Below are 70889 nucleotides of genomic sequence, written 5' to 3'. Positions count from 1 at the left end.
GGGAGGGTGTGTCATAATCGTTATATTGGTTGTTCCTGCTGAAGATGAATATCATGTAGATGGTAAAGAAGAGCTAAAAATGGGGTCATGCAATATTGGAATTGCCTTTATCAGTATAATTGGTTTTGAAGAAGTTTTGTACCTTGACTGGCACTTTTCTTCATGATAAAAAATTCTTTCTGTTGTGCACCATATAATATTACCTCATGTGAGCAGAACTTGTTAGACAGAGCAACGCCCTCGCTTTTTCAGCGCTGATGGAATGTACTGTAGCTTGGTTTGAGAACCTTTGTTCTTTTTACGTTGATTCAGTGTTTTGAATAATTTCTTCATTGCAAAAGAAATGTTTTACAGCAGTCTACGTCATTTTTGTCAAAATCTTCAACTTTAAATGACCTTGATGGGTTGCAACGTGAACAACCAACCATCGAAATTTCAACGTCGAAACAATGCAAAATTGACAACTTTTTCCAGATGTTTTTTCGTGTTAAGTATCTGCAAAGGGACGTGGCATTACATTTGAAACGAAATTAAAACCAGGGAGTTTACTTCGAATATACTTAGTATTTACTGATCCATGTGTTTGGTTGGCTGTTGAGTTTTTTTTGGTGACGTATGTGGTTGTTGACGTCATATAAGCTCATAAAGTTGTGGTGCGTGCTGCGTGCATCGTGATCTTTATTAGAATGTTTTTGTCGGCTGCATAGCCGAGCGGTGAGAGTTCTGGTACGACATTCGAAAGAGCTCTGGTTCTGCAACGACTCTCAGTTCACCACCAGACGTAAGTCTGGATACGTCATAATCATTTTCTTCAATCTTTGATGGGTGCATCATATATGCAACAAACGTTTTACTTTAATTACGGTATTATAAAGCAGTTTCATCAACTTTACCTAAAAAACATGATGTCACACAGCTGATTTAACTCCACCCAACAAATGCTACAACGTTGAAACGATGTAAAAACGGCAAATTTTTTGCTTTCAGCAAAAACTAATTGAAAGACGATAAAGCGAACAGGATATGCCGGTAGTATCCAGGAATACCACTGAATGAGTACTTTCGTCTGTTTGGTGTCCTCGTACTGTGTTTTCGATTTGTTGTGCCTTTCGACTGGTAGCTGTTATGCAATTGTGTGTCACTGGTACGAATTGTATGGCGGAGCTCGAGCTTGACAATAAACTTGTATAGAATATCATGACACTGCTTTTCCTTTTACACAGTAGCCGTACTCATAACAGTATGGAATGAAAGTATTGAAGGATCATAAGATAACTTAGGTACTGGAGCTTCCAACAGATAGCAGAAGCTCATACAAATTGTTCAATCTTGTCCCACATCTGCAGGGTATCTCACACCCTTACACCAATATTCTGTTCTGTCGCGTGACGCGACAATTTATCGAAAGACAATTTATCGAAAGACAATTTATCGAACGACAGTTAATCGAACTACAGTTTATCGAAAGACAGTTTTTCTAACGACAATTCATAGAAACGGCTGTTTATCGAACGACAAATCTCCCGAAACAAATTTTATCTAAAATTTTAATGCACATATGCAATGGAATACTCAAGGCGTTTTAAATGTACATTTCAATTACATTCATTTATTTTGAATACAAAATATTTACAGTTACAAGTTGTATGCTATTGCTCGAAGATATATGTTTTTGTCAATATTCGTTGAGTGATAATCGTGGACAATGCCCTTCAGCCGTTGGTTGACAGTGTCGTAGCGCTTCTTCCGAGGAGGGCCAGCAATTCCAGCATTTAATTGCTCAATGAGTATTTCGTTGGAACCTTGTTCCTGCAGAATTTTCTTGACGAGTCTACGAAGATATCGTATGAGATATTGAGACACGCTTGCTGAACGCATTGTGCCATCCTTCCATACTATTATTCGTTCGTGGAAGGTCATGTTGAACCCGGTGGAAGACATTCCAACACCGGATAGGAAATAGAGGTTGACGACGATTTCTGCGACGCAGTTGTCCAATCCAAGTTGTTTCGAAATAGTCAGTGTATTTAGACAGGTGCTGCTCATCGTGGTCACTCAATGTGGCCACGAAGTCCTCAAATTGTTGTACAACGTCATCAGGCGGAACAAACGCCAGTGCCTGGAAGCATTTTACGCGGAGGGCGTGTTCGGCATCCTCAGTGAACCACCGCTGCAGAGAGAGGGCCTGACTTTTCCGGAGCTATTTCTTATGACTCAGTAACTATAACATCCATGCTACAGTAACTAACAAAAGCTGCAATTTGTGCCATGTGGTTCTATTCTGCAAATGGGGAATTAGACAAACAAAAGGTCTCTCGAGGATGAATTTTGGATGCTTAGACTCCAGTTAAATCAGCTGTTTTATTAACTGTCGTATTTTCTTTCGATGGACAGTCGTTTCGATAAACAGTCGTTTCGATGAACCGTCGTTCGATTAATAGTCGTTCGATAAACTGTCGTAGTACCGTTCTGTCGTGCACCTGAAGTAAAACTTTTTCGACCACATGTAGCGAACATCGTGTTCACACAAAAGACGCTTGTTAGTTAATAGACCACCTGGTCCATCTGACACCCTCGGGATGGGGTCAGGACTGTCATAATGCATTAAGCGTTATGTACCCATGGGTTAGTAACGCAAACCGTTGCAGGTTGCGTCGTAGAGATGGAGATTCGGAAAAAATGACGTCGTACAGTATTCGAATGACCCCAAAGTTGCTCACTTGTTGCTAAAAGTGAAAAGCTTATGGGGGTTATAAGCCTCAAGGACTTGACCCCCATAAGCTTTTCACTTTTAGCTTATGACCCCCATAAGCTTTTCACTTTTAGCAATCAACTACAGAAAATAAGCGATTTATAAATTCAGGATTTTAATGGCACGGACATAAACTAGATTGTGAAAGCAGTGTTTCCAGCAATTGTATAAAAATGGAGCAGTCGACACAACTCAAGTTGAGCAGTTCTGCGATACTGCAAATAGCTGTAAACAAAATATTCACATACTAAAATCCTCATAAAACACCACAGGTTGCGAGTACGACAACAACAACCGTCGCACAAGCCGTGAAGAGAAGCATCCCAATCCACGATATTGTGCGCGAGATGTACGAGTATTTTGCACGTAATTTCAAGCTTTTAGTTGATGTTGCCTGCAAATACAGTTGATGCAACTTAGGTCATTATCGCAGTACCGACATAATACGTTTACTATATAATTTGAAAGCTTGCCTGGGTTGTGATGACAATTATGAAATTAACTGGTTTTATAATGCTCCTTCAAGAAGTCTCTGCGTTGTTCAACAGATAGAACAATGCTATTTGGAGGCAATTATTCAGTATTTATGATTGGGTCCCTCAACCCGGCAGCTCCCACCAATAAAAATAAAATTTGAGGACTTTTGCGTTGGAAAAATGCAATCCAACGAACACAGAATGCTAAGTTACAACTATTGCAACATTGGGCAATAAAAAATCAATGGAATTTTGTTTTTCACAAATACCATATTCATTCTGCCAAGTTGACATGTTCCTCCAAAATCTACGTTGCATATGAGGAGATGTATAATGGGAGACATCGGGCACTGCGGGGTTACTGCAGGCCTACCGGTAACTCAATAAAGTTAGTAATTTTTGCACGGGGGCCCCTCCAATCTAAAAGTGGCCCGGGCCCCCCATCAGCTAAATCCGGCCCCGATGAGATCTTTAGGCCCAAATCAAGACACTTGTAAAAAAACGCACTAGGCTATATCCAAAGAATACGTGGTGGTGTCCTCAAGTTTCTGGGCCCCTAAAATTATCCTAGGGCCAACGCTTTTGATTACAAGACACGCAGCTTATCTGAATCGTCTATATCAAGCATTGTTGTGAGTTTGGCAGCAAATTTTTTCTTCCTTTATCTTGATAGAAATAACACAAAACCAACCTTTTTAGCGTAATAAATTGAAACGAATCCTGCAACGATAGGAACAAATCCAAGTAACATCCAACAACAAAGTGTTGAGAAGATTGCCAACCTCAGGTCAGTGACGCACACTGGATCGCAGATGATGCAAAAGTCTTTTGGTGACGGTGGAAGCTTCTAAAAAAATGGAGCAAAAATAATGTCGAAGACGCATCTTGTCAGAGGCAGAGAGGCTGTTGTGTGTTGTAGGCTATCATATATGACACCACCTTTGAACTTTTTTGATGATCCCGTCTGGCTCAGACCAATGCGTAAACATTAGGTTAAAGTTCTCACAACCACTTCTAAAAGGGTCATATGACATTTTCACAGCATAAGGGCTATCACTTGGTCTCAAACTTTACCATAGATTTTATTAATTAGGCTAACAGTTAGAATTTCTCTTTCCTTCGCACTGATAGTTGGAGTGGGCCTATACTTCCAGGCTAGTTATGTGATATTATAAAAACAACCAACTAAAAATTGTGATGGAACTCTAAACTCACAAAATATAAGCTGAAATATTTGTAATTCTCTGTCTATAGTAATTCATTGAAAATGAGTGTAGGTTGGAACGACATTTATCGAAACGAGCTTTTGCTGAATGAGGTAAGCCGTAAACTGTTTGTAGTTAGGTTAACAGAACAAGCGGAAACTGTAGAACATAAACTACTGTAAAATTAAAGACATAAACAGTACAAATTTTTGCAAAAATAAAGAAAAGTTAGATTTTTTCTCGGCTTTAAGGGCACGTGACCAGGCCCGGATTAAGGTCAAATGGGGCCCCTGTGCTAATGAATTTTATGGGGGCCCTTACCAGCTTACGTGGAGCGTAATGGAAGTAAGCTGGTTTCGCTTGCAGAGGAAACCGAGCCTTGCTTAGGAAGTTAGATAACTTTGAAATAGCACGTGATCGATGATTAAATAAGCATGTGCAAATTAAGTCAACAATGTTTACGTTATAATGGATGCAAAATCACACACATTAAATCAACGAAACCGTGCAAGGGAAAACATTGTAGCAAGGGACCACTGTTAGTACTGTACACTACACTGCAAAGTGCAATGTAAGATTATTCTGAATTTTTATTCTAAACTGCTCTTTCATTCACTACGAACTACCAATAGGATTTAGAAAACTAACATGAAATTCAGTCGAACGACTTTTTTCTGGCTATTGATAAATATGTTACTTTTTTTAGACAGAGGGACCCCACTTTTCTTAATTTTTTTTCTTGAAAATTTTTTTCAGGAAAAATTTGTTATTATATTTTATTCATTTTTAGGAAAAGTGGGGCCCTTTGTCTGCGGGGCCCCTGTGCTCTAACACACCCTAGCACAATGGTTAATCCAGGCCTGCACGTGACCATGGCCAAGCGTTGTTGTCTGCAAATTATTCCATTCACGAGTTGACGCTGGCAAGTCATTCTATCCAGTAGAATGGCTCAAGCGGAACAGGCTTTCCAAAAAACTTTTTCCAAAAATGTAGGCTATACAAGACTTGTATAGGTAGGCTATACAGTACTTTTTCCAAAAATGTACTATACACTTAATGTATAGCCCATAGGCGTAGCCAGGGGGGGTGGGGGCGAAAGGGGCCATGGCCCCTCCAAATAATCAAAGTTTGGATTCCGAAGTTGACCTCTTTGTTGAAAATACAATAAAATTTGTAGAAATTTATAACGTTTTCCAAGACATCTGGCTATTAATACCCCCAAGGACTTGTTTTGGACACACAGAAAGACACCAATAAATTTTGCAAATCGTAAATCGCGCAAAATTTACGCGATTTACGTATCTGTTAACTAATTTGTGGAAGCAATTTCAGAATGGCTTGCTCTGTTGGGTTTTTGTGTAGTTAATGAGTTTTTGTGTAGCTGAGTTTTTGGTGTTCTCTAATTTTAGCTGCAGTTTTTGCCCGTTTGTGTGTAAGAGTTATCTTTAATAAGTTGTTATAAACTACATAACAAAACCTTATTGTAAGGTTTAACAAACTAAGAATGCGAAGAAACTATAAGAAACAAATCAATAGTTAATACAACTCTAAATGTACTGTTCTAAACACAAGAGCCACTACCTCAAACATCCGCTACCTTACACCAACTATGCATTGTGAAATGAAAGAACTTTAAGAACAGAAACAAGTATTTGCAGTGCGCCGCCGCCTTGAGGTGAATGCGGGCACCAAACTAAAACGTCATACGTAACAACAAAAGAGATTTCACAACATTCTTCCCCCCTTGTTATGAATTAACATAGTATCGGTTCATAGAATAGTTCTTAATGCGACAATGTTTTTCTATGAACTTTGAAACCAATCGGGTTTGCGTCGTTCTCTGCTGGAGCGGCGCAGTTCCACCATACTGTCTGGGGTTGAACACTTTTTAGGAGATTGAAGTTCTAAGTTACTGTTTTTATCTGGTGAGGATGATTGTATAGGTGAGTTGTCGAAATGTTCGCTGTCAACCACGACCTCCTCCGATACGTCTTCAGGAGCAACACAGTTTTCATACAGTTTCTGTTCATTTCCAGCAGCAGCAGGAGCAATGTCTCTTAGAGAAACTGTGGCTTCTCTGCCTGTTTGAAATCGAACTTGAGCGTAGTTAGGCGTTGCATGGATCAACTCGACTTCTTCAACTATGGGGTCATTTTTGCTGGACCTCACATGACGTCGCAACAAAACTGGGCCGGGTTGACTGAGCCACGTGGGGAAAGCCGTACCAGTGGACGATCGGCGTTGAAAGTTGAACATGCGCTCGTGAGGTGTACAATTTGTGGATGTACATAATAATGAACGTACAGAATGAAGAGCGTCTGGGAGAATTTGATGCCAATGTTTTATGGAGAGTTCTCGAGATTTCAATGCGAGTTTTACTGCATTCCATATGATACCGTTGTATCTCTCGCACTGACCGTTGCCACGAGGGTTGTATATTGACGTGTTGCTAGTTGAAACTCCTCGATCGTTCAGATATTTTACTAAATCTGCAGATAGAAAATTTTTGCCTTGGTCCGAGTGGATATAGGATGGTAAACCAAAGATAGTGAACAATTGATTTAAACACTGAATTACAGTTCTAGCTTCCATGTTAGGACATGCAAAGGCAAAGGGAAACCGAGAAAATTCGTCAACGACTGTCAGCATATAGTTGTTTTTAGAGCACGACGGCAGAGGTCCTTTAAAGTCGATATTTAGCCGTTCAAACGGCTGTGTTGCTTTTATCATGTGTGCTTGCATGGGTTTATAAAACTTAGGTTTAAGCTCGGCGCAGACGCGGCAGTTAGCGATTGTTTGTCGTATTTCCGACAAAGAAAACGGCAAGTTTTTAGTTTTCACAAAGTGATTGAGCCGAGTCACTCCTGGGTGACAAAGAGACGCATGTATTTCACTCAGTGCTCCACCAGTTAAGCTTGCGCAATAAGCTCTAGAAAGAGTGTCCGCAGCAGCATTATACTTTCCCGCACGGTAAATTATGTCGTAATCGTACTCAGCAAGTTCCATGCGCCATCTCAAGACTTTGCTATTCTTGATCTTGCTATGCTTTTTGTTGTCGTACATAAAGGCTACAGATTTTTGATCTGTAATTAAGTTAAAATGGCGGCCCTGCAGAAAATGACTCCAGTGTCTGATGGCGTCTATAATGGCGGTTGCCTCCTTTTCCACACTGGAATGCCGAATTTCACTACGATTCAATGTTCGTGAATAAAATGCAACAGGTCGTTTGTCTTGATTTAACGTTGCTGAAATCGCTATATCCGACGCATCCGTCTCGATAGTAAAAGGTGCATTTTCGTCCATAACCGCCAACGTGACCTTTGCCAACTTTTCTTTGAGAAGCATAAATGCTTGCACAGCAGTTGAAGACAACGGGAATACTTTAGTGTCTACAAGAGGTTTTATAGTATCAGAAAATTGAGGTACCCACTGTGCATAATATGCGAACATACCCATTGCTCTTTTCAAAGACTTGGTGTTGTGGGGAGCTGGAAGTTCAAGGAGTGGCTTCACTCTGTCCGGATCAGGTTGTAAAGTTCCTTTTGAAATGCGGTATCCTAAAAGGTCTATAGTATCTGTGGAATACGAGCATTTATTTTCATTAAAAGTAACATTGTGTTGTTTTGCTACATCGAGGAACTTTTGTAAGTTTCTGTCGTGCTCTTCTTGCGTTTTTCCTCCCACCGTAACATTGTCGAGGTACGCAAACGTTCCTTTGCAATCGTTCTTTGTAATAATGTCATTGATGATTCGCTGAAAGCAAGGGACTGCATTTTTCAAACCGAAAGGCATTCTTGTAAATTGGAAGAGTTGACCGTCTGCTTCAAAAGCAGTATAATCCCTATCGGCTGCTGGCAAATCTATTTGGTGATATGCGCTTTTCAAGTCCAACGTTGAATAGATGTCATACTGTGAAACTTGATTTATGATATCCTGCATCCGAGGTAAAGGGTATCCGTCTAACTGAGTAAATTTGTTAATCGTTTGGCTATAGTCAACACATAATCGTTTCTTTTGGTTTGGATTGTTTGCTACCACGATTTGGGCTCTCCATGAAGAAAAACTTGGCTCTATAATTCCTTCTTCCAGGAGGCGTGTAATTTCTTGTTTAATGAAAGCACGGTCGGAGGTGGAATATCTTCTTGACTTTGTGATTACTGGATGGCAATCAGAAGACAAATGTTCAAATAGCATCGGCTGTGACAAGGTTTTCAGTGGTTGCAAGGCCCCAAGATCTAGGGCTGGTTCAACGCCTCCAAAATGGATGTTGACGCTTGCATGCTGTTGCATGAAATCCTGACCCAACACAACATCTGTCAACAGTCCTGGTAGTACGGACAATAACACGCCTTCGTATGTTCTTCCTACTAACTCGATTGAAGAACTACATGTTCCCAGGCTATTAGAAGTGAAACCTTTTACAGCAAGACCAACACAATTCGATTGTTCAAAAATCTTTAGTTTTAACCGCTTTGCAATGTTTTCACTTACATGACTGTTGGTGGATCCAGTATCCAAAAGAGCATTGACAGGTGTACCATTTAGCTTGATGCGAAGTATAGTTTTGTTGTCAAGTTTGAGACCGGAAGAAATTCCCATGACTTTAGAACCTAGCAATGCTGCTGAAGTACTTTCGGTGTCAGGGATCTTAGAGCGACACATTTTTGCAAAGTGCCCTTTTTTGGCGCATTTAAAGCACGTAACATCTTTGGCAGGACAGTTTCGGCGCGCATGCTTCTTGTTTCCGCAGAAAAAGCACTTCATGACGGCCACTGCTGTTGCAATGTCGCTACCAATACTCATCTCGCTGTTATTAGTTGTAGACTTTCCAGTTGCGGTAGAACGAGCATGAGGATTGCTTACAATTGATGCTGTTGATTGAAGACTACTGTCGATTTGCTCGGCGTTCTTACGAGCACTTTCTAAGGCTCGCGCCTTGTCAAACAAATGTTGCAGCTCCAGGTTTTCGCCCTCGAGTAGTCTTTGACGAATCGAAGTCGAGTATATTCCCGCGATGAAAGCATCTCGTATCGCTGCCTGTCTATACTGAATTGCTGTGACTGCCTGAAAGTTGCAGTCATTGCTCAGACGTCTTAAATGTTGCATGAACTCTTCCAACGATTGTCCTATCTGTTGTTTGCAGGTTGCAAGCGAATACCGAGCAAACACTTCGTTCGACGGCTTGACATAGGTATTCCGTAGCAGTGCGATAGCGTCAGTATAACTTTCAGCTTCACTGATAATTTCAAATACGGAAGCATCAACATGGTTGATTAGTACGCTTAGTTTATCTTCTTCTGATATTTCGCCAAGGCTGCGTATGTAGCTAGTGAATGTCCGGTTCCAGTGGTGCCACTTCTTTCGAGACTCTACTAGATCAGGATCTGCGTCGAACTTTTCAGGTCTAAGACACTTGTCCATTACTTTTGAATATTTAGTTTGTTAAAATGTTATAAACTACATAACAAAACCTTATTGTAAGGTTTAACAAACTAAGAATGCGAAGAAACTATAAGAAACAAATCAATAGTTAATACAACTCTAAATGTACTGTTCTAAACACAAGAGCCACTACCTCAAACATCCGCTACCTTACACCAACTATGCATTGTGAAATGAAAGAACTTTAAGAACAGAAACAAGTATTTGCAGTGCGCCGCCGCCTTGAGGTGAATGCGGGCACCAAACTAAAACGTCATACGTAACAACAAAAGAGATTTCACAACATAAGTTAATAGCTGTTTATCTGCTAATAAATTTCATACAAATATTACCCCAAAAAGTGTTTCCAGAAAGCGCTATAATCCATTATTTGAGTGTAATTTTGCAAAAAAATTTCCGGGGGAGCATGCCACCGGACCCCCTAGAATACGCGTCCCTTCGGCACGCTCTACCTCCACCCCCACCACTTTTTTTGCTTCCCTTGCTCAACCCACCAGGATACGCCATTATACATCAGGTGGCGATGGCTTAAATCAAACACTTTGTCGTTTTTTTTAATTCATTAAATATTTGGCCTCCCCAATTTTTTTTTCTGGCTACGCCACTGGATCCGCAGTGTAGACTACGTCGCTTCTATGATCGGAAGAAGGCGATTGTAGCAAGCACACCGACACGTACTTAACAGGCACAAAAACTGAGCCTGACTATATCAGCGCTCGTGCAGTCGGACGAAAAATGTAGTTTAGGACACATTCGACTTGTCCAAGGGATTAACTTTAGAGATAGTCAAATGTTAATACTATGATGGAAATGACGATATTGTCAGGTTTATGACCAAATTTTCAAAAAGCTGAATGTTGGCTATAACTGTAAGTTATAGGAATTTTGCCCCGAAAAAAAAAACGATTGCTTCAATATTTTGTAGGCCGCCGTAGCAAAAATTTAGGCCTCATTATTTGGGATTTAAAAAATGTGGAAATGACGATCGTAGGTTAATGTTTTGCAAAAATTTTCCAAATTACCTGGACGATTAATTCTGTTGGAACTTTCTTTTTCTTTGAGGTGACTGTTGTAACCAAAGGATTCTTTTGGTCGTCTGCTTTACCTTCCTCTGCTCTTTTAATGGTGTATTCTTTATCCATTTTGCCTTGTCATAAATCACTCAAAATGCTTCAAACTAAAAAATAACTGTAAATTATTTACAATCCACATTTAGTAGGCTACAGTTTGAGTAGGAATTAGAAATCTTACAATTGACCTACCGCTACCAGTGAGTTAAATATTAAAGCTTTTCCAGTTGTATTTTCAATATGTTTTTTGCAGGAAAATGAAGAACTTAGCAGGAAGCGCAACTTCCGCCATCTTAGTTCTGACAGTATAGGGTGCGTTGTAGAAAAGTGTTGCCAGAGTTTTGTAAATTTCTAGACAAAAAGGCTAGTTTTAATTACCTTGTTTAAAAGTCAGCTAATGCTTTTCAGTCTAGCTTCGACTAAAATTTGCAAAAACTTTAGGCCTTTAAATTAATTTAAAGTGATCTATTGTCAACTCATTATTCAGCTCTAGCCTAAGCCTGGATACTATAGCCTAAGCCAAATTGAATTGATACGAAAAAAATAATTTATTAAAATAGCCTAATGGTGATGATAAATTAAGACCATAAGAAATGAAATAAAAATTGCATTTATTACTTGAGTGATCCAGTAATTCCACTTTTTAGATAAACTGATGATATTGCAATAAACAATAAAACAATAAACTGAACTGAAACTGCACAAAAGTAGTTTATTTTGCAAAATTATATTTTCTTAGGCTGTAAAAGTGTAGCCTATATTGTCTTTGCTTTGAACAACTTAAAATTATAAGCACCAGCCCAAGATTTCTGAAACTATAGGTAGCGACCCCAAACAGGGTCGCAAATCATAAGCTTAGGGTTGACAAATAAAGCAAAAATGGGCCTACACTTGGTATTTTACACTGTAAACTGCCAATCAAGAGATCGCATAGAAAATTAGGCTGTCTTCTGAAAAGGATCACAAAATAACAAAGTTTGAGAAACTCTGCCTAGCTTATTGTTATGATGAGCTGATAAATTAACGTTAATTTTATTTTTGTTCTTTGTAAATTGAATAAACAAAGAAGTCTTAAGTTACATTTTCAATAAGTCAAGATTCAAGAATAGCACAGGATGCTGAAAATACACATGGCAACGGTGTTACTCAACGCATCCTATTCTAGTGGGTAGTTTCGCATCTCGCAGGTTAAACTTAGGTACCGCTAGCCCAAAATGATGACTTAGCAGACTATGTTAGGCTAGATCTTTAACACCATAGGCCTATTGGCTAAAAAGCAATAACAATAAGTTTCATTTTGCAAAGATGACTTAGTCTTCCACAACATTTGAGCCATTTGTCTTCTATCCCAAAAGGTAGATGCTTTCTTGGTGCGGGACCAGTCATTCAACAAACATGACAAATGACGTGACCACATCCAAGGTCGTTGAGAGGATATTTTGGCCCGGTACCAATGAGGTACTTGGGCCTCAAATTAAGATATTTATAAGAAAAACGCAGTGTACCGGTATCCAAAATATGTGCTGTGGTTTGTTCATGTTTTCGGGCACTTTGAAAAGTTCTGAGACCCTAAAATCCCGGCCCTGGGTCCGAAAATAGCTATTCGATGGGCCTCTCTGTCAACGCTACTGACCACATCAACCGTATTAGTCTGTTTTCAAATCGTTGGAAGCATAAGCCTACCTGTAAAATGCTGCAGTTTCAGACAATACTTGCACTTTTCGAACACTAGAAGCAAATAACCAGTGGCGTATCCTGGTTGGTTTTTGTAGGCATGCAATGGAAGGAGGGTCATAGCCAGTGTAGGGGGGTCTGGGGGCATGCTCCCCCAGAAAAATTTTGCAAACTTTCCTTAGGTTTTATAGCTTTTCTTGCAATCTGAGCCTTACTTAGCTGATAATTGTTTGAGCTGTTTTGCAAAAAATGAAGCTTGGAACGCATCATGAATCTAATGTCTTAATTTTATATCTTTATCTTGCACTGCAGGAAAGCGGACTTGAAGCGTTATGCAGCGGTGTATGGCCTTCAGCCAGGGATAGCCTTCAGCATACACCCGACCCGTTTTCTTGATGATCTTTTAAACTACTGTGCTTAGGTCTCAAGTAAGTTTATATCATACTATCTACAGTAGAAAACCGCAAGGACTTAAACCAGTAGTTCTCAAACTGTGCGTCGCGACGCCCCGGTGCGTCGTTTCACTTTTTCAAGGGCGTCGCAGAATAGTTCCGTTTATTAGCTGAACTCAGTTTAAGATTATAAAATGAGGTCAACCCTTTGAGGACCTCTGGGACACATGTGTCCCATGCACTTAGCCGATTAAACCGCAATTAACAAAAAAAATTTGCCACTGTTGATAGTGATACCCTACCCAGACAGCAAATTGGCCGTTTTTAACATTGATTCAACGTCTGGAGAGGTTGAATCAATGTTAAACGTCTGGAAATTCAACGTCTGGAGACGTTGAATTAATGTAAAAAGCGGTTAATTTGCTGTCTGGGTAGCGTGGATGTCTATCCTTCCAAAAAAAAATTGCAAACTCTGAATCATTTTTCTTGATGTTATTTCAGTTTGAAAACAGTGAAGAGTTGAAGTTACAAGTGCGTTTTTTTCCCTTCACATTTGCGAAGCATATTTATTTACGTTTGTCCAAGCTCGAGTCTAAATTTGCAAAATACTTCCCAGAAAATTATTCAAACTACGAATAGATTCGTAATCCTTTCATAGTAGGAAATCCGGCAAATTTTTGAATTCAATGAATGACGATTATCCAGGTTTGGTGAAAGAAAGCACTGCGAATTATTATCCCATTCGCCACGTCGTATTTATGTCAAGCAGGATTTTTTGCCTTGGTGGTGATAAAACCAAATATCGATCACGAATAAGCAGTGAAAGAGAAATGCGAGTGGCAATTTCAAAAATTCTCCCTAGATTCAATGAACTTTATGAAAACAAACTAGCCCACACGTCACATTAAATAATATGCATTGCTTTTTTTTGTTGTATCAATAAACAAAACTTTAATCATTCATAAGTTTCTTCATTTACTTTTATTTGCTGGTGCGTCGCAAGTCCAGAAAACTTTTCCAGAGGCGTCGCAACAAAAAAAAGTTTGAGAACCACTGACTTAAACTATGAGGACCAAAAGAAAAAAGGCCAAACAAATGCCAATCGGAAAATTAAAAAAGACCAAGCGTCCAAACAAAAATAGTCCGCCCAAACACTTTTTAAAAACTCCGAATTTGAGATTTATCCTTAAAAAGACCAATCTGGTAACCCTGTCTCGAGATCGTTATTTTTGGTTTGCATGCAATTTCAAATCTGCATGCCTTGGTTCCATTTGCGCCACGCTGTTGTAAAAGAGCGGCGAATAGGCTATTTGAATTATCAACGCAGAGTTGCCAGGGTCAGCAAAGTTTCCAAATCTTGAAAACTGTTTCGAATATTGAGATTAAGAGAGCGAGGTGGTTCTGCTATTAACAATTTCAATTTTTACGCATAAATTCGTTGCTTTTGAAAGATTTCTGATTTCATCAGAATTGTAAGGCATGCAGTGCATGCCTTGCATGCATGGAGAATACGCCACTGAAACAAGCTTTAGCCCAGACTTTACTTTCTCGACCAAGCCTGAGTGCACCAAGATTTTGCAGTCCAAGGTTGCCTGTTGTTTGCCTCGACATGTTTCTAATAAAGTAATGAATAGCCGATAGGACATTCTAGATGTCAGAAAAATTTGAACGGTCGTCAACTTTTCTAGACTGCTTTTGAGACATTTTTTTACAGTGAAAGGTAAAGTTGGCTAGCCTTTTATAACTTAATCCTTCATTGGTTGTTCTAAACTTTTTAATTCATATTCTTGTGACCTTCTTACGACTGTGAACTGAGCTACAACGAGATGTTGAAATTTGAAAAGAATAGCCAAAAACTACTAGCTTGATTTTCGACGTTTTGTCAGTCAATTATTGATTAATTAATTAGTGTATCTAAACATATTGACAAAAGATCTCGAGAGCTTACCCAGCTAGAAATTTCACGTGTATTACACGTAGATTCTACGTACCTTGGGTCGTGTATTATACGTTAATTTTCACGTATAATACACGCATATGTGTAGACACTATTTCACGTGCATTACACGTATATTTGGTGGTGGATTTTACGTGTTTTACGCCCGCGTTACACCTAATTTCCTCGTATCTGACACGTAGATTCTACGTACCTTGGGTCGTGTATTATACGTTAATTTTCACGTATAATACACGCATATGTGTAGACACTATTTCACGTGCATTACACGTATATTTGGTGGTGGATTTTACGTGTTTTACGCTCGCGTTACACCTAATTTCCTCGTATCTGACAACACTAATACACGTGTTTTCCACGTATATTTGGTGGTAAATTTTACGTGTTTTACACCCGCATTACACCTAATTTCCTCGTATCTGACACGTAGATTCTACGTACCTTGGGTCGTGTATTATACGTTAATTTTCACGTATAATACACGCATATGTGTAGACACTATTTCACGTGCATTACACGTATATTTGGTGGTGGATTTTACGTGTTTTACGCCCGCATTACACCTAATTTCCTCGTATCTGACACGTAGATTCTAAGTTCCTTGGGTCGTGTATTATACGTTAATTTTCACGTATAAGTGTCGACACTATTTCACGTGTATTACACGTATATTTGGTGGTGGATTTTACGTGTTTTTACACCCACATTCTACCTAATTTCCGCGTACCGTATCTGAAATCAACAATTTAACACATTTGTATTTATTTAACACATTTGTATAACACATATTGTTATAAGAGGCTACTGTCCAATTGTGACCCTTCTAGCACTCATTCGGAGAGTTAACGCTTGTTTTGAACTTTATTTGGAATTAGAGAAGAAAAAGAGCAATAGCAGTGGTGGGAATCGAACCCGCGTCAATGAAAGCCAACCAGCTGACAAAACCCCTAAGCCAACCAGCTGACAAAAAACCCATCACTTAATTTGCTTTCTATCAACTTCTTTTCGCCATTTTTACGTCACTTAAACCGGAGCTTATGATTGGTTGGCGGTTTCATTCTAGTCATTTTTAGTGGCAGAATTTCGACTTGTTAAAGTGGCTACCGTACCAAACCTTAGTAAGTAATTGTTTAATATCAGTAAGCGAGACCACTTAAATTTACACTAAGAACTATCGTTAAAAGATCACATTAATTTGCGACTAAAAAATGTCATGAAGTTTCCTTTTTACATAACGTAATAAAAACGTGTAAAGACACCTACAAAAACACATAATCTAACTTATATCCTAAAAAATGCGGAGGAGTGTGGTTGACACCAATCCACTTGAGTGGAGAATTCTTTCTGTTTATACCGTCCTTGGGAGGTAGTTTTACCTAACACAGATTAAAAATTGCCCAAATGAACGAAAGAACTTCAACACGTTTAATATACGTGGAAAACACGTGTTACTTTTCAACAGATGGAAACGTGCAATACACGTGGAAACAACATATAATCAAAATATAAAAAATTCCGATAAAACATCCTTCTGCTCGGGTAAACATTTTTTCTCTTTTGTATGCCCTCTTCTGGGTGTGATTTTACCTTATATACCTTAAAAATTAGTCAAATAATCATAGGATTTTGAACACGTGTAATATACGTGGAAAACACGTGCTATTTTGCAAGAGTTATATTCAAAAAATAATCCCTGATAAAACTTCTAGAATCATATTTACACACTAGTCATACTAAATGATAGCTAAAATATGTCTCTAAAAAAATGTTTTTTAAACTAGTGAATTTGTGTTGGTGTACACAAACTCCTTAATAACACCTGAATTCTACCTAAGATACCATACTACCTAAAATCAACCAAAAATCAACGTGTAATATACGTAGCTTTCTAGCTGGGTAAAGTTATGTGTATAGGCAGTGTTGTAGGCCTACGCGTCTCACAAAACGGAAGTAGGCTATTTCGCCATATATCGGAGAGCCAGATGCCATTATCAAAATAGCCATATATGGCTCGCGTGCCACAGGTTCCCGACCTCTGGGATAGACCATCAACTGCTGGCATAAACAAAGGTTCTTTGTCGTTAGTGCGCCGTTCTTGTGTATTCGACTTCAAACGAGATTGGTTTTTGAGACTGTTTTGAGCTGCGAAAGACGATTTCGTCTTTTGTCGACTCAGATTAACCCAGGGTACGAGAAACAAACTTAAAACTGCATAACTGGATAGACGAACAGCTGCTACAGAAAAAGATTGTTTATTGCTATCAGCCTGAAAGTCAAACAAAATTTAATTCTCATTGTGAACGAGATTTTCCATAGAAACGAAAAATGACGCATAGCGCGTGACGCTTAAAATCGGCAAAATAGTTGACGGCGGTATCACTTCCGTCAAATAAAAAATAAACTGACGGCACTAGCCTCAGCGTCAACAAAAAGTTGACGCTGTCAACGTACAACACTGTCTACTATAGGCTACTCATCAAGCACTGTCGAGTATTTTCAATGGCTAAAGGTGCAGTATGAACAAGGCAGCTTATTAGGCCTATATATTTGTTGATAAACATGTGAACAACAAAAATTGAAACACGCCAAAATCAATCGAACCATTACAGTTTTTAACTTTCAACCTAGGTCGTATAGATCAGTGGCGGAGCGTGTCCATTTTTGGGGGTTAACTTTTTTCAGACAACTTTTCGTAGGCCTATTTAAAAAAGCCCTGGTTGCGGTTCAAGCGAAGCTCCGCCGTTTTTTTTTTAAATACAAGTATGGCCTAGCCTACTACAGGCGATAAACCTATGCCTAAAGTTTGTTAAAAAGTGAACACCCAAAGAAATGGTCACGCCATGACACTTATGTAGATGGCAGTGTTGTACGTTGACGCCGTCAATTTGACGGCGTCATTTGACGGAGTCAACTTTTTGTTGACGCTGAGGCTAGCGCGTCAATTTATTTTTCAGTTGACGGAAGTGATAGCGCCGTCAACTATTTTGCCGATTTTAAGCGTCAAGCGCTATGCGTCAATTTTTTTCATGGAAAATCTCGTTACACAATAAGAGTTTCACAATGTATTCTGGCCAACGCGACTCATCCGAATTACCGGCTTTTGCGTTGGTTGGAATGGCTCCCTGGAATACACGCGGAAGAAGTTCGCCAAATGGTGATCACACATGTATTGAGAACGAGGGATCAGAGACAGAAAGCGAAAAATCCATGAATGGCATCGCGGACGTTGACGATACTTTATTTCAAGAGCTTTATGCCCCTGAAAAGAGCGATATTGGTGCAGTGGACCTCGCTAAAATATTTATACATGCTAAACTATCACAGCACGCTTGGAACAGTGATACCTTTTCGAGTAGCCTAAACGTTTTCAACTTGTTTTTGAAATACAACACACCTATACTAACCAGCGCTGCTATGGAACGCATGTTGTCACTTGGAAAGGACAATACGCGTCCCAAACGCAGCAGATTGTCAGACAAACGTTTTGAAATGCTTGTTTTTCTGCAAGGAAATAACTAATAAGCAGGGCCCGCAAAAGTCAATAAAGTCAAAATTTTTTAAGGACTTCGTTTATCCACAAATCAAAGAATAAAGTTGTTTTCAGCACCTAAGGGACTGTTTCTAAGAAGTTTATAGGTCAAAATAAAGTCAAAATTGATAATAAAGTCGAAATTTGTCAAATTATGGCTTTTAACAAACTTAATTCTGTGTTTCTAGAGAGTAATTTTTGTCAAAATCCTCGTGGAAGCAATGCAAATCAGGAACTGCGACACAATTAAACCATATTAACCCATAAAAGCAGGAATATGTCACAATGACCACGGATCAGCAGTAACTTTTATCGCAAATTGTCCTTTGTTTATTCATTGTTACGTCGTTATATAATTTTTATGAAACACTCCCTCTTCACAAATATGGTCTTTTCGAAGATCAACAGTTTTGATTGTAGGAATAGCCTAGCCTAATGACATTCTGTAGTACAAAAATGCCTAAGCAGTAAGCAAGCTAAATCGTCTTCTGTCTTCAGCAAAAGCCCTGAAATTTGATTTGATCTAGTCTCAAACGAAAGAAGAAGAAGAAGCAAAAGTTAGATTTGTGGAGATTTTCCTAACTTATTGCTATAAAACACAACGAACTTTTTATAATCCATAAAACACCTTGACTTTTCGACAAAGTATTACGTTTGGGTCTGAAATCGACACATCATTATGTTTTGGTAAGTGGTATCAATTCAAGAAAGAACTGTACCCTCTATAAATAAGCAATTTCGTTAGTTCAAAATAAAGTCAAAATTTGATAAAAATAAAGTCAGAAATTTTTTTTTTAGGCTGGGTTAAATTAAAATGGCCCTACTAGGCTAATAAGTTAAGTAGCTAATTACAATACAGTCTCAAAACATACGGAAATAGGCCTACCTGCTCTTTATTTATAGCTATTGTTAGCCTAAACTTGGTTGAGATATTTCCGTTTTATAAGACGCTGGCAAAAAATAGCGCTAGAAATTAGCGCTGACGCTGACGCCGTCAATTTCTTTAAGAGCTTACGCAGTACTTTACGCTGTCAAGTTTTTAGGCAATTCGCGCTGACGCTGACGTCGTCAATATATTTCAATGACGCGTACAACACTGGTAGATGCCGGTCATTAGACTATAGCTTTTCTATCTCACAGGAAAATGTAGGCTTTTGCCTGTTAGTTAGTGTAGTACAGTATAATATTAGTAGACCATTTTGTGCTAATGGTGGCCTAACCTACTTGCAGCATGACACTTCCCATTCTGTTTTCAAAGTATCGCGTTACACAAAATGTTGAGAACTTTGCTTGGAATCGAATAACCTTTATTGTAAGCGTCACTGAGCTTTTGTTGACTAAAGCATAAAATAAAACTAGTGGGGTTGCTAAGCTCCAATGATTAGGCTACGTTTACACTGTTCTATAAAACTTACCACAGCCCTATTTATCGTCATCCACTTAGGCCGACACAAATTATAATTTAATGTTGTGCCAACGCTGTTAGAACTAGCAATTCGGACGGAATAAAAACTTTCCTTTATGTTTGACCGAACCATGATCTAGCGTAGGCTACACTGAAAATCTATTCAGACCTACAAAAATTGGCTTAATGAGAAAAATACAGTAAATTAATGATCTGACACCCTTTAATTCCAAGGTTTTTTGATGCATTTTTCAGAATTTAGCTTGAGCAAGGCTTTGATTTTGAATTGCAGTATTTTGAGAACGATAACTGCCAGAAAAAAATCAAAGTTGTTGCATTTTCAACATTCTTTTACAACATATTTACATATTTTGTGTATTTTTTTTTTAAATGCCTTAAATGACTAAAATTTTTGACAGACTACAAAAATTGTGTGTTTTTTTGTTTTTGTTCGTTTAGATATCTGAAAAAACCTTCAAACTGCGGTAAACATCACCGCTAGATGTCAGGCAAGTGTCAAACTTTCTTTACAAACGTTGTCACAATGATGTTTATGCGTTATGCGACAAAAGAACCGCATAAACTTCACTTTGCACAAAAAATAAAATTCTCTGTAAATGATTGAAAATTGCAGAGAAATTCAAATACAAACCTAGTAATTTTTTTCAACTTGTAGACAATTACAAGTCTTCCACTCTTCCTCTTTCTAAAAAAGTAAGATCCATGCAGTTTGGCAAACAAAAACCAGAGTTATGGTGATTGTAAACAGTGTGCATTTTTTAGGGCTTGGACCCTTTAAAAAGCCCGTGGCAGATAAAGTTAAAGCTTGGAGAACTTATTCTATTTAAAGTCAATTCCCGAGCCTCCGAGCACTCCAGGTTATTGAACAAAGACGGTTATTTTTCTTAAATGTATTAACAAAAGAAAAATGATCGAATCGCAATTTCTGCAACAAAATACACAACGTAAGATTGTTAAACTCAACACTAGAACTAGAACAAAAGAAGCTGTTGTTCGCTAGCCTGCCAGAATGAAATGATACGAATAAAACAGAGTACTGCCTCGCGGAGTACACGTGACAAAAGGAGTGCAGAAGTAATCAAGGAAGCATGCTAACTGCAGGCATTTGTGCATCCCCCCCAGCTCGTAAGGCGAAACTGTAGACTTACGAGCTCGACCCCTTGATTACCCATTGACCAGAGGATGCGTCTAAATCCAATGCCGGCCGTCGGGACCGCGTGGAACGGCGCAAAACAGGCGATTTTTCAATGTGAGGGACTCCACTTGTAGGTTCGGTTGGTTCCACTGAATCGAACGGTAGCGGCTGCTTTGGAGGTTCAGGTGAGTGCTGTGGCTCACAAAGCTTCGGGCTTGAGGCTGGTGTCGGGCAGGTGAGTGCGGGCGGACTGTGATCTGCATCGAGAAGCAACATCGGAGATTCTCCAATTTCTGGGCTAGGGCCTATTTCGTGATGCGGAGGGTGGGGAGGGCAGTAGTCCGTTTCAGGAGGCTGGGCAAAAGAAGATGATGGGAGGCTCTGTGGGTGAGCAATGATGTTTGGTTGAGGAGGGATGGGATCGGCACATGCTTTAGTATGTGGAATTACTCGCAAGAAACGTCGATTCCGTTTTGTGATTCTGCCCGACCCGTCAACTTTCACTACATATTTGTCATGCGGCAACGTTTCGACAACCATTCCCACTTTGTCCCATTTTCGAGGATAGTTGCCGTTTTGGTTTTGGATAAATACGCGTTTTCCACATTGTAAGGTACGTAAAGGACGAGTATGCTGAAACAGCGCCTTATCGGTTCGACCAGCTCGCAGGCGAAGGGCGTCTTCCTTTGCCTTCCATGTATCCCGCCATGTACGACGAATGTGACGATTGGAGAACTTGACTAGGCGGTTTACAAAACCGAATGCGTCGCGCAGAGGGTGACCGAACACGATCTCTGCTGGAGAGATGTCACAGTCAGGATCAGGTGTGTTTCGCAACTGTAACAATGCACGTAAGAAGGAATCGTTGTTCAGGTCTCCGTTTGGGCTCACATTAGTCATGAGCAAGCGTTTTACAGTTTTGACAGCCACCTCAGCTCGACCATTAGATTGAGGGAAGTAAGATGACGATATGCGGTGCTGCACACCCCAATTTTTAAGAAAGAGTTCAGTGACGGCAGCCGTAAATTCGGGACCCCCATCTGTAGATATTTCCTCAGGAACACCAAACGTGGCAAAGTACGAGCGCAAGAGTTGAGTCAAAGCAGCTGCTCCTGCGGCACTCGATCCTGATGGCGTGGCAAATACATCCGACCACCCAGAGAATCTGTCCCCAATGACCAAAAAGTGACGGCCCCCATAGTCAAAATAATCTGCAAAAATTTTCTCAAATGGTGTAGCTGGGGGATCACATGGCGTCGGGGGAGGAGCTGCTTGAGATGGAGCATTACGATTACATGAAGTACACGAGTCACGAATAGCATGGATATCATTAGTCATACCGGGCCAAAATACTATAGCACGTGCCCGGCGTTCCATGGCAGACACACCTTGATGACCAGCATGCAACGTTGAGAGTACTCTAGGCCTAAGCGATGGTGGTACAACAATACGATCATGATATAGAATAACGTCGTCTTCAACAAAGAACCCGTCACGATAGGGGAGATATGGGCGAATGTCGCCGGTGTTGGGAAAGGTGAATCCCGTTTCAATAGCTACCATTAACTTGCTAAGGTTTGGATCGGCGGCTGTTTCCCGAACGATTTCAGGCCATTGCAAGCAAAAGGCATGGGCGGCATCTGCCTGTATGGCAGTAACCAGCGCCATTTCTGCTACATTATTTTCTGCACACGACGCTACAGCAATGAGATCGCATGATACTGGGTGACGTGAGGCAGCATCGGCTGCGCAGTTGGTTGTGCCAGGTAAGTGTGCGATATCAAAGCGCCACATTAGTGTACGCTGTTTTAAACGAAACAGGCGAGTGTTAGTGATTTCGTCCAACGTACGGTCACCGAATATTTTTACCAATGGCTTATGATCCGTTACAATAACCAAATTATCACAGCCTTGCGTAAAATACTTTGTCTGTTCTAGGCCCCACGCAACTGCTAGGGCTTCGCCTTCTATGGGAGCATAACGTCGTTCGGCCGATGAGAGGAATCGGGATCCTGCAAGAGTCACTTTCCAACCTGATGAGCAGCAGTCCGGTATAGTGGAAGCACATACGCAATGTTTTTGGAGAAGGAAATATCCGATGCCTTTGTTGGACCAGTCAGGGCGCAAACATGTTCGACGGCAGGGATCAAAGATTTCTACCCCATGGCGAATAGCATCAACGATTGCCGATTTGGAGGCGGCAAATGCGGAATCCAGCTCCTGAGACCATTCGAACTTATGCTTTGGGCTAAGGAACGGCTTGAACGGTGCCATTAGGTCACGCAGTTGAGCATAGTTTCCTACTTGGTTGATTAATCCGAACCAGCTGCGTATGTCTGTGATATTATTCGGGACTGGAAATTCTTGGATGGCGAGCAAGTATTTAGGGAGGGGCTCGACCATTGCTTCTGAGATACGGAATCCAGCGAAATCTACGGTGCGTTGGGCAAATTGAAACTTGTCCGGGTTAAGGACAATGCCCGCCCGTCCCACTAAAGTGAGGAATTTTATGGTTCGCCACCAATGTTCCTCCAGTTGGCTATCATAGAACACTGTGTCGTCGACACAGCGTTCTTTGCGCACAAAATCGGTTAATATGGTATTGAAACGGCGATTGTAGCCATCCCCAGAGGATAGGAATCCTTGCGGTGCCCTAGTGTAGCGCCATCTTCCAAAGGGAGTGATGAAAGTTGTGAGATGCCGATCAGAAGGACGCAGTGGAACACTGTGATAGCCGTTCCATGCGTCAGTCACCGATTTCCAAGTGTTTCCGGGGACACGACGGGACAGCTGGAATGGAGCTTCGGAGGCGAAGGTTTCTCTCTGGCAGAATTTGTTTAAGGGGGACAGGTCGACAGTACGGCGTGGTGAGCCATCATTTTTGCGTGTGATAACCATGCGATGACACCATGTGGTGGGTTCGCCGTGGGGGACTTTTTCAAGGATTCCCAGAGCCTCGTCGCGGAGGAGATCAGCGTGTACTTTTTCTTGCCAATGCAAGGGGATAGACGCTGGTGTATGAACGGCCACTGGTTTCGCGTTGGGGTCAACATGTATTTCTATGGGAGGACCAGCCATACAATGTAGCGCGCGGTGCGGGCAAGTGTTGAAAGTGGATGCGGCGTACCTCTGGAGTAGCCAGTTTGCCATCTTGTCATTGTTTTCAGGTGTGCATGGGAACGGAAGCTTGGTTGGGGGAGCTGGAACTGCACCACGTTGAGGGCAAGTGCACGACTCCAGTTGCTTGCTGGGTACTGTGCATCCACCGTTGACAAGTCTGACGACGTTGATTTCTGGTTCGATAAGATTGTGCGCCATTTCTTGCTTGATCTGATGTTCCCCTAGAGTTGGGAACTTCGGGGATAGGGCACCTAAATGCAATAGTGTGTCATGAGATAAGTATAACTTGTCAACGTCTGGACTGATGTAAATCATGCACCGACGTTCAACATTGCAGCCGTGCGCTGTACCCCGAATGATGGCACGAAATGCTCCTGTAATGGAAATAGTAGAGCGATTTGCAGCTATTAGGTTTGGTGCGGGTACAAGGGTCTCTTGTCCAAAGCCGGATTGCACAAAGTTCTTCAGTGACCATACATTTATTTGGGCACCAGTATCTGCGATTGCTGTTACTTGTGCTATCACGCTAGTGTACCTGCCTTGATGACATGAGTCATCCATAGATATGTCTACCCGAACTGTGGGATGTTCTCGCATGCGGGATGGTGTCCAATGCCCTTTTTGGAATGTGTGGTGAGGACCACGAATTGTTGAGAACATTGGGTCTCGGGCTGCGATGTCAGTTTGTGTTGAGGCAAATGTGCCTATTTGAGGTACAGTAGGTGCTACACAGAGTGCTCCGACTGATGCATCTTTAGGAGGAGCGCCCCATTTGTTTTTATGACGAGATGACCGAAAGCATTCGAGACAAAGGGAATAAGGCGTAGTGTTCCAACCTCTGGGGCCTTCTCTGTAACGATTGAATAATCTATTGCATTTAGGGCAGTGAGTTTTTTGTGACCAATTGGGAGAGGAAGGTGCTGCCTGGATGTGTCCACGGTCTCTTGGAATAGGGCTTTGGCTTTTCTTGCGCTTGAACGTCGACACTGCCGAAACGTCATGAGATGGTACCGCATTGCGAGCCATTTCTTTAATCTCGACAAGGGCGATGATATCGTTGATGGGAATCGACAATACTTTGTCCATTCCCATCATTTCGCGACGAATCTCACTGTCCGAAATTCCACTGAGTAGTGTGTCGCGGATCATGTGATCTGTATAACTAACTTTCAGCCCGCAGGAACATTTCGTAGTGAACGCACATATATCCGCTTTTCCTCGAGCACGAGCTGCAAAAGCGCGAAATTTTTCGTCGCGCATTTGGTGCATCGCCATAAACTCCGACCGTAACACCCCTGTGGCGACAGGTATAACGGCCAGTTGTCGCATTGCAAGCAAAAGTTCATCTACAGGTTTGCTCACTGTCTCAGCGTCAGCTTGGAGAAGGCTGTCCCCTAGGGCTTGGCCGGTACATTGAAATAACTGGACTGAAGCTGCTTCATCAGGAATGCTGCAACCTTCTTTAAAAGCCTTCCATCTTCTGGTGAACACGCTCCATTCTTCTGGAGAAACTCCAATATCTACAGTAGGTCGATTTAGCTTCGGGCCAAGGTTTACGGGCGCTGGAGCGTTGCGCGTCGTAGCAGCATGACTGTACGTGTGACTTTGCAGCACCACACAAGCAACCGCTTCGGGCACGTCGGCTGTTTCAAAATTACAGTTGGGAAAGGCGCATGTTATCACCACCATTCCACAAATTTCTTTAAATTAACCTTATCCTATTGCGATTCGATCATGAACAAAGACGGTTATTTTTCTTAAATGTATTAACAAAAGAAAAATGATCGAATCGCAATTTCTGCAACAAAATACACAACGTAAGATTGTTAAACTCAACACTAGAACTAGAACAAAAGAAGCTGTTGTTCGCTAGCCTGCCAGAATGAAATGATACGAATAAAACAGAGTACTGCCTCGCGGAGTACACGTGACAAAAGGAGTGCAGAAGTAATCAAGGAAGCATGCTAACTGCAGGCATTTGTGCAGTTATGACACGCTGGCCTGGACGACCATAATCAATAGGCTACCCAACAGTTTACAATGATAATTGATTGATTGATTGATTGAATCTTTATCCTCGGACTGGGAAAGCTTCTTGCAGAGCTTAATCCTGGCAGTTTCGCATACTTGTAGAGGCTTTGAATCACTGACGCAGGCCCGGTCACCGAGATTGACAGAGTGAAGTTTCCGATTGTTGAAGTCTTGTTGCCGGGGAACTATTCCATCCATTAGATGCCGCTGAATGGAGAGCAGTCCTTAACGTGCGTTGCTCAAGCGCACACCCCGAGAGTCGAACCAGCGCCGCTTGATCTTGAAGCTTCTTCGTTCCAGAAGTGACGCGCTAACCAATTGAGCTATCGGGGCGGAATGTTATGGTTTTATTCATTATCACTCTAGAACAGTATCACTCTACATTCAAATCCCAGAGTATATCCTATTATTATATGCATATTGTTTAAATATTATCAAATATTGATTAGGTTTGCCACTATTTAATAAATTTGCTACACTATAACACGTTCGCTGCGATCCCGAATTTTCGTTGTTTTCTTTTGGTGCGACTACCTTTAACTTGCTGCTTTCCCGCCAAATTTCGTCGACATGTTTTCTTGTCTTCAAGGAGTTCTTAATAATCAAACGATGTTTTTTGCATAAGGCAATTAAATTATTGAACAGGGGTTCCTCGAGCTTTTGTAATGTTTCATTGGGTTCCGTTCAACCAAATTAGAACCAAATAGGTTGAAAACCACTGCTCTAGAACCAGGGCCTCCGAGAGAAGTCAGCACTGGTCGGGAAACAACACGAAAAATGGGCCCCATAATATTTTTTAGCAAATATTGCATTGCATGTTCGTGTTAAGCTGAAATTAGCCTACTTTCCTCAGCATGAAAAGAACTTCGTTCAATGTAAAAATCATCAATCACTAATAAAATAATCACTGGATTACACTTGCAGCAAAAATACCATTGAGGCAAACTATTTTGTCTAGAAAGCTTTGTAAACACACGATAGGCCGACAAGCAACCAAAATAGTTCAACCAAACATTTAATTCAGGAGTGACAAAACTTTTTCCCACGCGAGCCAGATTTGATAATAAGTGTTCGCGGGCCAACAGCCACAAACAATTTTCTGAAAACTGCAAGTTGAATTTATATGATTTTTGTGTGTCTGCAGGCCAAAAATAACACATTGTACAACAACAGGCGCTGGCCATACAAAAACGTCTCGTGGGCTGAAGTTGGCCTGCGGCCGGACTTTGGACATCCCTGATTACATTCAACCCTTTCTGGACTTTTTGAAATGCAAAGTTACGGATCACAGCATCAAATGACAAAATTTTGCGACGTCTGAATTGATGCACAACATGTTTAGTTAGGCTTTTCAATCGGTTTTGAGTCATAAGCCTACAGGAGAGCAAACAATTCTTTACAAATTTCAGTAATTGCTAAAACCACGTTCTCAAAGCACAACCGTTGGAGGTAGCTACCGGAACACAAAAAAATCATAACAAAACTATTTGGAAAAGCCTTTCGAAAGTTGCAATCAATGATTCCTTGTGTAGAGATTATGGGGTGGTTCGTTCTGGTTTGCAGCTGAACTTTGCTGTGTGGTTTTCTGTCAAAAGTACCAACTCATCCAAAATGTCTTGAAAAATGTCATTGTTGTAGCCTACAAATGGTTTAAATTTGTCCCACATGCCCGCAACTGCACAACAGACATACGATGAAATTTTCATGGAACTTCAAACTCATCGACGATATGGCCTAAGTTTGTTGATACATTTGTCAATTCCAACAACTATCGAATCCTTTGCAATGTACGGTAGAATACATGTCCTTCGAATCATTCAGCTATAGTTAAGTGGAGTTATAAAAGCGTTCTGTCCCTTCAGGAAAACAAAGTCATTTTCTTTTAAATTTATAATTGCCACTGCAACTTTAGCTTGCGAGTAGTAGCCTACTCTTCTCAGCTTTCTCTTACTTAAATTACATCTTCTTTTAATTTCATTAAATTTATCAGTGAATCTTGTTTAGGATCGTAATCCACATAATGCAAAGCAGTCACAAATTTAAAACTACTGGTTGTAGGCTACTTTAGCATTGACTCAGCTTCCGATCAAGCTCTTGTTGGTTCCAACTTGATGCATTTAGGAAATGTCTTTAGAGCTCCAATTGCAAAAGGGTAATGTAAAGCATTGGGTTTGACTGCACCACGCCTTGATTACTTTCTCGAAGTCAATTTTCTTTGCAAGATGACAGGACAGCTTTCTTTAGATTTTTCAGAAATTTTCCTCTGACTGGGCTATAACTTTAAAGATGCCACAAGCTTACAGATAATCAATTACTCCAAAAATGATAAGACATTTGAACAACGCTGTCTGTAGGCAACATTATGAATTCCAACTAGATTTAAGCAACAACATCCATAAACAAAACACTCAAATAAAGAAAAAACTCACTACCTTCCAAAATCACATCATGAGAAGCATGACCAACAAAAGGCTACTTGACCACACGAAAACAGAAAGATCTTTTAACTATGACAAAATTGCATCCAATGGCAGCAATAAGTTAATAAAATCAAAAATTTTAAAACTGTTCGGCCACACTAAAAGATCACAATTCGGAATCAGCAAAGTTTGCACAGAAGGCAAAGTAAAAGGAAAACGAAAACATGGCAAACAACCAAAACGATGGCAAGACAACATCCAATCATGGACCGGACTCAACTTGGCGACACTGGGCGAGCTGGCTCAAAATCGCCACTCTTGGAAGCAAATAACTCATGTTGATGCGCAATCTGCTGCAGGCGGAAATGATGATGATCCATAAACAAAAAATATACAGGATTTACTTTCTTTATTCGTGCTTGGACTGATACCTTTAACTTTCCCAGATAACTTATGTTGGATACAACATCCTATACCTGGCCAACGAAGATTTTGAAGTTAAGGTTCAGTTGTCAAGCAAAAATAGTTCCCGCTTAGCTAAAACAGCGCCAGTTTTCAAGTTGAAACTATCAATACAATCGAAACCGTTCAGTGATACAGAAATCATTTCCGCTTCAGATTTTACGTCTTGAAGCTGTTCAACATCGCTTACCTTAACACGAAAATGATTTGTTTTTGATGAGAAGCATCAAGAGTGACATTTACAATGATTGAGAAATACTTGGAACTACCTACGCACTTCATTTAATAATTTGTTGATTAATTATTTAGTTGGTACATTTTTACTTTAGTACTAAAAATGGGCCCCCCTCAAAAGTGCAAAAACAAAAAACTACTCGTTTTTCCTTTACAATGTTTTGCTAGGGGGGAAACTGGCCCGACTTCCCCCCCTCTCGGAGCCACTGTCTAGAACTATTAAGGTCCTTTGGCGACGAGGGCTCATTTTTTACCCTGTTTACGGTGTCACCACATTATTACCCGACTTATTGTCACTGCATTATGTCAAACATAATACAATCGGTAGGCTACGGTACCGTTTTTAAGTTCTTCAGTTTGACCTGACCTGTGGTTGTTCGGGGGAGGGTCGCTAGTCCTCACTCCCGTTGGTCGACGTTGCCTTACATGCGAGCTCCCGATGTTGGAGTGCTCAGCGAAGGCAAGTCGACCCTTGTGTTCTATCAGAAACAACGTAGGTTTGTGGTAGGCTACGTAACGAAGTAAAGCAAAATCCCGAAAACGGATTTAGTTGCTTCGTGCCACATAACACTCCACCAGTGTCTGAGGGCTGGGTTTGCCCGAGACACGCTAAGGTAGAGTGCCCTATTCTGAACGTCGGGGGTCACCAGTGCGGGGGAGGGTCGCTATTCCTCACTCCCGTTGGTCGACGTTGCCTTACATGTGAAAGTGGGAGCTGCCGATGTTGGGATGCTCAGCGAAGGCAAATAGACCCTTGTGTTCTATTAGAAACAACTTAGGTTTGTGGTACGTAACGAAATAGGCCTAAAGCAAAATCCCGAAAACGGATTTAGCTGCTTCTTGCCACAGTTGATCTCATATCCACCAGCATTTGAGACGAAGGTGAAACCACTTGGTCACTGAGCTGGTATTTACATTTTATTTACAGCAAAAACATTTCTATGTCATGCACAAGCACCATGCACAAGCTAGCAATGAAAACTGAGAATGCAGCCTTACGAATGCCTGTTAGCGCATCGCCCACCAATCTAAATCCAACTTTCCAACAGGGAGCATCAGCTTACCCTTCTGGTTGATGTCTTGGTAATTTGTAGCCTACGCTATATTCATAATAACAAATTTCATATTTCACACCAAATTTAACAACCCAAGCATGACTAAGCGTAGTGTTGCCTAATTTTTTAAATTCAGTTTTATTTTTTATGTTTTTCGAATAGCAGTGTCTGCTAGGCAACATCCAAGATGCTTTGCATTCTCACGAACGGCGTTTTGAAATTGCAATTTTTGTATGTTTTTTCAAAGTGCCTATTTTTTCAATTTTTTTTTTTTTTATTATTCATCAGCCCCATTTTATAATTTTTCCAAAGATGCTGCGATCGTGTTAACTTTTTTCTACTTGGTGGCTGTAGCCTATTATTTTGCGCCTGTCTCGTTTGCGCTTTTGTCACTCCCAACCTCCCATCTTTTTGTAAATCCTTGATATGTTATTGCAGCAGGCCTACGTATTGTTTTGCTTGGGGAGTTTTGCTTTTGCTCGGTTACACTGAACAAGTGAAGTGTAGGTGTGTAGCGTTGGTGTCAAGCTTTTGTATTGAACCGAAATTTATATTTTATTATATACTATTTTTTCGTTTATTTGCTTTTGTTATGCATAAGCTACATGTTACACGTTCATAAGGAAATATATGAAAAAAGAAAAAAAATAGGTCTGCATTAAATTGAACATTTTGGCGTTGTTCTATTTATCATGGAAATCCCATGCAAATAGTTTTTGCGACAGGCCAAATAGTTTTTGCGACAGGCCAAATAAAACGTGTTAAATTTGCACAAATTGTAGCAGACGCTATAAAGACTAAGCTATCCGTTCACAACAGTGCCGTCCAGTTAGACGATGAGACCTCTGGGCTTTGTTGGCATGGGGGTGATCAGGGAGCGATACTTTCATGCGAATCCAAAAGCCTTCATTCAATTTTCCACGGTAAAACTTTTATTCCAAATGAAGCAAAGAATACAAGCAGAACTGGTACCTGTACGGTAACAAAAACAACACGATCGACCAGTCACCAGCATCAAACCAAAACGAGAATGACATGATCGTGTTACAAGTTAAACTAAGCCAAAAAAAGAATAAATTAAATACAGCTCCTGAACAACTAAAATAGCACGACGTCAAAGCCTCCAGCTGACCAGCTATCGCCTGAAATGCAAAAACTAGCCAATCAAGGAATTAAAACAATACTTGCGCACACACTGGAAAAGCAACGCAATTTGAATGCAAAGAAACCTATAAAACTATAGCCTTGCAGTCTTTCCTCTACATCTGTACTTTTTCTCACCTTTTTTTATGTAACTCTTGTAACATATTGATGTGTAACATGTGTGTATATCTGAAGAAAATAAATAAATACTGTACTGAAAAATACCGTCTTTAAGAAGATCAATATTTGTTTAATTTAAAAGTGGGTCTCTGGCAACACTTCTCCAGATAACCACAACATCCGCATGAGGCGCACAACCACACTTCCCATTTTCCAGTTTAGTTTATTTGATTTCAATTTAATTTGCATTTTTTGCCATCAACACGAAGAGTGCATGCCAAACATAGAAGAGTTCTGGAAAAAGGCAGATGTGACAAAACACGAACGTTGCAGTGTGCTTGAAACCAAAATTGAAGAATTTATTGGCAAGGCAACACAAGACCCAATCTAATAATTCTCTCATCCTGTTCCTCATGGATGTTGGCTTATTGCATGATTACCCTTCTCTTTTAGTAACCTGTGTAACGTGTATCTAGATTCTAGATGTGCAGTAGTGATCAGAACAGGTCATGATTATTGTGTGTTTATTGAACAGGTCACTGTGGTTGTGTTTCATCCAGCCTAGTCCACCGTTGTTCACCCCAATAACTCAGTTTGTTGCACTGCACACCCTAACCATTAAAAAATTGGAAGATCAAGCAATGCTGGTTCAGCTGTAAGGGTGTGCACTTAAAAGTGCATTTCATTCAGTGGCACTAATTGCATAGAATAATTTTAGACAACATTATTTCTTAAGCGGAAACTTTACTTTGTCCATCTCGGTGACTGGGAAAAGGCTTAGTGAAAAGGCTGTCAGTGGTTTAAAGCTTTTTCACATATTAGAAACTGCCAGGATTAAGCTCTTAGAAATGTTTTTGCCATTTGAGGATTCATGCTATCAATATTCAATACTATAACAGTTGCATGTGTAAAGAGATGGAAGATTATTGTAACTTTGTCTTTGTTGCAATTCACTGATTGTGACAACACATGGAAGCTGCCATAGCCTAACTGTGTTTTGAGCATTAAAGTTTAAAGAAAAACCTTTGCGCAGTTTTGATTGTTTAATTTCTTGTAAAGTTGTTGGTTTAGACTAGTGACCTTGAGTGTCATCAGTATGCAATATGACCCAAGGAAAAAACTAAAATTTCTGGCCTTGCGTACCGCACTACTTAGCTTACAAACATGAAACAGTATATAGATTAAGGTTTAAATCAAGCTACTATTTCTTTTGAAATAATTTATTAGTCTCCCAAATTTGTTTTCAAAAAATGTTGTTAACCTGGACCTACAGTAGACTATTTTCACTGGTCAATGCTTATAAATACTTTGTTCTTCACTGTTATAGAATAGATTGATCATAAAGCTATACTTTCATCAGCTTTTGTGTAACATACTTTAGTTTTTCTTGCTTGATTAGTTTACAATAACAATGGAAAGTACAGATACAAAAGAAAACAGATCTACGTTGGAAAAAACTTTTGACGAAGAAATCAAAGCTAGTGTTCCTAAAAATGTGCCCACCATATCTTTGGATACTCTCAGAATTGGTAATAGCTATGTGGATATCTCTTCTCCAAAAATTGCAGAGTCTCGTTCTATGAATCTAAGTGATCTTGAAACATCAGCTCAAGTTATTGAAGCAGTTTTAGACCAGATAACACCTAAGAAAAAAGACAAGGAGGTTAATTCATTGTTTAGTACTGATAAGATTACCAAGCAAAGCTCTGAACATTCACCTATATGTGAAACAGCAACAACAAATAAAGTAGCTGAGGTGACTCCACCCAAATCACCTGAAAACAATTCATCTGGTTTGTCTACTCCAACTGGTTCTCCTGTTACACCAAGAGATGAGATGTCCTCAGCAGGTGCATTTAAACTCAGCTTGTACATGCACACTAATTAAAATTAAAGTAGGCTATGATTTTAATGTTTACGATTACATCGACTATTCTCAATATGTTACATCTGTTACATTTTAGAGCTCACATATTCAAGGTTATAAACAAATAAACATATTTCTCAATGCCGTCCACTTTGAGTTGCTTTATAAGTGAGTGTATCGTTTAATACAGGCAATGAGTATTTTTTTGTGTTGAATGTATATATTTACATCAAGAATGAAAACCTTTAATCAAACATTTAATATATACCTTTGTGATGTATTTAAAATAGTTTCAAAGTTAAATAAGAAAACAAATATGGCACCATATATTTGTGACTTGTCATTAGACAGATAAGGAAAAATAAACTAATCATTTTGCTATTTAGATTACAGCAGCTCAACATCAGTCACCCCAAGAGATAGCTCATCTGGTTCACCTTCGCCAACCCCTGATGAAATTGCAAAACTGGAATCTAAGGACAAGCTAAAAGTTAATTTAGGCAAGTAGTTTTGTTGTGGACATGTTTTGTATATTTGTACTCTACCGTATGTGTTGTATTTTCAGTTCATGGCAATGAAATATAAAATGGGAGTACCATATGTAGAGTACCGTAGATCAGTTGATTGGATATTTAAAAGTTCTGTACAATCTGTCATGTTCAAAATACTATCCAAAAAAACAGCCATTTAGCCAAATTGTCCTTAAATACCTGAGAAGCATTATTATTTTATGCAGCATATTTTATTATTTTTTGAGGTTTTAAGCGTTGATAATTACTTGGTAGCTTGGTACATGTTTTTTTAATCACTAAAGATTCTACGTTTGCAGTCGTTAAATCAGGGTAAAAATGACGAATTTTGTTGTCTGGGTAGTTCTCCTTTTTAACAACGATTCAATGTTGTCGGACATAAAAGCGACAATATTGCCAGCCGATGTAAATTAGCACTTCGGACTAACACTTTATTAAAATAAACGTCAGTAATTCTGCGTCACTCTTTGATACTAGATATTTTCGACAGTTAATCCACGATCGTTCTATTGTGAAATTAAATAATTAGCTAGAAGAATCCGGCGGTCAAATTGGCCGACTGATAAGGTAGCACCGGCGGTCATTCAAGCACTACTTAGCGGCCATGGCCGCCGGCTGCTTTAAGGCTTGATATCTGCTTATCTTGTAATGTACAGTATATTTATTATACATTGCTATATAAAAAACACATTACGACAATCACAATTTAAATTTACGTTGTCAGTTAACTTTTATTCTCTCTGAGAAGGTTCAGCCATAAGGGCAAGTTTTGCTTTTATTCTGTTTGATTTGAATGTGTTTATTTCCTAATGATACACCTCATGGTGAGAGTAGATTTAGCACTGTCTCATGTGCATTGAAGGGGTAATTGTTTTTTGAAAGTTTTTTTTGCAAATGACAAAGCAAAACTGAATTTTAAATCACAATTACTTGATGAAACTGCAATTATCTAGGTGTTTACCAACAGTTAAATCATGTTTTGCTAATCAGTGGTTTGAAAATGTCTGTTATTTTGTTTGTATGTTTTTGCAGGCAAAGATCTGAGCCTTATGATGCAAGCTCTTAACAGCTTGCAAAGTCCAGAAGAAAAAATAGCTGCTTTATGTAAGAAATATGCAGATCTTCTTGATCAACAAAAGCTTCTTCAAAAGCAACTGAAAATAAGCCAGAGAAAACAGGTAGATGTGTATTGTGCAACTCTGTTTAAACATATTTGTAAACCATGATTATTGACATATCGTAGCTGCTTTAGTTTTCAAAGACAGAGTTGTGAAGTAATAGTACATGGGGTTAAGTCTCCAGCAAGCAATTTGTATATACATTGTGCAAAAAACACATTAGGACAGAAGTTATCATTTATTTGCATAATTTAAAGCATTTTGTGCTATTGTTGTGGTCTTTTGTGTTCTCATGTGTGCTGTATTTTTTGGCGAGCTTTATACGCACTAGGTAAAATTACCTAATGAAATAGACTTTACTGGGAATAGCGCCGAAATGACCGGGCGCCGCACCACAATGTGTACACTTAACTGTTTGCACCCAATATACGTGTTCCGGTTATTATTTGATTACAGACACAAACCTGTCCAAAATAAAAAATAAAATGACTATTTCAATAAGAAAACCAAACAATGGAATCCATTAGTGGAGCATGTGTAATCAATTGTTTTTATACATTGTTACAGTTTTTTTTATATATAATATAATACATATTAAATACCGAACTGTGTAGCTTTGAATGTTTGTACTTTATGCTGTTTATCGCATAGCCAATGACTTTGCGGATCTGATTTTAGTTTTGATTTAGGCTCAAACGGTTAAGGAAAGAGACCAAATTCATAGTGACAACTCTAAAGCGTTGGCTGCAAGAACCAAGCTTGAAAACATTTGTAGAGAATTACAGAAGCGTAATAAAGCGATTAAGGTAAGAAAGCTATACATTGTGAATCTCATTTTTGCAGTGTTAAAACTTCAATTGATAGAAATGGAATGTATCACCATCTTCGTCTTTTATAATGCAAATTGTATGTTTAGCTGTTGGAAAATGTTTTTTGGCCTAAAGTTTTTCAACTCAATAAGAATCTAATTCTAAGGCAAAGAAAGAATATCACTTATGTACAAAAAAAGCTAGTTTAACTATTCATTACCCGGTCAGAAAAATTAGCTAATTTATGTCAGCAAACGTTAACCGAAGTAAAAAAAAAAGTTTTTACCCCTGGTAGTGCCAATTTTATTCTGAAATTCATCTTTTGTATTCTTCCTTGCCCCCAACTAAAATTAAGTTATTTTTTGCGTAAATTTCCATGTAAAAAAAATTTATTTTTTGTATGGGGGGCATCACTGGTTTGTCATCAGGTGATTTGTTTTCAGGAAGAACAAAACCAAAAATCATTGGAAGAAGTCACTCTCCGACAAGAAATGGCTGCTGAATTTCAGGTTTTATCTTAAGCTATAGTTGAGTTAGTTTTGTAATACAATTTTTGTGTTCATTTAATATTTATTCTGCGTATGACGTTCATGTTCTTATTATTCTCACGTCTCCTGTTCGGAGACCATAAAGATTCCATGTGCGGAGTAAATGTGAGAAGTGTCCTCCAGAAGGAAGTCTTTCGACTTCGTTTGGAGTGATTGCAACAGCGGCAAGCTCTTTAGCCGCTGTGTCCTTCCACCCGGATTGCCTGCTGATGTGGAAAACATATTTTTGATGATAGAGTGTGTTTTTATCACATGGGGTTATGTCTGAATCCACTAACGTCTGTTTCAAGAATCCTACAATGAATGTTCATTGAAACTGCATGACGAGGTGTACTGTAACAAAAATTTTTCCTGGCCTTTTTCGTTCATTAACGTGTTTCTAGACAACCTTGAATCGTATTCAAAATCAAATGAAAACCGCCGTCGATGGAAGCAGTAAGCTGCAATCGGAAAACGAAAGAATCGGAGGAAAACTAAACGAAATCGTGGAGAAGTATCAAGCCAGGGAGGCGGTAAGACCAATGTCAAGGAATATTGCGAAGTCATTTTAATATGACCAAGCGTCCTGCTATAACAAACTTATTCGTTTTGGTAAAGCATAACTCAGTTGCGAACGGTGAATATTTGTAGAAGAACTATTTTTCAACTGAGTAGCTTCGGTTGTACTAGATTCCGTAACAATCTTATTTTTTACATTGAAATCACAAGTCGAACTTTTTCTGTATTCGTTCAAGCCCCGTTAAGAGTGAGTATGCTTACCCAACAGAGGTAAACAAACTATATAGCAATACTAACAATATATTTCTTTTTTATTATTCAGGCGTTAGAGAGCCTTGTCAAGCAGCACAACCTCCAAGAGCAGTTGGTAACTGCGGAGCTCAAGAAAGCTGTTCTTGAGCATCAGGAGGAGAAGGAAAGAGATGCCGAAGAGAAACAAAACCTCCTGGAGCAAGTTCTTGAAAGAACCGTTCAATATGAGGCAAAAGTTAAACAAGAAAAAGAGCTGCGAACCCAAGTAAGTCTGATAGTCAACGCGCTGTGCAGGAGAAGAAAGTTGAGAGACCAAAAAAGAGATCGTTATATTTGCTGAGAGAAGACAACAGTGTAAAGAATCTGAATTGAATCAATCCCAGCAATCGAGAAGCATAGCGAAAGGGCTGCAAAACCTGGAGACAAACGCCAGGTTTAATGTGCTAAACTGAAGAAGGAACAATTGGATAATGGATAATAATGAAATCATTCTCTGTTGCGAAAAATAAAACTTGAGGCTTGACTTTGTAGTCATGAGGAAGCGACGAGGTGATCGCGTTTGATTAATTTTTGAACATTCAGTAGTTGACGTCACTGCATTTTTTTTGCAGCTGCAATATTATTCGGAAAAGTTTGAAGATTTCCAAAGTACGCTCGGAAAAAGTAACGAGATATTCACCTCCTTTCGATCAGAAATGGATAAAATGAGCAAGAAGCTGAAACAGGCTGAAAAATACCGCGCAATCATCCAAAAAAAGTGGGAAGATTCCACCAAGGCATTGGCCAACACTGTTGAATATGTAAGTCATTGATAGCGCGTATCTTGTGCATTGTTAAGGAAGTAAACTGCTTTGTATTAAACATTATTCCAATACTGCAAAATTTATTTAAAACAAGGTTGTAACTTGAGTTGAATATTTTTGATACTGCGTCAGTCATCTATAAAAGTTTCAATTTCTTTGTAAATGTTTTTAGACGCAACAACTAGAAGCAAAGCAGGCTCGCCTTGAAAAGCTTAGTCGAGCTTTGCAAGTTGAACGCAATGAATTGGCCCAACGACTTCGCCAGTATGAAGGTAACACTAACCAAGCCAAGGAGACTTCAAGTCGGAACGAACAGCCAAAGAAAGGAAGCTCACCTAATAGTAAAAGTAGGCGCTGTATCTTGTAAAACGGCTGACTGATGATTCACTATTTCACGAATTTACCTGTTCGAATATTGAACATAAAACGTTTTATTTTGCGAAACATTATTTTTTGAAAGTATTGAACTGTTCTTTTTTCCAAGATTAGATTAAAAATGTCCGAATTCCAACTTTGAAGTGCACTTCCGAACGCCAGAGTCCTTTCGATCCCGATTAAACGTTTCACTGTTCTTGTGGCAAGTAATGGCTCTGCTAGGTTATTAATTTTATAAAGAAGTTAAGAAAACGAAATGTCTTCTGAATGAAATGTCAAACCCACAACAATGCTTAATGTGGAACAACTCGTGTGAAAATACGTTTGTTTGTGTTTTATAAAGAAATGTTCAATTTTTACAGAAACGGCTTCGAAATCAGCAATTGAGAGCCAAAAAGTTGTAAACGAGAAACAAACTGAACCAAAGCTTGAGAACCTTGGAGAAAGCCAATGTGATAAAGACACAACGTCGCAGGAAGAAAACGACGATCATCCGAAGACAGTGGAGTCCGAGAAACCGGAACACACTGAGCATCCGAGTGATTCATCAGACGTGGAGCCTGCATCATCCAGCTCGCAGTCTGATTCTCAACCGGAACCCGGCAACACTGAAACCAATCATCTTCACTCTGAAGAAGTATCTTCGGTTGCAAACAAACAAGTTATTGCAGTTGGAGAGTAGCTTCAGTTTGGTTTTCAGAATGATTTCTTTCACTTAACTCTATGTCTTGCGACCCGAAATGACCCCCCGACGATCAGCAGTTGAAGAAGTCACTTCCGTTTTGGTACTTTTTGGCAGTGATGCTTTCACCATATTGTTAAATTCAAATGCATGGTACAATTTTGTTTTGAAAGCAGTGTCAAAACTTCAACTGTGTGGCCATAGGCGAATGATGTGCTGGATTATCTCACTGTTATTCAATCCTTCTGCTGAATTCAGGTCATCATGCATGGCATGCTTTTCTTGCACCAGTTTTTTTGTAGGATAGTTTTTTATTGTGCGAGTTGACACGTTATAAGTTTGCAATAAATGTGTTAACTTTAAACGCTTTTTGTCGCACTTGAAAGATTTATTCCAAAGTATTGAGCTTGCTCATCAACACTGAAACATTTTTTGATTTATTTGCCTCGCCCTCATAGGCTCTCTGTTTGGGAGATGGAGAGAGCAGGTCCAAATCGCATTCGAAAAGATAGGTTAAGTAGGCCTAAACTGCATTTTGCAGCGCTAATTGCCATCGTGAAATTGCGATGCCTGAAACTTGAATGCAATGTAGGCCTAGTTGGGAGTTGCCAGACGAGAAAATTTAAAGATCTACGTTAGCCGAATGTAACACGACCTGAGGTAAGAATATACGGCTAAAGACAGTGGCGTAGCCAAGGGGGGATTTTGGGGGTTACAACCCCCCTTTGGCACGCGTGTGACATCACGATATTGAGAATGATGCTTTCAGTCTCTTTATGCTTGAGAATGATGCTTTCAGTCTAAAAAAAGTTGCCTAATTTTAAACAAAACTGCATTAAAACAGCGAGTTTTGCCAATACCAAACATCTCATCCAGGAATTAGCAACAAGAAAACATAGAGACTCAGCTTTATTTCCGAAAAATGCCGAAGAAAACCTGATCTTATCCTTTTGCTATGCCACCTGACAGCAGTGTCAGCTCGTGGTCTCAAAACATGGGGTGGCTGCATCAACCAGTAGGCTAACCTAATATAAATAATTATAAACCTGTACCGGACTGAGTTATAAATGCACTGAGTCGGGGTTATGGTTAGTAACACAGTAACATGTTCTTTTAATTGGCTGTCGTTTAATGTTTTTATCATTTAAAGTAAACTTTTGATAATGGCTTGAATTTGGTCAAGTTTAGGTGGCCACCAGACGGAGCTAGTACTATTATGGGACTTGGTATTAACTTAGTTGGTTAGATCTATGCTTGTGCTTTCCAACGATAACAAATTTGTTGGAATTGAACAACAAATGAATAAATGGGAGACAATTTCCTTCAGGTGTTTTTCAGTGCATTTCCACTCCGTACTTCCTCTTTATAATAGTCCCTTCCAACTTGTGTGACGTATAATGACGTCATCATCCAGAAGGCGAATTGTGAAAGAGCACCAATAATTACAGTAATTGACTTTACTTCACATCAAAACTAGTCTGTCTCAGTGACTTCTCAAAACACAGATCAAGCAAAGTAACCTACGATCCCTTCACCTAATCACCGATAGCTTCCACACGCTTACCCTAAAGATTTACGAGAATCAAAGTTGGAATCCCTGACCAGGGTCTGTTCTATTTGCAGTCCCTGCAGCGCTTGTTCAGTGATGCTAGAAAACTTTTTTCTGAAAAACCTACGTCATAAAAAAAAGAACAAGCCACACCGGACCTGCAAAATTTGCAGACTTAGAGTTGCCAATTAATTTTTGTAATACAATTTTTTTTATTACAAAAAAAAATAATATTAAGAGTTTTTTAATTCTTCAAGCAAAATAAATTAAACAAAACTGGCAAAACTATCTATATGTAATATAATTCACATATGCACAAAAATTTTGGGGGGGCTGCAGTCCCGCAGTCCTTTATGACAAGCCGCCACTGCCTGACAGCACCATTTTACAGGAATATTCATACCCACATTTTTGTTGAAAATGCTCTCAGAATGCACCAAATTCAAAGTAATTTTTCAAAATTTTCTGGGGGAGGACCCTCTGCTGCTGGGTGTCGTCTTAGGCGAACACGCCGTCGGGCTTCGCCCGCCGGTCGTCAAAACCCCCCTTTCAAAATTCCTGGCTACGCTACTGGCTAAAGACAAGTATTTAGCTTATGTGGTTGGGTTCATCAGTAGGCTAGTCAAGGCTAGTCAAAGAAATCAACCAAATCGACAAGGGATGTAGGCCTACACTGTGCAGTAAAACTGATCTCATATATACTAACGTTGGATCGGTGTGGAGGTGACGAGTTTAGCTGACTGGGGTCTAAAATTATCGCTTTATCAACCCAACTTTATAACAAAGCACGCTTGATATCTTCAAGACATAGGCTAACTTTCCTGGGTATAATTGGATTTCTGCAAGATGTTGATGTTGTTTTTGCTAGTTTGTTTTATTTGTTTTTGTCATTGTTTTCTTGTCGTCAAGATATGACCTATCTATTTTGTGATTCGTGCAAGGCATGGTGCGTTGCGCTTGAAATGGCTTTGCCCGTGATGGACTGATGGTAGGATTTCTTTGTGGGGTTTTCTTTGCCTGCCTTGCTCTTCTTTGCTATGATCTAAACCAGTGGTTCCCAAAGTGGGCGCCAGCGCCCCCCTGGGGGCGTTGGCAACCATGAAGGGGGCGCTGGCTATATAGTGGGCGATTGGGGGGCGCTGGGAGTAAATCAGGGCAGTTACAAGAAAAAGTTTGCAAAGGATTTTTTGTCATGCAATCATGTTGGCAACGTCGCTTTGCAGTGCCTTACAAGTTTGTTGAGGTCGTAACGCATGACTTACTTTGAAGCACTGCGAATATGCAAACCCGATCTTTTGAGCGCTTACTGCTCCACACCGAAGTACGATGGCTTTCCAAGGGAAATTGCCTTGCACGATTTTAATCGCTGTTTGAAACTGTCGTGGAATTTCCATAGAGTTGTGACCCTGGCCTTGCGAATGACGTCTTGGTTGTGAGAAATGATATCGCCTACTTGTCAGACATATTTTCCAAATTTAATGAGTCTATCCCTTCACGGTAACGAAGTAAATCTAATCAAGGTGAAATTGGCACTGTCTGGGTTCAGTGATAAACTCGCGTTCTATCAGCGAAATTTAGCTAGACGAGAATTTTTCCAAATCTCCAGCTTGCATCAACTTGATACCAGTGATAGAGGCATATCTGATGTTGATGGAGACGTACAGCAATCATCTTCAAGAAGTACACAAAGACATGGGAGTTCGATTCCATGATGTATTTCAGTTGTTTGTTTATCTTTATCCTGCATTGCGGGAAAGCGGACTTGAGCGCTATGCATCGGTGTACGCCTTCCGACGTACACCTGACCCACGCTGCAGCCGACGGCAATGTCTGTTTCCGGTTGTCTACTCTACTTATGACTTAAATTTGGTACTACCCATTACTCGAAATCGATCACTGGGTAGAGGCAATTATCGTAAAGTTTCTTGCCCAGAGAAACAACAGCAAGTGCGGGTGGCTGGAGTCGAACATGCAGGCTCTCGACTGCGAGCCCAACACGCTAACCACTCGGCCACTGCTGGCGAGTCTGACTGGATAATCTCTGACTGGATAATCGACCCATTCTGTGATATTTCCGAACATGGAATTCTTGAGAAAGAACTGATAACATTGCAAGGCGATTTTGCACTCAAACCGAAGTTCAATATCTCGCACCAATCGTTCTGGTTGCAGAACCAAATCAAAGAGAAATACCCTCACGTGTGAAATCGGGTCAAATTTTTTATCATAGTCTTTCCCGGCTCATACTTGGTGGAGCGTGCTTTCAGTGCCGTGACAACGCTTGTGGATAATAAAAGAAACCGTCTTGACATACTTAGATAGAGGGAGATTTAAGATTGTTCCTATCCAAACTGGAGCCCGATGTCAAGAGGCTGATGACATTGCACCAACCTCATCTGTCTCATTAGAGTTGGACTTGAATGGAAAATAACTTTGGTTTTACTTTTTTGTCAAGGGGGCGTTTGATACTCTGTTTGTTGTCCAGGGGGTCGCTATTAAAAAAAGTTTGGGAAACACTGATCTAAACGCATCAAGATGTGTTCCCTTCACGACCATCAGCACTCTTGATAACGCACCATGGCCGATCTTCATAGCTTCACGTCCATACAAATCTTAAATATATCAGCTAAAGCTGTGTGGGCTAATAAAGCTATAGCCTAATGCTTTTTCTTTATATTTTTTTTTTATTTTCCCTTTACATCTTAAATTTTTCTGAAGGTGTTGCGACCGTGCCAAATTTTTTCAACTCAATAACTTACTTCGGTCACAAGCACGTTTTAACGTTCGCGTTTTGTCGCTTCTGCCTTTTTCTCGACCTTTGCTATGTTGACGTGTATTGTATTATGATGGTCAGAAATAAAAACAACTGAACTGAACTACTCTAGGCTATATTATTTTTGAATAAGGAATAAGAATCGTCGGCAGCCGTGGCCGAGTGGTTAGCGCGTTGGGCTCGCAGTCGAGAGCCTGCATGTTCGACTCCAGCCACCCGCACTTGCTGTTGTTTCTCTGGGCAAGAAACTTAACGATAATTGCCTCTACCTAGTGATCGATTTCGAGTAATGGGTAATACCAAATTTAAGTCATAAGTAAAGTAGACAACCGGAAACAGACATTGCCGTCGGCTGCAGCGTGGGTCAGGTGTATGTCGGAAGGCGTAGCCTACATCGATGCATAGCGCTCAAGTCCGCTTTCCCGCAATGCAGGATAAAGATAAACAAACAAACAAAAAAAAACAATAAGGACCTTCTGATGGTCCTCCTTTTAGGGTAAAGCACGATGTAGGCTAGAGGTTTTAAAAAGTAATAATTACGTTTGATGTAATTTGCTCTGTGTCACGGTTTCTTTCTATCTCTTACCAGGAAAAAGACTTGGAAAGGTTCAATGACGTAGTTTAATGGGTCAAACCGAAAAGCAGTCAAATAAATGTCGAATGGTTCTACTATAGTGAGATGATAATCTAACTTCTTGAAGGACTTTAACGAACGGCTTCTCAAATAACTCTAATTTCGAACACAATTTATATCAGCACCAATTCTTATCTACTTGTATTCGATTACTTCAACTCTCAATCAACAATAATTTCTGCACCAACTACCAATCCGCAACTCATAACACAACTCTCATAATCAACTCAATAATCATCATTACGCAAACTACACCACTATTTATAGAAAGTTGTTTCGGTGTAGTAACTTCGAGAAGGTTACGTAAGGTTACATCATAAAGAACCATTGTTCTATCAAGCAGCATTTAAATGTAAACAACAGAAGTCTCTAGAATGTCACGTAGGGAAAATGATTCTAGAAAACATACGTTACATAATACAGATTTCGTAATCAGAGGTCCATTCGTAAACAACCTTGTGACATCATGACAAAAGATATTGGCAATTGTGAAAACAACAGAATGTTCCAGATACAGAATGATCTAGAATTACGTTACATAACAACGACTTCACAATTAGAGGTTACTACTGGTCATTGACCGATAATAATATACCGCTCAAGAATTCCATAATGAAAACAGCACATTCTGTCAAGACGCAAAGCAGCCCGACGCGAGGCCTTGCACATTGATTGTGACACTCTGCTTGGCTTTTTTACTTGGCAATGAGCACTTTTTATAGTAGGCTATTGATAGTAGACTAGGCCTGTTTATTGGTTAAACCACAATCCAGAATTTTTGTAGCTTTCTACCTTTTTACGTATAACTCTTAAGTTATATCGTCCCACCCTGTCATAAAAAGAAGAGCATATTTCATAACTCAGACTCCGGCTCCTAAATACTCCAGAAAACCGGCTTTTGTACACCTCTGATGGTTAGCGAAGTGTAGCCTACCTCTCGCTGTCTATGATGTGCTGACTGTCAGGTAAATCGCTTTTTTTACACGAGAGGTTAACCGATCTATGTTTAACCTTAAAAAAAATATATCAAAAGAAAATGAACAGCCTACCATTTCTTGTTTTAGAGATTATCTTAAAATTAAAGAAAAAACTCTGAAATGGTTATTTTTGAAGTTAGATTGCGATTAGAAAATCTGAGGTGCGGTACAATATTTATAAGGAAAATCATTTAGCACTTAGCTGTATCTAGCAACACTGGTGAAGTTATTGGCAACGTTTAGAACATCACACAACTAAGGCGAAAGAGAAAATTGAAAAAAAAAAAACTAGATGCAAAATTAAACATCTCGCTTTCCTTTCATTACAAGTATAAAAGTAACTACTTTCAATTCTCTCATTTTTGCAATCCATCATTTTTTCCCGATTAGTTTTCTTTTTTCAATTTCTCTTTCGCCTGAGTTGTGTGATGTTCTAAGTTTTTCCGACGTGAATATGACTACAATTAAAGTTGCCAGTTTTTGATGTTATTCGAAAATTGTGCTAGTTTTGTTTTGGATACAATTTTGGTAGAGAGGTGATTTTTTAACCATAGACAAATAAAATCTAACAACCAGACGGCATTTAACATAATAACATAAAAATAAACTAAAAATTACAAACGTTTTCGGCCATACTCATGTCAGCCTTTTTTCAAGTAACCAACTGACTGATGGTCTTCATAAATTGAAATTACAGATCTGATCTACATACTACGCTAAATTGCTTTTAATTTTGCGTCCTAGGAAATTAAGTGTCATGTGATTTTGCCTTTCCTCTGTCTTGCCGGTTCATTCTTATGCGTTTCTTTTTTCGATTTTTGTGTATGTAGAGTAGATCTGTAATTTCAATTTATAAACATCCGTCAGTTGGTTATTTGAAAAAGGCTAACATGAGTACGGCCGAAAACGTTTGTAATTTTTAGTTTATTTTCATATTATTATGCTAAATGCTGTCTGGTTGTTAGATTTTATTTGTCTTTTGTTTAGGACTAGCTAGAAAATTGTAGAAGTTACGTTTTTGTCGTTTGGTTTTTTCCATTTTCACTAAAATTTTATTAATTTTGATTATATTTTGCGCGGGTTTGTCATGTTTTAGGCTACTTTTAGGTTGTTTTATCAATTGTGCCGACTGCCGATGCTACTTTTTAGTAGCAATTGGACCAGAAATTTTAAAAACATCTGGCAGTCTTGCCATTAACAACCTCTCTGGCAAAGGAATAGTTAGGCTATATAAAATTATAAAAATAACTCAACCTTTAGGCTACAGTACTAAGTGCAGGGAAAACAACTGGAAGTAACAGATTAGACCTGTCTATTTTTTCTAATACCTAGCTGGATGTCGTCCAGATTGTTTTCATGGTGATGGTCAGAAATAAAAACAACGGAACCTAGAAGATGAAAATCAATTAACTTGATCATATCTATATAAATGAAGAAGTGGCAACAGTAGATAATTAATTATTATCTGACTTTTATGTTTATCAAACAGGTTTAGGTTTCATGCAGGTATTGTGTAAAATGTTAAATTTCGAAGCTGGTGTACAAGTAGTTGTTTGGTCCATGTCATAATGCATAAATGCTTCACTAACTAAGATTGTCCATCTAGATCAGTGGTTCTCAACCGGGGGTCCGCGGACCCCAAGGGATCCGTGAAGCGATTTCAGGGGGTCCGCAAAAGTTTCCGAGTTTTCGACATGATTGATAAATTATGAAATTTAAAAATTGTTTGTGATTTGTTTATGTACTAGCCTACAGTGATTCTCAAATTGTAAGTCGCAACGCATTGGTGCGTCGTTTGAAATTGCAACGGACATGGCACAAAGGTTTGGTTTGGTTATAACTAAAAATATCATCTAACTGACTTAAACCTTTTTAATAAAGCTATGTTGGCTATGTGCAACTTAATTCTTTTGAGACAGCAGGTTGTTGATATGATTAACTTAGATTGCTGACTAACGTTTGCATTTCTATCACCACTCACAGTTAGTCAGCAGTCAATAACCACTCACAGTTTTGCAATGACTGCGATTATAACGAATTAATATTGATTACAAATGAAAAAAGGGAAAAAATTTTTGTAACGGTCGCAAGTATTCTATTAACTTTTGATAAAATTTATAGAAAAAACATTTAAATCAGTATACAGATTACTGCTGTTTGATCCTGTGTGTCAACAAATAGCCTAGCTCATAACATAAGTCCATCTCATCAATCGTCAAAAGCGTTGCGAATTTAGCAAATTCTTCTAAGTAGGCTATGTTTTTTGTTTATTTGACATATCTTTATCCTGCATTGCGGGAAAGCGGACTTGAGCGTTATGCATCGGTGTAGGCTACGCCTTCCGATGTACACCTGACCCACGCTGCAGCCGACGGCAATGACTGTTTCCGGTTGTCTACTCTTTTTATGACTTAAATTTGGTATTACCCATTACTCGAAATCGATCACTAGGTAGAGGCAATTATCGTAAAGTTTCTTGCCCAGAGAAACGTTCAGCAAGTGCGGGTGGCTGGAGTCGAACATGCAGGCTCTCGACTGCGATCCCAACGCGCTAACCACTCGGCCACTGCTTATGTAGTAACATAATATTATGATTCCATAAGGAGACGCAATATACCAAAATTTCAAGTAGAATTTTTAGGGGTCCGCGATCGCTTCGAAGGCACCAAAAGGGGTCCACCAAGACAAAAAGGTTGAGAACCACTGATCTAGATCCATAAAAGTAAAAAAACAAATGCAAATATGTTAAATCTGGTTACATTGCTAAGTTTTGTGTGCTTATAGAGTTACTGTATGGTACAACTTTTATTTTAGATTTAACAGACTTTGTAGTAAAAATGGCGATGGCTGATGACCCTGATTGGCTACTTGCTCATATCCGCCATTCATTTATCACCAGCGATGACACAGGAATGTGTGAAATGGTTATTCAAAACAGTGATTTATTAACTTTAGATGAACATAGAAAACGGTTAAGAGATCAAGCCAAAGAAGAATCAAAGTATGTAGAAAATTCTGTAGACTCTTCAAAATCTTCGATGTCGAACTCTTATTCTCGAAGTGGACAAAAGTCTCATCATGATTCTGCTGAAGATCATGTTAAGGTTGCTCGAGCACCATCTCCAGATATTCTTTCTGGTTGGGATTTTGGCGTTCGACGTCGTTCTAATACGGCTCAAAAGTTGGAGCGTATTCGTAAAGAGCGTCAAAATCGAGTGAAAGTAAAAACTATTCATTGGAATCAAATGCCAGAGAAATTTGTGAATGAACATATTGACACAATGTTTGAAAAGAAAAACATGCAAAATTGCAAAGTTCAAAAGGACAAAACAGAGAGGTTGAATTCCAGTGAAACTGATGGTCACACCGAAGAAAAAACTGTAACTTCAAAGTTATGTAAAAATAAGAATGGTGCAAATATGCAATTTCCTAGTAATGATGAAATTGATGGTTCTGTCCCAAATAGGGTTATTGCCACAAAAGGATTTGAGATAGTAGATCATGAAGCACTACCTAAGCTCAAAGAAACTTTTCCAATGAAAGTAAAATCAAAAACTTCTGCTTTGTCTCTACAATTGGCGCAATCAGCTCAATACACTCACAACCCATTCAAAGACTATTCTAAGTTTGATGGTAGAGGACACGAGGGAACAGCTGTAACTCAACAAATAAATATGTTTGTCTATCCTTACGGTGAACCCCAACCAATCTATGCTATGCCTGTAGTTATTCTTGTAGCTGGTGCAAAAGTTCAAGACCTTATTGGTTTGACATGCTTGAGATATACCACCGAAAAATCTGGGCCTGATTTGAAACGAAAAGACGTTCATGGTTACAGCCTTTACATAGCTGAGGATGATGGTGAGGTGGATTATGGCCTGCCGCCGATGGATAGTTATGAACCTGTGTCCAAATTTAGCTTTCGAACTTTAGCACTTGTAGAAAAACACCAGATCGGTGATGGGAGTGATGATGAGGATAATATTCGTGAAAGTGTTTTTGTTAAAGTCAATGATTACACTGGCTTTGCTTTAATTAAAGTTGACAACTTATCTGTGACAATGGGTGAAATTTTAAAATTGGCTCTAAAAAGACGAAAAAGGACAACTAAATATGTTGGGCGGTACCGCCTTGAATACCAAGATCAGCCTGGCGTGGTTTTAGATGAAGAACAATCGTTAGAAAGTACTGGTGTAATGGAGTTTTGTATGGTACGCGAGCACAGTGCAAGAAGTGCTCACAATTTACCCAATGCTGACAATAAGCAAGCTATTTCTGATGGTGGAGATTTAAAATCACATGCTGCCCCTACTAAATCTGTTCAATTTATTGGTTTGTTATCAACTAGCTAATTGTTCATGTGTGAATCTGTATTAACAAAACCTTGATATAACTTCAACAACATTGAATGTGTAGCCTATAGTAAATAAGTTAACCAGTTCTCCCAAACTTTTTGGACTGTGGCCACTTTTAATGCTTAAATTGTTTCTGCAACCCTCAAGGTTTGACAGCAAAAACGTACTAATATAGAGCAAAACTAAAGTAATTTGTTTGGTGCAGTCTTAACTTTCAATAGCACAATGCTAAAAACTTTATGAAAAAAAATTACATACAGATGTTGTTTGTTTTGACTTAATGTCATTTATAAACAAACTTTTATTTTGTATGGTGGGTGTGACTGGGCTGTTGTGAGGAATTTTTTTTGCTCACTATCAATGAAATCTATGTGGCCTCATAATGAGAAGACTCTTTAAAAGACTATGCAACATTATGTCTAAGTACCTGAGGCCCTTAGACAAGTTTTGAACCTCTTGAATCATTATTGATTCAAGTCCAAAACTTACCCCTCTTAACCCTGCTGGTGGTGAAGGCCGTTTTGTTGCATGAGAATTCCATATAACTTTGATACAGTGTATCAAGGCAGTTTCAATGTTTGTAAGGTAATCAAACATGGTAAGGTGATCAACATGATATTATTTATTCCGGTACAAAATACTTAACTTTCTTCAATGTACTTGACAAGAAACTTGTACCTTAAATATATTTTGTGTGACCCCCATGAAAGATAGCAACCTCTAGTTTGGAATGCCCTGGCTTACTGATTGCAGATTGTGTACTTATTGCTCCTGCTCGCCAGTTTCATTTCTTGTGTGTTATACGAAACTTATTTCGTTTGCACCTCTACACGTTAAGTGCAATCTTGTTTATCAATGTATGACATTGTTTTTAGTTGCACATTGCACTTCAATTAATTGCAGCACTGCAGCAAGTGCAGCATGTCCTGCAAGTGTATTGGTGGCAAAATTTAGGTTTACGTAAACATGTTGCTATCATGACAGTCACTCCTAAGCTATTCTATATGTCTAAGATGGTGGTCAAAGTGCACAGTGTTTCATATCTTGTATGTATACATTAAGTGAACATACACAATGCGAATCCATTGATTTTTACAATGTTTTTGTGCTTAAACTAAAAGTTGATCTAATTTGTAAATCAATCCATTTGTCATATCAAATATAATGGAAACTGTATTTTGTTTTGTTGCAATGCGATTTTTGATGCTTTTAGTGGCTCATAGATCAAATCTGGCTTGTCAAAAGGTTATCAACTATGTTTATTTTATTTTAAAAGGTTTTAATATAGATTTTGGATACTCTCTGCTTCATACTGCCTCATTTCGGGAAAGCATTTTTTTTTAATTTGATACAATTAATTATTTGCATGTTTGTTTCTTGTATTCGTATCCAATCGAACATTGAGTCTTTTAGCTTAAACCACTAATGGCTGTTTTTGCAGCTAAAATCATTGAACAAGATTTGCGTCTGCGTAGCATTGCATTAATGACCTTGAATATCAGAAAGGGCTAAAAACCTGTAAAAAAAGTTGTGGTTTTAAGATAATACATATATAATGCAGTACAGTAAACAGTACATAAAAGTCTCTCAACGAGATTTTGTTTGGTTACTTCTGTATTGGTTGTGTTAGGAAAGTAAACAGTCAGTGTTTTTGATGTTACAGTAGTCCTCGCTTATTAAGCTCAGGGTTAATAGGTCCACCCGCTATCAAGCCCAATTTGGTCCGGTCCGGAATTACTCCTATTCATTCCTGTAATAAAAAAACCCGCTTATCAAACCCGATTTTTGATTATATTTGCTTGAAATTGTGCAAAAAGGCGTCACAGTTTCAGTCTTTCAAATTAGTGTCGGCTATCGGCAATTGCCGACGCAGATGCATCAATGGCGCATTAGCGTCGGCAATAAGAATGTCGAAGCCACACGAGCACTTGTAAGGACCACAAGATTACAAAAAAAACTAATTTTTTTAGACTACACCAGACTAGGATGTTGATTCACTCTTACTATTGCTGGATGTTGTATTTGGGTTACTTCCTACTTCGCCGGCGTTTAGACACGTGCCCAGCTGGTAGAGTTGAATCTTTTATAGAAATATCACCCTATTTGCATTGATTTAACGCCAGTAGACGTCAAATTATTGTAAGCATCTACTCCTCATTGCGCCTCGCTTCCCGTTATCTCGTCCAGCTGATACAGCATCTGATGATACCGATTCTGACTAGTTCTTTATCAAAAAGACTTTGTGTTGCTCGCAGTGTCCCAATTGTGCCGAAATTATGTTAGCTTATACGTAAATCGAGGCAATCTTCTCGCAGGGAGCTATTAATTTGTTACCGGTACCTGGTTGAGCAATTAACGTTATTTTATGATAATTCAACGTCGCTAAATGTCGAATTAATATAAAACAAACGTAAATTTCTTAGGGGCATTGTTGTTACGCAATATAACCCACCGGAAAAATTAAATCGATTTGTGCTGACTCGAACGTTGAATCTCTGTGATCGTTGGTTAATGCTCTGTGATCGTTGGTTTGTACAAAACCCGGTTCGTTGCTGACGTACCTCGCCAAAAACACAATTTTCTGCTTGCTACAAAAATGTATGACGTGTAATAGGAAAGAATCAATCGTTGTGTATAGTTGTTAGGAGATTTAGCAATTTTTAGCCTTAGCACAGTCGGCCATAGTCAATTATGCGTATGGAAGTGGCAATAATTCGTCCTCCGCTTGATAGGCACACCCGCTTATAAAGCTCAAAATCATCCGGTCCCGAGTTGGGCTTAATAAGCGGGGTCTACTGTGTTAGAACTTTGATGGAGGTATAAAAAATATTAAAACTCGTCTTAAACAATTGAAAGTAAGCTATCAAACTTCTTTATCTTTGCAATTTTTATTTCAAGAAAAAAAGGCCCATTTCACTACACTTTGCATATAGGCTACTGATGCAGAAGTTCATATTTTCAAACTGCGCCAAGAATATTATAATTTTTGTAAACGGTGTTCTCTTAGTTTGTCTCAGACTGTTGAAAAACTATATCACAAATTCTCTATATATAAAGTATTTTTTGCTCATGACTGTATTTTTGACGTTTATCCGATCATGACTCGGTGTTGTGTTTGTTTTCATGTTTTCACCGATTCCTTCGCTCACATGCAATTGAATCACTTTTAAACGATATTTTTCTTACACTATTATAGAAAGATAATAATTTTAGCCTCAATGTCGTGATCTCCCAGAGTAGCTTGACAATATGTAAATTTTAAAGCATCCTTGTTGCCGACAGTTAATATTCAATATTTACAGGTTCAAACCGATTTTAAAGCGGTAAATTGTATCCAATACTATCCATATGTGTGCAGTAACTATTCGTTGTTTTGTTAATCGGTTTGCAGGTTTTTAATTAAGCAATATGACCTTTTTCAACAAGATCAAATCTTTCGTTCAAAGTGCTGCCAAAGTGGGAGACTCTCTGGGTACTAATATTTACAGGAAGGGTAAAAAGCCCTTGCGTCGATACATGGCTCCGGAGAGAGCGGAGAAAGTTCTAGAAGAACAGGCAACAATCCCTCGTAGAGCTCCCATGAACGTGCCAAAAATTAAATTTGACAAAGGTATTTAAATATATCGTGAATACGATGGAAATCTCTGTTAGTGGTCAGAATTTTCTGGCAAAGGGTAATTTGCAAGTGCTTTCACTTAGCCGTTAGTTAAACGATTTTTTAACGATAAGGGCGGTTGTGTCTTGTCACTTTCACGTAACACTATGGTTTTATTTAATTAGGTTGTTTCTGTAAGATTTTGACCGCGTCCATCTCATTTGGTTTCGTAATTTATTTTCACATCACACTCATATAAACAGCAATCGCTTCACGGCAAAGTAGGAACAGAGTCTTGTCTTTTGACTGCATGAGAAAATACTTCTTTGTCTATTCCTACATCAGCTCTCACTTTCTCCCCACGGTTGTCTTTATGTTTTTTAGCTTGTTTGAAAATTCTTAAAATACAGCCTAGATAGAAAACAAACTTACAAGAAATCCGTTTTAATGATTGTCTCTTGAAAAGTTTCAGTAGTTTACTTTAAAAAGAAAGAAACTGAACGCAATTCATTGGTTGAATACAATAAATAGAAATGGAATTTCCCGTTAGCAAAGAAAAATAGCATTTTTTCTCGCTGCAGCAGTATGACTAGGGTCGCGGAAAGTGGTCAATGGCTTTGGAATATATGAAAAGGCTTGGCGAGCCACAATTTACCCACCCCGCCTTTATGTGTTTCGTAAAAAATGATTGATTCCTTTGTTTAAAACGCAGGACGTACCGTCCCTTCTTCAGAAATCAAATAGAAAATGTATTGCTTTGAAATTTACATTTTTAAAGGATACACTGTATCATTGCTTAACCTTTCCAATTTATTTTTTAGAAACAGTAGTTGAAACACAATTAGCTGTGAAGGAAAGACTTGCCAAGAATGAGAAGTTAATTGAGAATATGGAAAAACTTAAAGTAGTATCTCATGAACCAAATGGTAAGTTATTCGAAGAAGGTTGTTATAGACATAAACGCCGAACAAGGGAGTCGAATCATATAAACACAAATGTCAATTTTAAACAGTAGGCTGGTTGGTTGGTTTTGAATCTTTATCCTTGGACTGACAAAGCCTTGATTGGTTATTCCTGGTTGTTTCGCATACTTGTAGAGGCTCTTGACGCAGGGCTGGTTACCGAGATTGATACAGTGAAATTTCCGATTGTTGAAGTGTTGTTGCAGGGGAATTATTCCATTCACTAGGTGCCGCTGAATGGAGAGCAGTCCTGAAATGCGTTGCTCAAGCGCACACCTCGAGAGTCGAACCAGCGCCACATGATCTTGAGCCGGGCTCATAGACATTGAGCTAACTGGACGGACAGTTTATTTGGTGAAACGTCTGGCAACGTTGTGTTTTAGATTTTATTTTTGTAGTTACAGTAGAATATTCGCCTATAACGGCTTCGTTTATAACGTCAGTTCGCCTATTACGTCACATTTCGCTCGGTCCCGGCAGAATTCCTATCTTTTACGTGCATTGTAGTTCGGCTACAACAGCATCGCCTATAACGTCAATTCGCACGTAACAGCATCCTTTATTGGTCCCCAGACGTCTTTTGTTCGTTTATAACGTCACTTTAAGCCATCACCTTCACCACGAACGGTCAGTCTTTTAATCCAGCTAGCGCTGCTGCTTGCAAACTGTCTTTCCTTTATTTTGCTACGTCGTTCGCAGCAGACTTTAATTAACTGAATTAACTTTTTCCCCGCGTGAAAAACTATCACGTGTAAAAAGCAGCTCTACAGCTGACCTTTTAAACAACTCAAAGCAACAGTTGTACGTGCAGTAGAGTAGACTACTGTTGTATTTCCAGACGTTTAATATAAAATAAACAATAATAATTGTAGCGATAGCCAACCAAGTGAGAAAACCATTTACCTTTTTGTTACTTACTGATTCAGTGTATAAAATCAACGCAATATATAGTAAGGAAGAAACGCAAAACAATCAACTGAGGAACGTGGTACAGAACGCTCAATTGATTACACGCGCAGTGCGGTGGTAATCAATTCCAACGTCTGTACCAGAAAACGCTGAACGGTGATTATGTAGTGACGCTGGTCACGAGTTACATATATTCAACGTAAATAAAATGACGACTATAACACCTCCCCCGATAATTTTTATACACAAGAAAAATATGAACAAGACACCGAATTAAACAATAAAACTCAAAGTCGGAAACGAGCCGGAGGTCTGCGGCAACGGTTCGACCTTCGTGGGTTGTGTGGCCCGAATTCCGGTACAGTCGGTGTGTCGTCCGAATCCGTTCGAGCTGAGGTGGAGACAGGGGAGGAGTCGACTGTTGGTGCAGGAGTTTCTCCCGGCTCTTGGTCCTCCGATGATGCATAGCGAGGTTGCAGTTGGTCCATATGGCGCCTCCACGTCGGACCATGTGGCAGCAGACGTAGCAGGAAGATTCGGCTACCCTGTCGTTTAATCACCTCGGCTGGAACCCAACGGGGATCCTGGCTCCGTCGTGGAGTGAACGATAGCGCGTAACAGGGATCTCCCGGTTTGAAATGCCGTTTTGTACCTTCGGAGGCGTCCGTGTTGTGAGGTTTTTGTCGGGGTACCACTTGAGACGATGTGGGGAGAAGCGTGTCGATCTTGGTTCGAATCTGACGATTGTTGAGTAATTGGCTTGGAGAGTAGCCACTCGGAGTTGGCGTGCGTCGATACTGCTGTAGGAATTCCAAGACGGCTTGTTTCGGGAGCAGGGAAGATCTGCGAAGTGCTTGCTTGAACGTACGTACGAGGCGCTCCGCCGCTCCATTGGTTTCCGGATGGTAAGGGGCACCCGTGATGTGTACCATACCCCTCTCCTTACAGAAAGTTTGAAATTCTGTGGATTTAAAAGTAGTAGCATTATCAGTAACTATAGTATGGGGATAGCCAAAATGAGCAAAATCTTCTTCTAGCAGGTTGATAGTAGCTGTTGAAGATAAGGAAGTAGTAGCATGAATACATGGGTATTTAGAAAAAGCATCAATGCTGAGTAACCAATGGTAACCCATGAATTCTACCGCATGATCTATGTGCAAGCGACTCCACGGTGCTTCTGGAACCGTCCATGATTGGACCTGAGTTTTAGATTGCGGTTGATATTCGCCACAGGTACTGCACTTGTGACAAAGTTCTGCTATGTCTCGATCGATGTTTGGCCAGTAGACGGACGTTCTTGCCAACTGCTTCATTCTCTCAATGCCGAAATGTCCTTCATGAAGCAACTGAAGGACGGAAGGACGAAGTTTGGACGGGATGACCACTCTGGAACCGTAAAGTAGACATCCGTAACAAGTAGAAAGAGAGTCTGCGTACTTACGAAACGGTTCGACCGGGTCTTGTGGAGAAGACTTGGCCGGCCATCCTTCATGAATGAAACGCATTACCGTGGAAATGATAGGATCTTTAGAAGATTCTTTACGTAGTGAGGCAGCATTTGGGGTCTGGACCTGCAAATCCAAAGCATCGATAGCGCAGACGATATCAATGTCATCCGCACTTTCCTCTTCATCGAAGACTTTATCCCCTCCTGCTGGTAAGCGACTCAAAGCATCAGCGTTTTGATGATCCTTCGTCTTCCTGTACTCAATAGTGTATGTAAATTGCGACAAAAAGAGTACCCAACGAGCCAAACGATTTGCTGCCAAAGAAGGTGTCGATTTGGTCGGGCCAAAAAGACTAAGCAATGGTTTATGATCTGTGACCAACTGCTGACCAACTGTGACCAACATCTGTGACCAACGGCTTTGCCCGCGCAGGTTCGAATCCTGCCGACGACGCCAGTTAAATGTCTGTTGTATTTCCAGACGTTTAATATAAAATAAACAATAATAATTGTAGCGATAGCCAACCAAGTGAGAAAACCATTTACCTTTTTGTTACTTACTGATTCAGTGTATAAAATCAACGCAATATATAGTAAGGAAGAAACGCAAAACAATCAACTGAGGAACGTGGTACAGAACGCTCAATTGATTACACGCGCAGTGCGGTGGTAATCAATTCCAACGTCTGTACCAGAAAACGCTGAACGGTGATTATGTAGTGACGCTGGTCACGAGTTACATATATTCAACGTAAATAAAATGACGACTATAACAACTACTGTATAAACTAGAAGCCGCGGTGTTACACAGTAGGCTACAGTTGTCGAAAGAGATCTCTGATCTCTATTTTCTGCGTGACTTTTGTCAGTTTGGTGGTACACAGTAAACCTGACTGGATTATACACCTCTTTCTTTAATCAAAAGACAGTTTTGAAATAGTTTGCGGTAGTTCGTCTATGATGTCAATTCGGCTATAACGTCAGTTTTTGCAATCCCCTAGAGGTGCCGTTATAGGCGAATTCTACTGTAGTTTGATAAGCCGTTGCTTCTAAATGTGTGATTGTAATTTCATCCGGGAGCGTCAACACTTTACCTCTGGCTGCTCAGAAAGATCTTAAGCCAGTCAATAACACTTCTAAAGCAAACTGCAAACTTGCTCTTAAATTTGCCGAGTGCTGCGTTGCAAGTAGGATCACGTAATTTGTTGCATAGGCGCCGACTCCGGGGGGGCGGAGGGGCGGCGCCCCCCCCCCCCCGTGAATTTAGCTCGGGGTGGCTGCCCCCCCGCAAATTATTAAAAAAAAATCCTAAATCAAATGTTTCTAAGTTCAGATTTGCGTTAGTTTGACCTTCATTGCGGATCGATCTCAATTAAAAGATCTACTTGTTGCAACAAGAGCGCTGCTCCTAAGATAACAAAAGAAACAGAAGTACGGTAGCTGGTAAACGCCAGCATGGTGCCGTTGAAGCATAGTTACAATGATTGAAAAACGTTTTTCTTGATTTCTTCCGCTAAATGTTTTTTCTTGGGATTGTCAATAACGAGGTGCAGTTTGCTGAGTTTAGTATCTACGCGTATTAAGAGCTAAAGTTCAAAGTTCAAAAGTTCAAAGTGACCAGCATATAATTCGAAGTAGCCTACAGGCCTCGAAATTCGTTTTTGTTGACGGCGGACAAACGTGTCCGGTCTGAGCAGCTATCTCGGCGGACACACCAGTTTTAGCCGTCGATCGTCATGCTTAATCACTTTATCTTGATAATAATTCTTCGCCATTTCAGAACTCTATCTATGGTTTTAGAAGGCTTTTTAAAAAAATCAGTAAAGTCACTCTGAAAGGCTTTCATCAGACCAACGACTTGCGCTTGAAGAGTCAAAGCGTCGTGTAGCTGGTCAATACGTCACATAACTGATTAACTTCCACCGAACGAGGTCGTGTGGCTTATTGCGTCACAATGGTCTGGGCAGGAGTCGGAAAATTTCTACACCAACGCTACTATTTTCTGCTGTGCAAAGTTTCACAGGCTTTTTTCTTTAAGTTTATTTTTGCGTGTCATGTGAGCGAAAGTGAATTTTCCTTGGGTCTTTTCTTTCTTACTGTATACCAAAACTTGACAAATTTTGTTGCATCTTGCTGTAATAGCCTACTCGTATAATCTAATTTAGTAACCAACCTTGCCGTATCATTATTACTCGGAGATCAAAGCCAGACATTGTGACGTGAAACGTGAACTAAATTGCGCGTGATTAGTGTAGAAGTACCTGTACTCCTATCGATTCTTTGCAAAGAATTCACCTTTGTTACGCTGATTCAATGTCATCAATCGTTGAAGCAACGTAAAAATCAAAAGTTTTCCTCCTTGAATGGAAGCTAAGGGATACAGTATTCACATTTTCTAGATGCGCGCTAGAATGCGCTGGAAAATATATTATCGCAACAATTGTTCGTGCTATGCAACGACGATTTGTATCGCTATGTTCCTGTGTTATTTCTCGGCGGACAAATATGACCGATCTAGATGGTACTTCCCGCAGGGATAGGTATCCCTGACTTCCCGCGGATATCACATGCTGTGACGGCGGACATGTCCGCCGTGAAAATTTCGATGCCTGAGCCTACATTATAAAGCTTGGCGATATACAATGGCAGATAGACGCAAACAAACATCAATGCTGACAAACAAACATCAGCATTTTGAATGTAAGGCTAGAAAGTTGAATTTTGAATGTAAGGCTAAATCAGTCGGCTAGAAAGTTTGCCCCCCGGGCAATTTTCAAAACCCGGCGCCTATGATTTGTTGTTCTAGTTTGAATTTAGCACTTTCTTGTTTGCTTACATTTGATATTTTAGGTTTATCTTTAACTTGTTGTAGTCAGGTCTATTGGTCGTTGATTCAAAAATAAAAAAAATTGTAGCAGACTCTTTGCTATTGGAACATCTCTTTCAAGGAGTTTCAGAGTAAAACGTCTAAATTTCATCAAGACATTGTTGAAACAACATCGACCTTTTATGCAGTGGCTTACTTACGCAAGAGAGGGTAGGGAGAATTGATCCGTGGATAACTGGATATAGCATGTGCTTAGTTTTTGACAATATTGTTATTTACTTTGATAGTGCTATCCAACACACTGAATGCCATACTCTACTTGGTCACATTACTGAAACTTTTCTTTAAAACGAGAGGCAAAGCCTAGTACGCCACCACCTTTATGGGTTAATTGATCGATTTAGTCCTTCAATGCATTAATTCCATAATACTAGACCTGGGGCCAGGCTCAAGATCACGCGGCGCTCGTTCGACTCTCGGGGTGTGCGCTTGAGCAACGCATTTCAGGACTGCTCTCCATTCAGCGGCACCTAGTGAATGGAATAACTTCCCGGCAACAACACGTCAACAATCGGAAGACTTTGCACTCTGCTAATATGGGTAACCGGCCCAGCGTCAAGAGCCTCTACAAGTATGCGAAACTACCAGGAACAGAACCAATCAAGGGTTTGTCAGTCCGAGGATAAAGATTCAAAACCAACTTACCAGAGCGAGCGTTGTCGCAGTTGAGAGGATCCGCACTTTTGGATTTGGTCACCCCTGTTTGTAAATTTCTGGTTGCGGGCCCGAACACTTAGCCTATCAATTTTGTGGTTAAATTTTCTCTTTTTGCAGTCGAAAAACAAGACGCCGTCACCGAGAAGCCGAAGCCACAGTCGCGAACTTTGCATAGATCCTCTCCTGACGAAATCCCTCGAGGCCTGATAAGCCTTCGAGATATTGTTGACTCTTTGCATAATCACGAGTCAGATCCGAACCAATGGACAGCGAAAGAAATTGCACAACGTTTTCAGCTGCGCGAATCGGACACAGGAGATTTATTAAAATACTTTAAGCTTGTTTATCCAAAAGAGGCAGTAGAGCGCTAATTTCACTTGTGATCTCTTTAAAACGTCTTCAGCTTCGAGTCCAAATTTTTATTTCATTTTTCAATACATTGCAAACAAACTGTTTCTAATGTAACTTTCTATCGAGTTTATTGCCAATTTAGACTTTAAATTCGTCGTGGCGTACATGACAGATTGCGTAGCCTACACAGACTAAATGTATGATATAGCCTACTACAGGCAGGCAAGGATTTAGGGGGGCAGAGGGTGAAGTTGCCCCGGGCCACCCTATTGAAGGGCCCCCGACGTGGAAAAATATGATTTTGTGTTATTATTTTCTCTCAGCCTTTACAGTTTCTGCCAAATGCCTCCTTTTTTTTTCAAAGTTAATTTTTAGTCACAAGGTGGTGACTGAGCTTGGCGTAAAGGCATTAGCGGTGTGGGTGACTTTCAAGTTGGCGAAAAGCTTTTTACCCTAACCGAAAACCACTGATCTAGGCTAACGGTCTCCCCGTTATCGGAAGACTTTGTGGTTACGCACCCGCCTCAAGATCACGCGGTGCTGGTTCGTCTCTCGGGGTGTGCGCTGGAGCAACGCATTTCAGGACTGCTCTCCATTCAGCAGCACCACAATAGATGGAATAATTTCTTAACAACACTTCAACAATCGAAAACTTTACTCTGTCAGTCTCGGTAACCGGCCCTGCGTCAAAAGCCTCTTCAAGTATGCGAAACAACCTATCAAGGCTTTATCAGTCGAGGATAAAAATTCTAAATCAACCAACGGTAGTTGGCAGAATATAGCCTACTTTTGGTTTCGGGATGATTTTAAGGGCCCAGGAAGTCAAGAAGCCACGGCATATTTTATAGATAGCCTACTTGATAGGCCTACAGTGTGTTTTTCTTGAAACTGTTTTGATTTGGAACCAGAGAATCTTAAATTATTCTCAACGACCCGGCTGTCAGCTAATTGGTTCATGTCGGCTGCATAGCCGAGTGGTGAGAGCTCTGGAACGGCAATTGAAAGGGCGCCGGTTCGACACCGCTCAAGAGCATGCGGCTGTGTCTCTGGCAGGACACTTAAAAAGGCATGCCTGAAGGTGGACACGAAGATTGGCTTCCTTGCCTTCCCGTCCACTTAATCTAAATCTTCAACCACTGGGTGTAAGCCTGGATACGACAAACAAAGCTTGGTTCATTAGCTAGAGAAAATGTCAATCAAGGTAAATGATGTTGGCTCAGTTTTTTTCGCATTTTCAACAAGCTAAATTAATACTAAAAGTTCAATGAGGCTGTTCACCAGGCATTTAGTTAAATAACATGGTATGCGTTCTGGTACAAACTAAGCTGAACTATTACAAGTTGTATAAGGTGATAATCTGCTTTTATTCCGACGTTTCGCCAATCAGACACGACTGACTTCTTCAAGGGGCTATAGGTCATGAAGTGACTACCTGTCTGGCATGGCAAAACACAGGACTATGTTGCTGTAAACCAAACATGCAGAAAAGAATGATCCTGTGTTTTGCCATGCTACACAGGTAGTCACTATATGTCTATATCTGACCTAGCCCTCTGAAGAAGTCAGTCGTCTCTGGATGACGAAACGTCGTAATAAAAGCAGATTATTACCTTATACATCTTGTGATAGGCCTAGTTCAGCTTAGTTTGCACTATACTAGAAGAACGCATATCATGTTATTTATGATAAATTAATGATGCTACAAAAAACAATTAAAGCACTGCGCTACACCAGGAACTTTGGTAAGATTTAGCCTACAACCTTAGCAATCGGCTACGATTCATGCAGCGGCAATGAAAGTAGTCTAGCCAAGTTCAACACATTTTGCAATTAACTTTTCTAGTTTGTTGACTGCTATTGCTTTATTTGATATTTCAGACATATCCCTGATTTCAGAATGTAACTTTTGTCACCGACATATAGTTTCCGAGATGTTGATAATAAAACCGAACCAAGATGGTTGGTTCCTGTTGAGTAGACTATGTCGATACTGCCACAGATGTTTTTTTTTTTACTTAGAACCATACAAACAGCCGTTAATCCGATGCCGTGTTCTGCTTAGCCAGTTGAGCGGAAATTTTACAAGGTTTAACTGAAAATATGCGCTTTGCACAAAGCTGGTGTTGCATTGGGTTTAACTGGTAGTTTTAAAAGTTGTTTTGGCCAGAAAATTAAAACAGACGAAATCGATGAGTTTGAGACTAACCTACTGAACACCTACTTATACGCAATTAACGTGGAGTGATATATACTGTGACCTTGATAACAAGTTGAAGTTGAAGTCTACTGCTCTCATCATCACTGAATGTTAATGTACTAATAGGCCATCAAAAAATAGGTCGTCGTCGGCGTATGAACAAGTCTTTCCAGGCTAGATTGGAGGGCAGGAAGTCATCAGCCACTCAACAGTATCGTTGTACAGGACCCTCAGTACATGAGCACTGTGTGGAGGCCGGTGGGTTGGGCATTGGTGAATGACATGGTCTGCCGTCTGTTCTGTGACGTCACACTCGCATTTTGATGTAGGAGCCAAACCCCACTTGTGCATGTCCGAGTGAAAGCGGCCGACACCAGTTCGCAGGCGGTTAAGTTTGACCCACGTAAGCCTTGCGAGCGACATCCCCGGTGGACTGGGATCGGCGTCGGGTATGAAATCACGGAGCGTGGAGGCGTGGTTTTGCCACTCGGTGTTCCACATGTGGTTCGTCCAGTGTTCCGCACTTATCCCAAATTCTTCTGTGTTCTTAAGTACCGGTAGTTGTTGTGCAGCAGGCACAAAGGGGCGTCTTGATTTCAGCCGCTGCTTTATAGGCAGAGATGTAGCCTACGTATGCGTCGCAAGTTCTACGCCGTAGACTTGCGGCGTAGACTTTTTGTTTACGCTAACGCTTACGGCCACATCTTTTAGATAGTTGTCGCATGAGGCTACGCCGTAAAGTTTTCGCGGTTTTTTAGCCCATAGCGACAACGCATACTTTTTGATGTATTTTTTTCCCTACAACACGCCAATAGGCTACCTTCCAGCGCTGCAGTTGAAAGAATGTTTTCAATGGGCAAAGACATATTGGAACCAAAACGCAGCAAAATGTCAGATGAACACTTTCAGATGCTTGTGTTTCTTCGTGGAAATTCAAAATAAAACTTGTTTGTTTCGAGTGGTTTATACCGTGTGAATGTTTGGCACCTAGCAAACAAAATGAGTTTACGCTAGTGTATGCGCTGACGCCGCCAACTTTTTTTACAAGTTACGTTGACGCATACGGCGTATGGTTTTTCGAACGTTTGCGTTGACGTTGACGGCGTCAATATTTTTTGTGTGCGCGTACATCACTGTTTATAGGTGGTGGTCGCTTGAATGTTGCATGAAGGGAATGGTCGGGGTCCAGGGGGCGGCGTGCGAGAGAAATCGTGGCTCCTTTACGACCTAGCTCAGCAGGTTGGATGCCTGCCGTGAATCGGAATGCGAATTTTTTTCCCAAGAACTTTTTGTTTCATCGCATAGAGTTTGTATTTATACCGTGTAAATGCAAACGTTTTTCGTTGGCGTGTTTGGTTCCGTAGTTTCGTCTTTGCCTTATATTCGTGAGGACATCGGTTCGATGTCCATCGAAGTCAATTTTTTTTTCTTTACATTAATTTTTGTGGTGCACAAAAGCTTTTCAAAAAAGTAAGGTTAGGGTTAATGGGTTAGGGTTAATTCTTAGGGTTACCGGTAGCGTTGATTCTTAATCAATTCGGAAAATCTTACTTTTAGACTAGTGACCAGTAGGCTAGGCACTAGTCTACTGGTCACTACAGTAGGCTACATCTGAAAATAATTTTGCAAACACCAAGGCCTACAAATGTCACTCAGCAAAGCAAAAATTACAGGAGTAGGATGTATGAGCAATCTAAAGTTATCAAATTCTGAGGGCTTGCTTTCAGGAAAATTGAATAGCCTAAATTTTGTAAAAAATTCTTAGCTTATAGGGGCGTGGCCATCAACTCTAGTTCAGTCTTTCCACTCTATCGTATTCTTAATGTTCATTTCAACTACGGTACCGTAGCCTACTGTTAGGTTGTGATTTTCTCAACTTGTCATTTCCGTTCTAAAATACGGAAACCGGAACAAATAAGCCAGGAATAACAGCCTAAAAATCAGTTTTACTTGGTTCATCTCGTTTCTGTTGCCAATCACGGAAACCGATTGAAGCCACCTGCTTCACGTAGCCTAAGTCATAACGTAAGCGAACGGTGACAGACAGCAAGTTGCCCTAAAAGTGATAACTTTGCCCAAGGCACGTTGCAAAGAGTTTTAACAGCAAGTCTCTTTTAAAATAGCTGCAAGGCCGGGCTTAAAACATTTGTTGCAACAGCGGCATATCGTTGAAGTAGGCTATGTCTGACGTGTTGAATGAAAGTTGTAATAAAACACGACTTAGACAAATCGTTTCTTCACAATAAGTCACAAAATTTTGTGTGGTATGTTTTGATACTAAATTGTAGTAAGCGTGTTTAGCTTTCTGTTTTTAGGGCATAGGATAATCTACCAGTTGTAGTGGTCCAATACGCAGCGAAATTATAGTGGACATATATATTAGCCTACGTAATACGTTTTGCACTTATTAGGCTTCTTGTTTGCATAATCTAAAACCTCACATTTAAATTTGTCATGTCACACGTTGAATTTAGTTCAGAGGAAGTGAGAAAAATATTAAAAGAACAATATGGAATACTATGCAAGGAACTGAAACAGTTAGGCGGATATTTGGATAAAAATTATTGGATAAAATCTGAAGCGAACAGTGAATACATTCTCCGCGCCACTTTTTTAGAAAATTTTATTGGAGAAGGTGAGTAGCATTCCAGCCAGCAAATTAGCCGCTTTTGATATTGATTCAACATTTGCAGACGTTGAAACAATATCAAAAGCGGCTGATATTGAGGTGAAGGAGGTTCCCTTATCACGTTAGCTTGTCCATCTCTTGGGCATGGTTAAACTCCATCCAGCTTTGTTTACTTCAAAAACCCAAACAAAAATCGATTTGATTGACTACAACTATTTGTAGGCTATAGGCCTAGTGAAGATTTGGATTATTCCTTTTTTGTGCGTTTAAGCCCAGTGGTTTTCCATCAAATTTAACTTTGAGTGCAAAACATGAAGATTTTGGTATGGTGCAATTGCAACAAAGGTTGTCTTATGGGCTACTAACTAATTTGACCCAAAAAGTCTGTGCCTACTAGCTTAAATCGAAGCAATGTTCATAAACATGTTTTTTGTTGCAAACAAAACAGGTGATTTAATTTAAAATTAAAACTAGTCTATCAAAAAACAACATTTTTATTCAAGGTTGCATAAATTCGGTGCAGTCGGCACATATGATGGATGAGCTCAACACATCTTGGCTAACAGATTGATCATTTTATCAATTGTAGAGCAGAAGTCCCCAGTCTCAAAAGCAGTAGTAGCCTACCTTAAGCCATAGAAGCCAGCTTATCGTTATGCTGGAGTTTAAACATAATTTGGCGATGCTTGACATTTGCCACATTGTGGAAGACATGGGAAGCAACTGACACGATTAGTGAAGTGTTCTTTTGCTGCTTCCTGTTTGTTGTGAGATTTAGTTTTTTATGGTGCTAGTTTTTTTGTGTTGATTATAGGCTACTTGTAGCCTACCGTAGGCTACTTTAGCCTATTCTCACAACAGACAACATAAAAGGTTTTACTCTTTTTCTCATCAACACACGAAGCAGTTTGCATTTAGGCTACCCTAACCTTTGTATTAAAAGATTACAATAAAAAAGCAACTTACAGGAAACATTTTGTGTGGCTCTTTCGGCTTACGTAACGTAGCCTACTAAAATATTGAAATCATAGAACGTAGCCAAGGTAATCAGTTATTTTCTCAAGATAATAACATTGTAGCCAAATCATGATTACAAGGTATAGCCTACACTTTTTCCATCGTCTTATTTATTCCTAAATACTACCCTATTTATGAACAATTTGGGTAGAGAGATAACTCTTTTAAACCATTTAACTCTTTTAAACCTTATACTTATGAACACTTGCAGATGCAGCCGATGAGGTAGACTTTGTCAAACAACATCTACACGACAACGGTTTCAACGTTCCTGTTTTGGTAAAAACCAAGCACAACTGCAACAGAGTCACCTACCGAACAGGTTTTTTGAGTGCTTAGTTTGCTTTCTTTGCTGTGTCGAAAACTACTGCAACGTGCAGGCTAAACTATTAGTAATTTTAGTGCATTGCCTTCCTATGATCGTAATATCGCTATTGCTTGCAGCGATATGGTTTTGTTAGTGTTAACTTGAAATCATACTCAAATTAGCGTAATTTACAAAACAAAAATACTAATCAGTCTGATAGTGAATTCAACTTCAAAAAATTTTGTTCTTTAAGCAATAAAATGGAATAATTAATAATTATTAGTCATGAAACATTTTTAATTCCTTTATTCGTGATCTTTTGACACCACTGTTGTACCAACTTTGTGAGTTCTGTGTGCAATCGCTCACCATGTTGCTCCATACGATAGTTTTTCTAACATATAATTCCCTGTGTAAATTAGAATATAAGTGACGTACAATTTAGTAGCAGTAAACCATTACACATCACCACAGAATTAACAGAAATTTTTAAAAATATGAACCCACACTTTTTTTCATGCAATTCATGCTTCTTTTTGTTCTTTGTTACTTCTATATTCATGTGTAGCCTAATGGTTTAGGCTACCATCAGAGGCAGGGATGCCTATAAAGGCCAAGTTGTAATATTTAGCTTTCCAAAGGGGACAGTTTCTCGATGTCAGTGGCGCCAGCAACCCACAAAAACTTGCAGTTTGTAGACTAAAATGTTCTGACGTTTTCCTTTTATGCTCCATGTCTTTAGTTACGACATTACATGTATTTTTATAGGATATGAAAAAGATGGACCGAATTCTGTAGCGAAAATTCAACTTTCCAAATTCATGCCAGGAAAAACCGTTTACGAGACCAATTTAAGCTCAAAACAATTACTGGAAATATCTTTTGATGTTGGACGTATATTGGGTTCAATGACGCAGTGTTTGACTGTAAGCAAATTTTTAAATTGTTCTGGGGCATGGGAGGGGAATTATTGCAATACATCAAACTATTAACTAAATCACTGTTAGGCTATTAATTTTAATTATTATTGGTAGCCTACTACGCTTTTTCACAGCATTCCAACATCTTTAATGAGTATTTTACTGTTAGTCTATTTAATATAAGAAAACTTGTTCACCCCGATAGCTTAGTTAAGCAAGCTTTCGAGTGTGCCCAAAGAAACGAGGAGAACAAACAGTGCTAGTTCAGCTCTCGGCGTGTGCGCTTGAGTAACGCATTTTTAGGACTACTCTCTACTCAGCGGCACCTACTGGATGGAGTAATTCACAGACAACAAACACTTCGACAATCGACAGTCAGAACATTCACTTCGCTTCTGCAAATCTGATCGTTTACCTGTCCTACGTCAGTGATTAAATCTGCTATATTTCGACTGAGAAAGCCCCAGGAAGGTTATTCCTGGTAAATTCAATTTCAAGCCAACAAACTAAATCATGAATAAAAAGCATTTTTCCGAAAACCGTTGTTTGAAAAGTTGTGATAGAAAATAAACAATGCAGAAGTTGTGGGCAAAAAGTAAAATGATTTTTCATGCTGGAGCAAGGGGGACTGTTTTGTGAATTTTTACCTTATTTTTACAGCTTGGTTGTTGGCTATTCTGTTTTGATGTGTATTTTTTGTTTAAAAATGCACGTTTTGTGTTTGGCCAAATTCATCAAATCAAAAGTGAACTTCTATACAAATTTAAATTGCGTGTTTTTTTAAGTTCAAAATAAATATATTATTTACAACCACAGAATGATTTCAATTTTGGTAAAGAGGTCACTTTCTTCAACCACAGACACATACAACCAAGCAACCACACGGCATTTAACATAATCCATTAAAATTGAACATAAACTATAAGCTACAAACGTTTTCGGCCATACACACGTTAACCCTTATCAAGTAACAAAAAAATAACTGCTTTTATTTTTTTGCAAGCAGTTATTTTTTTGTTACTTGATAAGGGCTAACGTGTGTATGGCCGAAAACGTTTGTAGCTTATAGTTTATGTTCAATTTTAATGGATTGTGTTAAATGCCGTGTGGTTGCTTGGTTGTATATGTCTGTGGTTGAAGAATGATTTCAATAATTTATTTATTAATTAAAGTCTGTGTATAGGCTAATTTTATACTTTTTCAATGAAATTTCGAAACTCCGTCTAATGTAAACTACCGGTAGGCTATCTGAAGTAAATCCATTACCAGTTAGCCTACTTTTTCTTTCTTTTCTTACCCAGTAGCCCTATTTCACTTCAGCCCTATTAAACTGATAAAACAACTTGTGACGTAAACTAGCCCTATTAAACTGATAAAACAACTTGTGATTTCAGACGTACTCCTGTAAGAAAACAAAGCAGTTTTGGAAAAGCGACTTTTTTTGGTACACAAACCAATTTTGTGAAGCGAAGTGGCTTGTGAAATATGTGACTGATCCTGATTTAAAAACGATATTTATCGGTATTTTAGATCAGTTTGAAAAAAATGTTGTTCCAACACTTTCAAAGTTACGACAAGGTAGGCTATCCATAAAAAAGCTATGACCCATCTAACGTGGTAAGGTTAAGGAATTAACTTTTATGCAAAAATGCAGCTTTTAACTTGCTATCCGCCCAGTTAGCTCAGTGGTTAAGCGCCCTACTTAAGATCAAGCCCCGCTAGTTTGGATATCGAGGTGTGCACTTGAGCATCGCATTTCAGGACTGCTCTCTATCCGAAGATCTCATTAGTATCGGGCCCGAGTTATTCTCTCAACGGCCCTTGTCAACAACTATCGAAAAATTACTCTGCCAATCTTGGTAACCGGCCCTGCATCAGCGGCTCAAAGCACCTACAAGTGTAGCGATAGGCCTACAACCTACACAAGCATGCGAAGCAGCCAGGATCAAACTGTCAAAAAATCTTTTTTAGTCTGAGGATAAATATCCAAAAACCAACCAACCAAACCAATGTCAAAGCTTGTGGTTGGTAGAAGTTTTCCCAAAAAATGAAACAATTGAAATGTCCAAACAATCAGCTTTTGGTTAATTGAGTACTTTCACTACTAGTTTAGACATTTGTAAAGTTTGCCAGGTTTACTGCTTTGTAGATTTTTGCTCAGGAAACTACTGTAAACTAAAAGCAATAACAAATTTTCAAATTTAGCGGCACAGTCAAAGCAAGAAGTGACTTCTTCTGGTTAGAAATTAAGCGCATATGGTTCACACACTTTATCCTATTGTGTCGTTCTTCCTAGCAAACCTTGAATAGCCTACTTATGGTTTCTTTCTTTTAATTGAAAAAAGCATTAGTCTAATGCAGAGGTCACCAAACCACGGCCCGCGGGCCAGAACCGGCCCGCGAGCTGATTTCATCCGGCCCGCCACGTGCTGCGGAAATAACAGCTGCACTTTGCCTTTTTGTGTAATAGAGACTTCTTTGTTAAGATTGTTCGTTCTTATAAGTTAGTTCGTTGTTGTAACTTATGTTAAATTTCTACATTTTTCCACCAAGCAGCCTACATGTTGGTGTTCTGATTTTATCATTAGGCCACGACAAATGGGGACAGCCTAGGCCAAATTTGGAAAGATGTATTGTTTTTTCAAGACCACGATGCCTTGTCCTAGTGTATCACAGCAGGGGATAACTTCTCCAGCAATCTTTCGATTTTCATCACAACTTTGCTATTCCACAGCTGACTTTGTTATTTATTGTGCTCAATTCAAGTCAATAGAGATTCTAAATAGTTATAGTCTTTACCTTTTCGCAATTTGCATCCGGTCCGCAGCTGTTAATCTCGCAGCAATCCGGCCCTCAGTGAAAAAAGTTTGGTGACCCCTGGTCTAATGCAAGCATTTGTAATGTAGATTTTGTGCAAGGAGACCCTAGCAACACGAACATGGTGATTCTGAAACAAGACAAAACGGATATTTCTTCTGTTAAAGATCGCATAGGGATCATTGACTTTGATCATTGTCACTACGGCCCCACAGTTTTTGAGCTGAGCGTGTGCATGGCTTACATGATGACGAGTGCCTTGGATCCTGAAACTGAAGCTATGTTGATTGCTAAAACTGTTCTACGTGGATACCAAGAGCAGTTCCCTTTAAATGAACACGAGAAGGATGTTTTATTTTTTGGAGTGATGGCCCGGCTTATATCATCGTATGCTATGGCATCTTACCAGGTGACCATACAACCGGAAAACGCCGAATATATAACAGTCGTTTCAAGAAAATGTCCTTACTTGCTAAAATTGCTGTGGAAAAACGGGAAAACCTCAACGATGAAACAGTGGTTTGAAAATTGATTCAAACTAATTTGTTGGTTATGCATTAGACAGCAGCCTCAAGCCAAACAAAAGAGCCGCATAAAATAACGACTTACTGACTTCAACACCATTTGTCGTAACACGTGACTAGAAAACTGTGTTTCGAAGGCTAGTGCAATTCGCTATTACCACAGCGAACTCGCAGCATTAGGCTAAAACAGGTCGTAAATATCTACATTGTGAAGTAATTATTCAGGTCCTGAGCTTGCACAGTATAATAGCTGTGCA

General features: G+C 39.5%; 6 protein-coding genes across 6 annotated transcripts in view; 5 read left to right on the top strand and 1 right to left on the bottom strand.

The window, feature by feature from the left end:
• LOC145768449 (cathepsin L-like) overlaps positions 1 to 1201 on the top strand; it is a 13860-nt gene extending 12659 nt beyond the window's left edge. The window contains exon 11 of the mRNA XM_082579943.1: positions 1 to 1201. This exon is cut by the window's left edge and continues 329 nt beyond it. The gene's annotated coding sequence lies outside the window, so the exon portion shown is untranslated.
• Positions 1202 to 2790: 1589 nt separating this feature from the next.
• On the bottom strand, positions 2791 to 11662 carry LOC145769633 (uncharacterized). Its single transcript, XM_082581306.1, has 4 exons — positions 11564 to 11662; positions 10898 to 11052; positions 3920 to 4075; positions 2791 to 3146 (listed from the first exon to the last, which is right to left on the bottom strand). Exons 2-4 carry the CDS (start codon positions 11015 to 11017, stop codon positions 3009 to 3011), a joined length of 414 nt encoding a protein of 137 aa, XP_082437432.1. The 5' UTR covers positions 11018 to 11052; positions 11564 to 11662; the 3' UTR covers positions 2791 to 3008.
• Positions 11663 to 32976: 21314 nt separating this feature from the next.
• On the top strand, positions 32977 to 39481 carry LOC145768826 (beta-taxilin-like). The gene is made up of 10 exons (XM_082580426.1): positions 32977 to 33493; positions 33897 to 34010; positions 35073 to 35218; positions 35848 to 35964; positions 36411 to 36476; positions 36899 to 37027; positions 37336 to 37530; positions 37877 to 38065; positions 38241 to 38415; positions 38806 to 39481. Exons 1-10 carry the CDS (start codon positions 33055 to 33057, stop codon positions 39123 to 39125), a joined length of 1890 nt encoding a protein of 629 aa, XP_082436552.1. The 5' UTR covers positions 32977 to 33054; the 3' UTR covers positions 39126 to 39481.
• Positions 39482 to 47895: 8414 nt separating this feature from the next.
• Positions 47896 to 49410, top strand: LOC145769601 (target of rapamycin complex 2 subunit MAPKAP1-like). Its single transcript, XM_082581266.1, has one exon. It carries the CDS (start codon positions 47896 to 47898, stop codon positions 49408 to 49410), a length of 1515 nt encoding a protein of 504 aa, XP_082437392.1.
• A 1496-nt stretch (positions 49411 to 50906) lies between these two features.
• On the top strand, positions 50907 to 60323 carry LOC145768646 (NADH dehydrogenase [ubiquinone] 1 alpha subcomplex assembly factor 4-like). The gene is made up of 3 exons (XM_082580197.1): positions 50907 to 53023; positions 53830 to 53934; positions 59988 to 60323. The coding sequence occupies exons 1-3, from the start codon at positions 52822 to 52824 to the stop codon at positions 60239 to 60241; spliced, it is 561 nt and encodes a 186-aa protein (XP_082436323.1). The 5' UTR covers positions 50907 to 52821; the 3' UTR covers positions 60242 to 60323.
• A 4534-nt stretch (positions 60324 to 64857) lies between these two features.
• Positions 64858 to 70640, top strand: LOC145769131 (hydroxylysine kinase-like). Its single transcript, XM_082580724.1, has 5 exons — positions 64858 to 65053; positions 66276 to 66386; positions 67140 to 67297; positions 68686 to 68869; positions 70198 to 70640. The coding sequence occupies exons 1-5, from the start codon at positions 64873 to 64875 to the stop codon at positions 70638 to 70640; spliced, it is 1077 nt and encodes a 358-aa protein (XP_082436850.1). The 5' UTR covers positions 64858 to 64872.
• The last annotated feature ends 249 nt before the right edge of the window (positions 70641 to 70889 follow it).

This window comes from Aplidium turbinatum, chromosome 4, assembly GCF_918807975.1.
Source record: "Aplidium turbinatum chromosome 4, kaAplTurb1.1, whole genome shotgun sequence".
NCBI lineage: Eukaryota > Metazoa > Chordata > Ascidiacea > Aplousobranchia > Polyclinidae > Aplidium > Aplidium turbinatum.
The sequence above is the reverse complement of the archived record's forward strand: the minus strand, read 5'-3'. Positions and strand labels throughout refer to the sequence as shown.

What these genes read in the sequence shown, in the direction of transcription:
- LOC145769633 (XM_082581306.1), bottom strand. Translation starts at nt 11,017, where the DNA reads ATGGATAAAGAATACACCATTAAAAGAGCAGAGGAAGGTAAAGCAGAC. An exon ending in CAACAGAATTAATCGTCCAG is followed by an intron (nt 4,076 to 10,897) that starts GTAATTTGGAAA and finishes CCATTTTTTTAG; the next exon opens with AAGCTTCCACCGTCACCAAA. An exon ending in CAATTTATTACGCTAAAAAG is followed by an intron (nt 3,147 to 3,919) that starts GTTGGTTTTGTG and finishes CTGTATTTGCAG; the next exon opens with GCAACATCAACTAAAAGCTT.
- LOC145768826 (XM_082580426.1), top strand. Translation starts at nt 33,055, where the DNA reads ATGGAAAGTACAGATACAAAAGAAAACAGATCTACGTTGGAAAAAACT. An exon ending in AGATGAGATGTCCTCAGCAG is followed by an intron (nt 33,494 to 33,896) that starts GTGCATTTAAAC and finishes TTTGCTATTTAG; the next exon opens with ATTACAGCAGCTCAACATCA. An exon ending in AAGCTCACCTAATAGTAAAA is followed by an intron (nt 38,416 to 38,805) that starts GTAGGCGCTGTA and finishes CAATTTTTACAG; the next exon opens with AAACGGCTTCGAAATCAGCA.
- LOC145769601 (XM_082581266.1), top strand. Translation starts at nt 47,896, where the DNA reads ATGGCGATGGCTGATGACCCTGATTGGCTACTTGCTCATATCCGCCAT.
- LOC145768646 (XM_082580197.1), top strand. Translation starts at nt 52,822, where the DNA reads ATGACCTTTTTCAACAAGATCAAATCTTTCGTTCAAAGTGCTGCCAAA. An exon ending in AAAAATTAAATTTGACAAAG is followed by an intron (nt 53,024 to 53,829) that starts GTATTTAAATAT and finishes TTTATTTTTTAG; the next exon opens with AAACAGTAGTTGAAACACAA. An exon ending in AGTATCTCATGAACCAAATG is followed by an intron (nt 53,935 to 59,987) that starts GTAAGTTATTCG and finishes CTCTTTTTGCAG; the next exon opens with TCGAAAAACAAGACGCCGTC.
- LOC145769131 (XM_082580724.1), top strand. Translation starts at nt 64,873, where the DNA reads ATGTCACACGTTGAATTTAGTTCAGAGGAAGTGAGAAAAATATTAAAA. An exon ending in AGAAAATTTTATTGGAGAAG is followed by an intron (nt 65,054 to 66,275) that starts GTGAGTAGCATT and finishes GAACACTTGCAG; the next exon opens with ATGCAGCCGATGAGGTAGAC. An exon ending in CAATGACGCAGTGTTTGACT is followed by an intron (nt 67,298 to 68,685) that starts GTAAGCAAATTT and finishes TTGTGATTTCAG; the next exon opens with ACGTACTCCTGTAAGAAAAC.